We start from the raw sequence: 72,089 nt of genomic DNA, 5'->3' as shown, positions 1-72,089 counted from the left end.
TCGAATCCCAGCTCTGACTGTCCATGTTGAAGTGTCCTTGAGCAAGACACCTAACACCAAATTGCTCCCAATGAGCAGGTTAGCACCTTGCATGGCAGCTACCGCCATTGGTGTATAATTTGTGTGTGAATGGGTGAATGAGAGGCCATTGTAAAGCGCTTTGAGTGCCGCTAAGGTGGAAAAGCGCTATATAAGTGCAGTCCATTTACCATTTAGAGGAATTTGATTGGAACATTGACAAGTCGGACGGGTTTTAAGAACTTTAGACAGATTCGATAGAAGGATAGCGTTGATTGATGGGTGGATGTCGTGAGATTATTGGCCTAAAATCGAAGGTGCCTGTTGTCGTCATTGCACGTGACCTACCGTTTTCCAGGAAGTAAGAAATTATATACTTTGATATAAGATTACAACAAATGTAGAATTTTGTAATTTTTTGGGGGCATACATCGTTGAATATGTGAACACTATGACCAATTATGTGAACCAAAATGGGACAGAATGCTTTTTTCATTTCAGTGCGACTTTAAACAGGTGAACACCAGGAAAGCCACAGGACCAGACGGTATCGCAGGGAGGGTCCTCAAGGCATGCGCTGACCAACTGGCTCCTGTGTTCACAGTGATATTCAACCTGTCACTGGTCCAGTCCATCGTCCCCACATGCTTCAAAAAGTCCTCCGTCATCCCTGTACTGAAGAAGCCAAGACCAGCCTGCCTCGATGACTACCGCCCAGAAGCTCTCACCTCCGTGGTGCTGATGGCCAGCCAGGACACAAGCTACAGTAGGGCTCCGGGCAGTGACATACCAACAGCTGGGGGGTGGTCTGAACCGCAGACGTGGTCTACACTCGCGGCTCACATTCTCTACGCTAAGATCGGCTTCCATCATATTCTATGTCATTTTCTATATCCTCAAAATCTGATAAATATTCAGCCATATTGCACACAATATTTCAGGCACCAACAAGCCAATCGTAGCATAGAGAAAGTGAGCCGCGAGTGTAGCCTACAGACGGAGAATAGCCAGTCTGCGCGCTGCTCTGCGCATGTGTGCTGGAGCAAGTGGGGAAGCTTTATTTCGCTTCTAAAGACGTTTCTAAAGATCATATTACAGAGGCATGTGAAAACCACAACAAGCCCTCGCTCTATGGAAGCACAACTAGCGATTCATAAAAATAGATAGTTTCACAGCAGAAAATAGATTTTTTAGAAGCTGCATTCTCAGTGCCCCGTCCACCGCCATTACATGGATATACTTGGCTCGCGCTAGATTTTAAATTTCTTCTTCAGGCCTCCGAATTACACCAAAGGTATCTCAGCGAGTCAAATGTCTTAAAATATGCCGTAAATAAGGTCCAGGTTGTTGAAAAAGAGCATTCTCCTTTAAGAGAAAACAGGTGCGAACGCATCCAGCGGTTTACGAACACGTTGTGAATCAGACGGGAGCTTTCTTTAGAAACGTTCTAAGGAAGAAATTTAAGAACGGACCCCATTGAGAGGGGTCACCATAGACAAACTTGGCATCCCAGAGAAGAAAGGTTGTGCTCAAGTTCTGCATTACTGGAAGTAGAAACTGAACTTCCTCACAGCATGCAAACAGTACCAAAACCTTAGCTTTGCTCTTTTCTCTAAATCATTAAAATATATGAAGAATTCTAGATGAAATCTGATGTTGAAAAAATGCCTTACCTAATAGGTGAAATCTGCAAATGTCCAAAATGTGCATTAATTGCTGCTAAACTACAACATTGTCACAACTTGAGAACAACTAATAATAAACTAACTGAAATAAATAATAATAATACTTCACTGTCTTAATTGCTTTAATTAACACAGATATACTTGTTAAATAATTCTATTATTATATCATATATTTCTGAATATGGCCCCCCAGTAGTATTTATGGGAAGGGTGGGATTGGTTTGAAATACAATATCTATCTATCTATCTATCTATCTATCTATCTATCTATCTATCTATCTATCTATCTATCTATCTATCTATCTATCTATCTGTATGTGTGTAAATGATCTCATGTATAGGTGTAAATTGCAGCTGTAAACTGGTGTAATGTAGTTGCATGTTTGTATAAGTGTATATATAATAATCTGTGTAAACAGTTTATAGTGTATATGTATTGAGATGTGTCTAGGCATATTTCTATAATTCAACTGTTGCTTTGGCAATATGAACATGTGTTCTTTCATGTTAATAAAGCCCATTGAATAGAACTGAGAGAGAAAGACAGAGAAGAGAGAGAGAGAGAAAGAGAGAGATGAATGAATGTGATCATGGACAGATACTTTTATTCTTTCTCTCTCTCTCTCTCTCTCTCTCTCTCTCTCTCTCTTTCTGAGACCACCTGAGAGACATGTGGTCAGTGGTGAATAATGCACACACACACACACACACGCACACACACACAGACGTGCCCACTCTCTGCCTCCCCAGGGCGGCTGGTGCCGTCAGGTCATATCTGATTCTGAATTGTCTCTGATTGGTTGTCATGACAGTGTGTCCAGCACAGCTGAGACCACTCATCACAATGCAGAGCTTACCACACACACACACACACACATACACACACACACACACACTGTTTAAAACATACAGTATTTTTAATATAAGGATCATGTTTCCCTAAAATGCTGAGTGCACCACCCATGCACGGTTGTTTTAAAAGCTGCGGGCTGTCTGTTGGTGCCAGTGTGTGTGTGTGTGTGTGTGTGTGTGTGTGTGTGTGTGTGTGTGTGTGTGTGTGTGAGAATGCGTGTTCCGTGTATTCGTCATGTGTGAGAGCATGCGTGAGAGCATGCGTGTGCTCATGAAGTGTGTTTAAAGGCTTGTGGGGGCAACTGTACCCATGTTTCAGCTTGGCCAGCGTTACCTCACAGAAAAATGGACTTAAACAGGGGAAATGAAAACTTGAAGAGTTCATTTGCAAAAATAGATACCTCCCTTTTGATACATTTTGATAAATCATGTTTTCAATCACGTATCAATATCAGATATCTATCAAACTACAGTTGAGTTGTTTTGATTAAGAACACTCTTCTTTATTGAATCCAAATGATCCAACTGCAATTTGATTGATATTTGATATTGTCATTTGATTGAAAGATTATTTATCCAAATTTATCAAAACAGAGATATCCATTTTTGCAAATGAACTCTCATTTTTATACTACTGTATATCTTCCAGCAGACAACTGGAAAAGAAGACATGTTTTCTCTCATGTATCCTTGTCACCAAATAGCAATAGCATGCGAGCAAATCAGGAAAATAAACTGGAGATACACCTTTTTTGCTGTTTAAATTCTCTATAAAATGGAATTAGAGCAAGCTGAAAGGCTTGGAAATAATTCAGATCGTTTTGATCTCCCCAACACACGTCCTGCTGAATCGTAGGCAACAATGGGAGCTAATTGAGTTTCTTCCATCCGGGGTGAGAGCAATTGAGGAGCTTGGTTAGTGTGGAATGTCTGACAACTTCTGGGTGATCATTAGCAGTGGTTAACCAGGGCCTCCAGCTGTCCAAACAAACTAAAATGGGATGTGAAATGAGTGTGTGTGTGTGTGTGTGTGTGTGTGTGTGTGTGTGTGTGTGTGTGTGTGTGTGTGTGTGTGTGGTGTGTGTGTAGACAGTGAGAATACAAGGGAGAGAGGCTAGGATAAAAAAAGAGAAAATTCCTTCCCTTCAAAACCAAAGTGCTGTTTATTTTCAGAAGTTGCTGGTTCATGTTTCTCTTTAAAAAGCAACCGATTTATCCAAACATATGCGGTTAAAGACAGTCTGAAAAGAGCCAACAATGTCTTTCTAAGAAACCTGCATACTGGTACTGCACTAACCCAACAGTAAACACGGGTCTATGTATATGAGCAGACTTGCCTAGTGTGCACACCGCTGGGAAGACGTGCAACACACAGGTCAATGTATATGGGCAGACTTGCCTAGTGTGCACACCGACTTGCCTAGTGTGCACAGGTTTATTGGTGGGTAGGTAGGTTGATAATATATTGATCCCAGGAGGAAAATATCTAACAGGTGTCACTGTGTCCGTTTTATCTTTAGCCAGATACGCCACCAAAAAACGAGGAATTTGATAGTGCAGGTATTGATACTGAGGAGTGAGTTGAACCAATTCTGCTCAGTTACATATACCCCTATGTATACACTTACGTGTTTTTTACACTCATGTCATTTTAAAATTGTACTCGGCTACATATACACCTGAGTGAGTGAGTGAGTGAGTGAGTGAGTGAGTGAGTGAGTGAGTGAGTGAGTGAGTGAGTGAGTGAGTGAGTGAGTGAGTGAGTGAGTGAGTGAGTGAGTGAGTGAGTGAGTGAGTGAGTGAGTGAGTGAGTCTTCCTCTTTCCAACTGTTTAGGTGACTCAACAGCGCACTCAAGTGGTACCACAGCAGAATACACACAAACTGGGGATATTCCTGGTTCTGTTTCAACATCAAGGAAAACTATTTTGGCTGCTTAGGGCCTCAAGCATGTTTGTTTGGCATCTTAACATGGCATAATCCTCCATAATGATACAGTGACTAACAATGCAGCCTAACGGAAACAAAAGAAAAGATCTCTTAGTATTTCCCAAGGGAGGAAAAGAGAGGGATTGGGTCTCTCCATGAGAGGAGGTTAGCGGTTAGCGTCTGAAGTATTTGCTTAGTGAGATTGGTGGCTTTTGAACCGGATGCTGATCAAACGCATGGACCATGTCTCCCACCCTAACATGGCAGTCAAAGGAGCCCCTTCAGTGACAGACTGATGCTGTCACAGTGCTCAACAAAACACCTCCGTAGATCCGTCCTACCAGCCACTACTGTTCATGACTGTTCAGCGTAACCCCTGACTGGCTGGCACCATGGACCTGAGCCAGCTCAGAGGGGGCAAAGGCTCCTTGGACAAGACATTTACATTTATTTATCTACTTGATTGACACTTGAATCTTACACATTAGGCATGTGTGCACAATCTAGGCATGCTAAGGAACCTACCCACTGTTATACACTAGTTTATTCGCCCTTTGATAGCCTACTTGGATTTCTGTAGGCCTACATTTTGTTTCTATTCTAAATTTGTGGACTGTGTTGTCCTTTGATTCCATAGTTGCTGTAACAGTGCAATTACCCCTGGAATCAATAAAGTATACACTACTACTACTACTACTACTACAATTACTACTACTACTACAATTACTACTACTACTGCTACACTACTACTACTACACTACTACTACTACTGCTACACTACTACTACTACACTACTACTATTACTACTACTACTACTACTACTACTACTACTACTACTACTACTACTACTACTACTTCTATTACTACTACTACTACTACTACTACTACTGCTATACTACTACTACTACTACTACTACTACTACTACTACTACTACTACTGTCTCTGTCCTGTGGTCATATCTATATGTTGGTGGCTCAAAGCCTCAAGTCTAGTGATTTAACTACATAGATATCACCATGTCTTTCTGACCCATTTTTGAGTAAAGGACCAATCATATGATATTGCCCAGCTTTAAACTGTTCCATGAGTCGGAGCTGTTCCATGAGAGGCGTGCACACACACACACACACACACACACACACACACACACACACACACACACACACTGAGCACATATAACCCTCACTAAAGGGGTGGAGGTTTAACACTGGCGTGTAAGCTTCCCAAGCAGGTGAAATGTGACCACAGGGTAAATAAATAATAGCTCTTGATCGCTTTACTTCCCAGAGGGCAGTAGAGACAATATATTTGTGTTGCTCATACAGAACTTCAGTCTAGGGAACCTACTGATGGGAGCTGTAGGACTCTGCTGTGTTGGTTACCGTTACAAGGATCTGATCTAGATTTATGTCGTTTTTATTGGAATAAAAACAATAAAAATGTGCCAACTTGGAGAATCTGTCTGATATCTGTCTAGGTCTGACATCTGTCGGTCTGACATCTGTCTGTTTGATATCTGTCTCTCTGATATCTGTCTCTCCGGCCATTTGCTCTAAAACAGACAGAACTGACTAAAGTGATTAAGATGTTGCAGCAGAAGTGTGAGGGGAATTTCTACACTTTTAGTGGGAGGGTAAGGTACGGTGTATTGTAAGCTTGAAACGTGTGTGTTTATCGAGACTTGCACAATGGGCCACTAATACAAAGTGTGCCCTCATTTATTTCTGCAATACTGAATTGGCTAGTAATTCTATTTTGTGAGAATGGGAACATCCCTGTGATCATTTAAACTCATCACAATGTTTGCATCACTGTATGGTTGATTTATGTATTTTTGCTGGATATGACAGATAAATAAGACAAATTTCTGAATCCAGGACTAATAAATATGAATTATTTGGAATCTGTCAGGCAATAATGCTCTAATCTGTGAGGCAGAGGGCATAAAAGAGAGAGAGAGAGAGAGAGAGAGAGAGAGAGAGAGAGAGAGAGTGTGTGTGTGTGTGTGTGTGTGTGTGTGTGTGTGTGTGTGTGTGTGTGTGTGTGTGTGTGTGTGTGTGTGTGCGTGTTGCAGTAGTAATATATTGTTGTGAAATAGATTACAACAACACCTTGCACCTGCTCTTTGCCTGGCAGAGGAGGGGCTGGAGGGGGAGTGAGGAGGATGAACACAGACAGCTCTGTCCTACTCCCAGCAACCCCACTCAACACTCCTGGCTTTGTCTCTGAGTCCCTGACAGACCTACTCCCAGCAACCCCACTCAACACTCCTGGCTCTGTCTCTGAGTCCCTGACAGACCTACTCCCAGCAACCCCACTCAACACTCCTGGCTCTGTCTCTGAGTCCCTGACAGACCTACTCCCAGCAACCCCACTCAACACTCCTGGCTCTGTCTCTGAGTCCCTGACAGAGCGCCAGTCAACCAGACCATCGAGGGGGACTGACAATTCTGAGCTTGATGCTTCATTAAAGAATGAACTACTGTTTTCTTGTCCAGAACATTCAGGTTATGGGTGGAGTATGACGTGTAGGTTAATTGATCAAGTCTTATCATTATTCTACTGATAATAATTTTTTCTCAGTTCAGGTATATTCATTCCAGATCAGACAGACTGTCTGGAGACAGACTAGACTTAGGACTATTGGTCGCATGAGAGTCAATATTGGCCACAGCAGCTAAAAGTGAGTGTTTTGGTCGTCATTTTTCTAAGAAAGTGATTTGCTGTTGTGTAGGGTCCTCCTTTAGACTTGCGGTAATCCGGGAATTTCTTTTCTTTTCAAAGGTTCCATAAAATCAATACAGCGCTCACTTTATCCAATAATATACAAATAAACAAATAATATTGTGATTTACTGAGCCCAGTCGAAAACTGTTTGCTTGTCCCCAGATACAATTAACAGCACTGTTTGCACTAGGTTAAATGGCCTCAATAGACTCAGGTCAGCGTCAGCCGCCGCAATACCAAATATAGCCCCATAGTGGTACGAAGGAACCATTGCAAATAGGTAATGATAAATAGAAGAAATATGGAGATATGGCTCATACACACCCAGGGCCGTAGCCAGCTATGAGGTCACCGAGGTCCGAACCTCTGTAATTATTCTGGAAAAACAAAATGTTTTTATACATTTTGATACAAAAATAAATAAAAAGCAATTTCATAGAAAGGTCACAATATAAATGTACAGTCGGGAGTTGAAAATGACCGGTAGTAGTGTCTGATGTTTGGCAATGGTAGCCTACCCCCCCCTGCATACAGCACTTGGTCGCTTCTGCCCATGGACATACAGGCGGCTTTGCTTTGAACTAACGTTTGACGTTACTTGTTCAAAGCATGATGCGCGTGCTAGCCTGAGCCCTGGGGCCTCATTTATCAAAGAGCGTGTAAATTCTGGTGTAAAAGAGGGCGTACGACGAAAACGCGGAAAATGCGAAATGTAGCGTACGACGAGAATATTTACACGCTTTTCGGATCTATCAAACATGTCGTACGCTCTGAAATCCGAGACGGGCGGAGAAGAGAGCGTACGCGCACGCGCCCCGTGTTCCGCCCTCTCCACGCCCAAATTCAACCATATATGGTCAAAACTATGACAGCCACAACGGGGATACCCCGGAAGGAACCGACATAATATAGCGTGGAGCAAAGGCAAGACAATTACGTTTATGGAAAAACGCGGAAAGAAGAGAAACTTTTCGGAGACGGAGGTGCATGTGCTTGTTGGTGAGGTCCACGCGAGGAAAGAAAATCATCTTCGGAAGGTAAGCTATTTGTACGAGCCTACATTTGTCTGATCGCTCCTACAGTTTAGGTAGTCTAGTACTGTATTTCGTGCATCCTGTATGTGGCGTAGGCTACACGGACATGCTGTATTATGTGGCAGTGAGGAAAGCAAACATTCCACACATTCTGTGGTAGGCTATGATCGATTCAGGACCAAAAACAGGGAACGATAACACAGATGACCACTTCATAATGTTAGACCACATTATTAAGACTCATCTAAATCACCCGGTAAATCACACTTAAGCATTTATTTGGCTGCCAACAGAAAAACATATCAATTGAATATGGCTACACAATAAAATGTTTAATGCATAATCAAGTTAACAGACAAACTCAAAGAAAATGACTGAAATTGTTTCTCCAGACTCTGACGTGGGGTGGGACTCAGAGGAGGGGGAGTCTGCAGTGGTCCTTGACCTGACGGTCGTGCCCCCGCCGGTTGCAGCCTCTACATCCAGTGCCACGACCTCCAGTGCCTCCACCTCCAGCGCACCGGCCTCCACCTCCAGTGCCATCTCCAGCGCCTCCGTCTCCACCGCCCACGCCTCCACCTCCGGCTGCCAGCGTCCCTGCCTCAAGGGTCCCTGAGGGCTGGGCTTCCTATCAGACGCTGTGCTGGAGGCTCATGACCCTAGAGGCCCAGAGGGAAATGGCAGAAGGGATTGGGGCAGTTGTGGGGCAGTTGTTCAGCAGTTGGTGGAGGTCACCACACTACACCACCAGAGCCAACAGGACATCCTCACTGCACTTCATTCCCTCACACATGCTGTCACGGACCTCACACAGTCACTCACTACCACACTCACGGACCTCACACATTCACTCACAAACGCACTCACACACCTCACACAGTCACCCACCAACAGACAATAAAATGGTAGAAATGTGAACCTTACTTGTTTGTGTCTTCATAGCTGGCGCATGACCTCAGTGTGGGCCCTTTGGCCCCGCTGGTAAACCTCATGACGGGGAGGGGGCTGAGGGCTTGGGTCCTCATTTTGTGGTGGGGTCTTGACTGGTTCTCATTCTTATCAGCTTTGAATATACATCTTGGCAAACATAACAGAATGATGTACAAGGAGGGGACAGATACCTAGTGAAAGTACTATTGGTTGCTAGTAAAAAGACAATAATGAGGGCTTGGTATAAGGTGGAACCCCCAACCAAGGAGCAGTGGTGGGTGTTGTGGAGGGGATTTATGAGATTTATTTATGCATTGAGGATGCAGGAAGGAAGGTTTGAAGGGAGATGGGAAAAATGGATGGATTATAGAAGGAAGTGTGATGATACCACTAATATTACAATTGTCATATTTGAGTAAGAAAAAAAAGCTGCATGGATGGAAGTACCCATAAGCTGTTATTGTAAGTTTTTATGTTTTATTGTATTGTCGTTGTATGGATGGAAAATGCTAATAAAGATGAAAGTAAATAAGACAAAGAATATGTATCTTGGCTATGCACACACCAATAAGCCAGCCGTCACGCGCAGCGCCTGCCTCCAGTCTAGCCCCTACCCTGCTGTGCGCCAGGATGAATGAGTCATGCGTGGAGCCAGGCCACCGTGCCACTACACTTGTGATGAGCATGTCGGCGTCACATATGATTTGGGTATTTATAGTGTGCACATTTTTGCGATTCACATAGACGTATTCATTCAATGATGGTGCCCTTGTGTGGGTGCAGTCGCCATCGCCGTCACCTCTTTGGAGTTCTATCGAGTAGCGCCGGATTCATTTAGGCTCGCATTACGCACAGGAGGACTGTCATTTATATGCTTACCAAAGAGCAAACAGGTCCACATGATCACATATTAATGACAATCTAATTGGTCAATTATTGCCGTTTGATGGAGTGCCTGCATTAGGTGTGCGCATAGGTTAAGTTTGGGGAACAAATCCATATCGGACCATGAATGAGCCGGTTAGAGGACACGTCTAATCTTGCATTGCGATATATGTTTGTGCTGAATTGGGCTATTAGCCTACATGATTGTGCGTTCATGAACTGTCGCTCTTATTCTCTCCATCAAACATTGTAATTCACCGGCGCACCACCTGCGTCGCCAGTTCCCCCTGTGTTCAAGAAGGGCGTAGAACACCGTGTAAATCGGTAGGACAAGCTGAGAGGTGTCCTACAAAAGCGCGGAGAAAGGCGACTAAATTTTCGCCCTTACGGCTTGATAAATCGCAATGTGGGGGGGGCAAATGGCGTACGCCTGAACTCGCGAAAAGGACTGTGTAAAAGAAGGCGTACCTCAATGATAAATGAGGCCCCTGTACTACGAAACTGGATTATGGGGTTAGCGCGATAACTTCAGTTTCAAGACTGGTTCATCCGTATCACGAAGGTGGATCTCTTTTCACCGCGTTATATCGCCATGGTAACTTATGGTGGCGAGCTAACCTGCTTAGTGGCAGGTTAAGTTCCAGATTACAGCTCGACGCTATAAAAACACCGGTAGTCAACCAGTCAATACATGCGGAAAATGGCTTGTCCTTTCTAATGGTTCAGATCAAAACGTTGACAAAACTTGCACTTTTGAGAAAGTCTGATAATTGCTCTAGCACCGTTTTGGTCATACAATGGATGTGGGTGGGCACCTTGAAAAATCTTTCAAAAACATGTTAAACTCTCGATTTCAAAGACAAGAAACTCACCGAGGGGGTAATTGGTGTCCGTTGGTGTTCTGACATCAAATTTGCCGCAAAGCATGAATCCTGTAGGGTTTTATCGATCATTTTATGAAATCCATTGACTTGTATTGAAGCGACCGTTGTAGATGTGTAGATCAATCCGCAGAGGGTATTCAGGAAGCGGAACTACTTACGGTAGCTATTGTTATTGTTTATGTTGCTAGGCTACCTAGTTTGGGGAAGTTTACACACGTATGTGCTGCGACTAAATAGTTCTATGCTAAATATTTAAAAAAGCCTTTCCAGATGAACTAGAATCTTACTTTATCACGAATTATATGTGAGAACGCCAACTAACACCTCAGTGTGTTTCTTGTCTTTGAAATTGAGTTTAACATGTTTTTTGAATGATTTTTCACAGTGCCGAACCACATCCATTGTATGACCAAAACGGTGGTAGAGCAATTATAAGACTTTCTCAAAAGTGCTAGTTTTGTCATTGTTTTGATCTGAACCATTGTATATTATCATAAGTAACCTTAAAACAGGGCTAAACATGCATTTTCCCTTTACTACTCCTTTAAGAGACTGAGTTTTACTGAATCTGGACCGATTGATAATTGTATAGACAATTGGATAACTTTTTGATATTGACATGCTATTGTATTGTATTTATATTTATACACTTGTGTACACTGGTGCTGTCATCAGGGGATGTTTTACTGGTGTTGTGATACCCTGCCCCTCCCCTCTTTCCAATTAACTTGCCTGTGGGAGGACTTAAATACAGGACTAATCACACCACCTGTTTGACTTTGAAGAAGACACTTGTCACGCGTCAGTCACTGCACCCTGGTTCATTAAATGAACATTTATTTCATTCCGTGTTGCTCCAATTCTTTTTCTTTTGATTGATCACAGTCCATTTCTGAGAAGCTCCGGACAAATCCTGGTAAGCGCGTGAACCTGCCCAAGTTTGATCCATGAAGAATATATCAGTAATCTCTCCATCGTCTTGTTGATAAAATTGATGTTCATATACTGACATAAATGAAATTTATTGACATAAAACAAAATATTCTCAATCTTTTAAATCATGGTGCTATACAAAAAATAAGTGCTACTAAAAGGTGTAGAGTGAGAAAAAGAAGAAACGTTTTGATAATGTTCATCAGTCTGCATCTGTCTTGTTTAAATGGGAATGGAAAGGAAATGGACACGGTTTTGAGGGCCAGTAGTGTCCCTAAGTGTCTACAGTAGGTGTTATTAAGGTCAAAATAGCTGTCAGCGTTTACATTATGTATAAGGGGAAGTGTGAAGTTGTCTACAAGGTGATAATTAAGTGTCAGTCAAGTGGAGTATTACAGTGCCTCTTTCAAGACCATTGCATGGAGCAAAAGGTTTCCACTCTAACCATGAGCTATTGAGTTTCTTTTTCTTCTGCACAAGCTTCGTGAGACTATCCTGATCTCGTGAGCTCATGTTGTTTCATTTCATGCAAAACAAACCATCTGGCGCACGTCAGGTTGCTTCTGCGCAGGGGCACAGCTAAAGAAAAAATGGAGGATAGATTTCATATCCACCCAAATTATTAGGCTTATTTATGCAATGAAAAATACTAAAACTATGGCCATTTTCTCGATAATTTTAGTTTATTTTAGTTGGTTTTGTAAACACACAATACAGTTTGTTAGTTATTGTTTTTTGTAAAGCCTAGATTTTATTTTTAATTCAGTTAACTCAAATGTTTTTTCACACCTAGTTTATATTTAGGGGTCTTACGGAGTAGCGTAGGAACCCTATTGTAACTGTTAGTATTCTTATTCTTAGCTATTAATATAAGCAATTTAGCAAACAAGGCTGTCATTTCCACCCTGTTGGATGAACATGTATGAAACTTGGAACACTTATGTCATTCTTCATGGGGAACAAATTTTCCATTTGGACCCATAGTCTCCACCCTGATGGATTTGGCTGCAAGTTGAAAACTTGGCAAAACTTATAAAAAGTTTCTCTTCATAAACTAAATCCCATCAGTCTGACATTTCATAGATATGTTTCCCTATAGGGTGTTCACAGCTAATCAAATCGAAGATGGTGGAGAAACTGGCATTTGAAGAAAAAAAAGCGCCACAAAGTTCAAGTGCTTATCATTTTGTACAACAATAATCTAGAGACACGGAATGAACTGAGCACGAAGATGGCACTACTCTGTTGCACCAGGTTGAAGCATTTGCAGATATCTTAAATAACAAGGTAAATACAGCCATTTGAAAGTTGACCATTTTGGCAGGAAGCTAATGTTAATATAGCACTTTAAAGCAAATTTTCTCATGAACGCTTTACCCTCATCTTTCATGCATCTTTCCTTGTTTTACAAGGTTAATGCGTCTCCTTTGTACATTATCCCTCATCAAATAAAGAAAATTCACATTAGAATACCCAATTCAGTCATCATTGCAGATGTGTACTCTTGGGCATTGTCTCCATCCAGTGTGATAAGAAGAACAACTTATTTAATAAAAAAATGTACGATTCATGGCGTGACAAAGTTGCCATTTTATGCTAAGTACTGCAGTGCCCATTCAAAACGTGCACACAGGTGGAGTGAGGGAGATGGAGGAGAGGTAGAGGGAGGGAGATGGAGGGGAGGAGGGAGGCAGATGGATGGGGGAGGGAGATGGAGGTGAGGAACAGGTTGAGGTGGAGGGGAGACGGTATAAAGGTTGGGAAAGTCAAAGGTGTGAACGATGGGGGTAGGGGAGAGAGGTGGGAATACCAGGTGGGCCAGCCCATCTGTCTTGTCAGTCTGTCTTTCAGTCTTAAGGAAGTCCTACTATAAATGCTATATCTGCCATGTCTGTCCAATACAGGGAAAAGCAGCACACTAACGTGGACCTTTAAATACTCTTTTTTTTTTCAGTTTCAGGTACATGGAAAATAAAGGGAACACTAATATTGCTTCAAGATTTTAATAGAGATCCTTGAAAGCTTAATTCTTCATCATGTCCTTTCTGATTGAGAAGATGGATGAAAATTGAGTCGGTTAAAGTGATCTATATTCATACTAAAAGCAAACTAATTAAAAAATCAAATGATTGACATAGGGTACATTGGAAATCAATGGCCTGAGATTGATATTGTGAAATCTTTAAATGATAGATAGATAGATAGATAGATAGATAGATAGATAGATAGATAGATAGATAGATAGATAGATAGATACTTCCCTTGGGAAAATTCTACGTATCCAATAGCTCACAGCACATCAATTACTCAAATTGTATCTAAATGTAACCAATCTATAACACAAACTGACCTTTGCTCCAGTATCACGACTCTTGGCTCTCAGCTTGTTGACCTGAGACTCGGCAATGTCAGCCCTCTCTTCAGCCTCAAGATTGTATTCAATCTTTACTTTTCAATGTCAGAATATTGAAGAAATGTATGGACAGATTACAGAATATACGTAGATTATACCTGGTAGGTGAGCTCCTTGATGCGTCTCATATTTCCGGACTCCTTTCACTGCGTCACTGCCCTTCTTCTGCTCCATTTCTACCTCAGTCTCCAGCTCCCTCACCTAGAGATCAATGATGGCAAGCTGTTTAACAGCTGTTTAATTGTTTTTATTACATATAAATGGAACATTTTAATTCAATCATCTTTTTGGAGGGGAGGAATTGCATTTCTGTTGGTAGGTAAGCCTCAGATACTTACTTTCGACTCCAGCTTCTGAACTTGTTTCTTGCCACCTTTCATGGCGATTTGTTCAGCCTCATCCAGACGGTGCTGCAGGTCCTTGATGGTCTGCTCCATGTTCTTCTTCATGCGCTCCAGGTGAGAGCTGGTGTCCTGCTCCTTCTTCAGCTCCTCTGCCATCATGGTAGCATCAGTAATGGCCTTCTTGGCCTTCTCCTCAGCATTTCTACACTCTTGCACAGCCTCCTCCACTTCAGTTTGAAGCTGGGAAGTGTCACCCTCTAGCTTCTTCTTCTGGTTCAGAAGGCTGGTGTTCTATACATGATTATACAAAATTGTCTTTTTGATTATACATTCACTACATGACAATAATCCATTAGGCTATACTGTATAATTGACATGCCAACATACTCTATAAACGTGTTCTGCCAGTGTCTTACCTGAGAGTGCAGCAGCTGAACTCTCTCACTGACATCCAGCAGTTCCTGCTCAGCCAGTTTGCGGCCTCTCTCCGTCTGCTCCACCAGGGACCTCAGCTCATCAAGTTCAGCCTGAAGCAGATTGTTGCGTCTGTCCACAATGGCAATGTTCTCTTTCAGATCATCATTGCCACGGAGAGCATCATCCAGCTGTAGTTGGGAATCCTGTTGAGAAAAATATTCCAATATTTACTTCAACTTTCCTTGGTGTATAATTTCTATCCCTTTAGCTCTGTTAATAAGCATTGCGGCATTTTGAATGACAGTGTATGCAATTGTTACCTTCAGATGTGCATGAAGGCCCTTGAGCTGCTTCTGGGCCTCTGCTGCCTGCCTGTTGGCCTGGCTGAGCTGTATCTCCATCTCATTGAGGTCTCCCTCCATCTTCTTCTTCAGCCTGAGAGCCTCATTCCTGCTGCGAGTCTCAGACTCCAGGGAACTTTGCAGGGTATCCACCACTCTCTGCTGGTTCCTCTTGGCCATTTCCATCTCCTCCTCTTTCTCTACCAGTTTGCGTTCAATGTCAGCTTTGACTTGGTTGAACTCCAGCTGAGCTCTAAGGATCTTTCCTCTGTTGACAAGAACCCATGCAGTGTTAAGTAATGCCCACAATTCATCCATTGGCCAAGTAAAGAAGAATGATACAAGCCAAGCCAAATGTATAAATATTCTGACCTTGGAGGTTCTTGTTCTCCCTCTTCATGGTCTCCAGATGATCCAGGGACTCCTCGTAAGAGTTCTTCAGTTTGAAGAGCTCAGTGCTGAGGGTTCTGGCCTCTTTCTGGGCGCTCTCCAGCTCAGTCTGGGACTCCTCATACTTCTGCTTCCACTCAGCCAGGACCTGTACAGTACATGATACAAGCACCATTAACACTGAACAAATGTCATACTGTTTCTTAAGATGAGATATGACTTTAATAAGATATGAAGTCTTCTAAAAACTTTACTTTGTCAAAGTTTCTTTGCTTTTTGTCCAGAGCGGCAGCAGCTGCATTGGACCTCTCCACATCCACCATGAGATCCTCAATCTCATTCTGGAGTCTGTGTTTAGTCTTCTCCAGGGAGGAGCATTTAGCATTGACAGCTTCCACAGCTTCCTCTGCATCTTGCAGATGCTGAGCCAGCTTCTTCCTGTTTCACAATTATTATTTTTTGTGTTTTATTACCAGTCGACATAGTTGACATTGGATAACTCAAGTGTAGTGTATTCCCTATACTTAAACACACATCCTTACTTTGCTTCTTCGAGTTCCTCAGTTCTCTGAATGGCATCAGTTTCATACTTGGTTCTCCACTGAGCCACTTCAGAGTTAGCCTTGGACATGCTGCGCTGCAGCTCAGCCTTTGCCTCCTGCTCCTCCTCATACTGCTCCCTCAGCAGATCTGAGTCATGACGAGCAGACTGCACTGCATGGGCCAGAGTATTCTTTGCCTGAAATGAAATTAGGACACAGAATGTGATCTTGTTGGACCATTAGTATGACTAAATTGAAGAGGCTATAGTTGTATTATTATGAGTTGTTGTAGAGCACTTTCAGTTGCATTTATTTGAATAAAGGTGCTATATAAAGTATTATTATGATTATTATTAATATGATTATTGGTAGTAGTGGTAATAGTGGTAGTAGTAGTAGTAGTAGTATTACCTTGACTTCCTCCTCCAGTTGTCTTTTAAGGTCTTCAATCTGCTGAGTGTTAGTCTGTTTGCTCCTGGTCAGTTGAGAAACTAGGGAATCATTCTCCTCCAGTTGCCTTGAGAGCTCACCTGGTGTCATACAGATGATCAATTATCCGATTATGCTTTCTTTTTTAAGTGCAATTGAAATATAGCTTGCAAATATCTTGTTTTTTTTTTGTTACAATGCATGTTCATTTACACTGTACTATATCAATCAATCAATCAATCAAAGCTTTATTTATATTGCGCATTTCATACCCAGAGGCAACACAATGCGCTTTACAGAGAACAAGGGAGGTGGGCAGACATCCCACCCCTACATATTCCAGAGGGAAGCAAAAAACAGTAATCACCCGGGGGCCAGATAAGTGAGCTGTAAAAATTCTTCCCTGACCCCTCTCAACGAGGCGATCGAGCAAGCTCCTGGAGTATGTTTGTCTACCGGCTAAGAACATTTATAGAGCAATAAATAACATTAAATTACATTTTCAGAGTAAGAGAGGCTAATAACATCATAGGAGAGACATGGCAAACATTGGTGTAAGTCTGTGTGTGCATAAATGTGCCTGGGCCCAGATAGAGGCAGGGTCAGGGGTAGGATCGGGGTAGGAAAAGGATACGGACCCGGGTTAGGGTGAGGGGAAGGGGATCTGAGCCCAGGACTGGTGTCTGTCAGTGTGTGTGTGAGTGTGCCTGGGTCCAGGTAGAGGCAGGGGTCAGGGGTAGGGTGGAGGTAGGAAGAGGATACGGACCCGGGGTAGGGTGAGGGGGAGGGGGTACTGGACCCAGGCCTAAGGCCGAAAGTGGACTGTTGTATGTCTGTGTGTGCGTGTGTGTTAACTAATTTGCTACGACATCTGCAGCAGACACAGGGGTATCTATCGGACTCAGGGTGGTCTACTGGTGACAGTGGGGCATCCACTGGACCTGGTTAGAAGATAGGAGGGAGAGAGAGAGGCACTAGGGAGAGGGGAGGCAGAACAGGGTTAGTAGCACACGGAGCCATATATAGAGCACTACATTACGTCAAACTACATTTTCAGAGCAAGAAAGGGTAAGAGCATCATGGGAGAGGTGTGGCAAACACTAATGTGTGTCTGTGTGTGTGTGCGTGCCTGGGCCCCGATGGAGGCAGGGGTTGGGGTAGGGTGGGGGGTAGGAAGAGGATACGGACCCGGGTTAGGGTGAGGGGAAGGGGATCTGAGCCCAGGACTGGTGTATGTCAGTGTGTGTGTGAGTGTGCCTGGGTCCAGGTAGAGGCAGGGTTCAGGGGTAGGGTGGGGGTAGGAAGAGGATACGGACCCGGGTTAGGGTGAGGGGTAGGGGGTACTGGGCCCAGGCCTAAAGCTGGAAGTGGACTGTTGTATGTCTGTGTGTACGTGTGTGTGTGTTAACTAATTTGTTACGACATCTGCAGCAGACACAGGGGTATCTATCGGACTCAGGGTGGTCTACTGGTGACAGTGGGGCATCCACTGGACCTGGTTAGAAGATAGGAGGGAGAGAGAGAGGCACTAGGGAGAGGGGAGGCAGAACAGGGTTAGTAGCACACAGAGCCATATATAGAGCAGTACATTACAACAAACTACATTTTTAGAGCAAGAAAGGATAAGAGCATCATGGGAGAGGTGTGGCAAACCCTGATGTGTGTCTGTGTGTGTGTGCGTGCCTGGGCCCAGATAGAGGCAGGGGTTGGGGTAGGGTGGGGGGTAGGAAAAGGATACCGACCCGGGTTAGGGTGAGGGAGATATCGTACCATTTTCGGTTTGAAGCTTTGCTTTCATCATGGTAAAATCATTGATGGATCGCTGCCCTTCTTCAGCTTTTGTCCTGTATTCAGTCATCTGATCCTCAAGTGTTCTGCTCAATTTCTCCAGGTTAGTCTGTTAAAAAAGGGGGGTTGAAAACCAATGAAAAACAATAATTTAATCTTCTTTTTTTTTACACACAACAGAGAATGTACAGTGTTTTTGGACATTGTATTAGGTATTGTATCAATACCGCAGTACTCACTTTGGACTTGACAATCTGCTCCATATTGGAGACAACATCGTCCAGTTCCAGCCTGAGCTCACTCTTCTCCTTTTCCAGCTTCTGCTTCACTCTCTGGAGGTTGTCAATCTGCTCCCCTAGGTCAGCCACACTGTCTGCATTCTTCTTCCTCAGAGTGGCAGCTGTAGCCTCATGCTGCAGAGTGGCCTCTTCAAGGTCTCTGCGCACCTTCTGGAACTCTGCCTCCCTCTTCTTGTTCATTTCAATCTGGGCAGCAGTGGCTCCACCAGCTTCCTCCAGCCTCTCACTGATCTCCTCCAGCTCTCTGGCCAAGTCTGCCCTCTGCTTCTCCACCTTGGCTCGGGCTGCTCTCTCAGCCTCCAGCTCTTCCTCAAGCTCCTCAATGCGGGCCTAAAATACACGTGATTCTACTAAGAACAGAACCTAAGCAAGTGGAGCAATACAAGATGGTTTTTGACCAATGCTGATAACTGACCTGTAACTTCTTCAGTTTCTTCTGAAGTTGGGAACTCATGGCCTGCTCATCCTCAATCTTACTGTTAAGTTGGCTTATCGCAAAGTCTTTCCTAGGAAAAATACACTGTTATAGTGTTTTCTCTTAAGGTAATCATTGTCATTACACTGATTTTTGGGGTTGTTACTTTTTCAGCTTCTCCTCCATTTGCTGCTTGTCATTCTCCAGGTCCATTAGGCTCTCTTGGGTCAACTTCAAGTCTCCTTCTAGCTTCCTCTTAGCTCTCTCAAGGTCCATTCTCACCTTCTTCTCTTGCTCCAGAGACCCCTCAAGCTGATAAAATACATATGAACAATAATATTAGCCAAATACTTAAAGGAGTAGTAAACGGAAATGCATGTTTAGCCCTGTTTTAAGGTTACTTATGATCATATACAATGGTTCAGATCAAAAAGTTGACAAAACTAGCACTTTTGAGAAAGTCAAAAATATTTGAATGAATGATTTTTCAAGGTCCCCACCCACATCCATTGTATGACCTAAACGGTGGTAGAGCAATTATCAACTTTCTCAAGGGTGCTTGTTTTGTCAACGTTTTGATCAGAACCATTGTATATGATCATAGGTAACCTTAAAACAGGGCTAAACATGATTTTTCCCCTTACTACTCCTTTAATGATTCATAAATGGATCATAATCATAATGATTAGATATTTATACTCACATCATCAACCTGCTGCTCCAGCTTGACTTTGGCCTTGGTCAGCGTGTTGACTTTGTCCTCCTCACTCTGCAGGTCATCCAGTGTTTGCTGGTGAGCCTCCTGCAGAGCTTTCTTCTCCTTGGTCAGCTTAGCAATGATTTCATCCAGAGCTGCCATCTCCTCTGTCAGGTTTTTAACCTGAACAAACAAAGTAAGCGTGTTGTTGTCAATATTAATATTGTGAGTTCTATCAATACATGACTGTAATATAAGAAATGCTTTACCTTGTTCTCAGTGGCATGTTTCTCCTTCTCCACTTTAACCAGAGTGAGTTCCAGATCATCAATGTCCTTCTTGAGCTCTGAGCACTCATCCTCCAGCTTCCTCTTCTTGGCAGTCAACTCTGCATTCATCTCCTCCTCATCCTCCAGTCTTTCTGTCAGCTCTTTGGATTTGGCCTCAAGCTGAATCTTGCTCTTGATCAATCCCTCACATCTCTCCTCAGCATCACCAAGATTGTCTTGCTCCTGTCAGGGGATCAATGTATTGCATTATTGAAAATACAGGCCATATCGTAAAATACATACATAATTAGCTTAGAATGTAATGAGTGGGACTGTTTGCCCTGACCATAACTCACAGTTTGGACTTGGAGCTGAAGGTCATTCTTCTCTTGGAGAAGGGAGACCATCTTCTCTTCCAGCTCCTTCCTACGGGCTTCAGATTTAGCATAAGCCTCTTTGAGTTTCAGGAATTCTTCCTTCATGTTTGCCATCTCTTTCTCAGTCTCTGCCGACTTCAACAGAGGTTTGATCTTGAAGTACATCTTCATCCAGGGCCAATTCTTGACACCCATGAAGGCACGGACGTTCCACTGGATCACAAGTAAGGCATCCCTGTGAATGATAACATAATTTAACTTTGTTTTTCTTCTTACCCCAAACTTGAGTGAATTTAAATTATATAAACCTACAGTACCTGCGTTCAACAATTTTCTGGAATTCCAGTCTGGCTAGTAGACCACGGGACACAGACTGGATACCAGTGATGATGAGAGCAAGACGGTCGTCTCTCATCTCCTCAAGAACACCCAGCAGACCAGCCTTGAAGAACACCAGATGAAGATAAAGGCCATGTTTTACTGAAACAATGGCCCTCATTTAATTCAATGGAGGGCAGAACCGAGCGCAGATCCAATCGCAGAAATGATGGTACAACAGTGTCCACATGTGATCTATCAAACAATTGTATACTGCTAATCCCATCGTATGAATGATTGGGCGTTGATCAATGTGGTGGATGAAAACAATTGTCATTTAAATATCACACCCCTACATATTCTGGCCTCTCCACTGTAGTTTACGGCATGGAGACGCGAAATACGGACAGACTCTCTTCCAATAGCAACTTACTCTCCATGGAAAGATTGCAGAAAACCACCTCGCCATTTTACAATTTGATCTTAAGGGATGATTCACACATGTAAATTCACACAATCAGACAGTGTGCCAGCTGGGCAGCTTCCTTGTTTAGTTGTGTTGCCTATCCAAAAACCATTGCCCATTGCTGTCAGTTTGAATGTAAAAATCCTATTTCAGCCTGTAGGCCTATAGAAACTGGTTTGCATCAGGTTAATATCCTACCTCGCTCGATCACTGCTCTCACCTCGGCTGAATGGGGAGATAGGACGCGCATAGGTTTTCTACAGATCATGGCATTACCGATATGACTGTCAAAGATCTTATTTAAATAAGTGAATGAAGTCTACCCATTGCTTTTTATTTGTTCAGTTTGATTGCTAGAATTGTCACCAGTACATTGATTGATTGATGTAAGATGAACTCATTTTAAGACCAATAAGGCTGCATTGTCTAAGTTGGCTCAAAATGAACGCAAAATTACACCAATAACCTTTTTACCCCGTTAATTGCAAACAATTGAAAAATACGCATTTTTGTTAGGGATAGGCCTATATAACACATAGACGAGGCCTTTACAGAAGATAATATTTTGCCACAGGGTAGGTTACATGTTTTTAAGTGATTAATGTGTGGCTGTGCTTAGATGCCAGTCAGAATCAGTCTCATGACAATTCTCTAACTTGCGTACACGGGCTGAGACTTGGCGTGAAATTTGGTTGCAGTCTCCGCTCACGTCCAAATTGATAAATGCCGAATTTGGAGTGGAAGTGACCATATGCCCAGTTTTCTGTCATACGATCACTTAGTAAATGAAGGCCAATTTGAGTTATTGCCAACCTTTCATCGGCAGTATATTTACCTTAGTGTGTCCTAATCTATACTGCTCATGGTCAATGTCCAGGGAGCCTAGCAGTTTTTCTGCTGCCTTCTTGCTGTCAATTAATTGTCCCTCGGGGATAGCATTTGGGTTGAGGATGCGGTATCTTGAAATGAATAGTAAAATTATAAAATGATGATCTAAATACAGTTATGGAACACATAGAAAAGCAGTGTAGATCTTAAGTTATTTTCTTCTTTTTATTTTGCCTACCTTTGTTTAAAGTCACCATACTGGATCCTGTTGGGGAAGCCCTTCCTGCAGATTCTGATGCCTTCCAGCACACCGTTACAGCGTAGCTGGTGCATGACCAGAGGATTCTCCATGGCCCCAGGAGTCTTTGTCTCATTAGGGATGAGGCAACGCACAAAGTGGGGGTGAGTAGACCTCAAGTTGGTCATAAGTTTGTTCAAGTTCTCCTGTTGAAGTCACAAATTCAAAAAAAGCATTTTCACACTTTAGCCAACATCAGTATTGACTATCCAGTATTGTTAAAAATGAATTTGTCTTCCACTATTTTGACATTGCACGGCATACTTTACACATTCAAACTGGATCTCTTACTGTGGGAGTTTTGTTTGTATATTCTTGATCATGTCAAAAGTGAGGTTGTTTTGCTGACATGCATGTCAAAAACCGCTAGAGGCTTATGCTGCATGCATTATATTTTCTCCCCAATCTGATATTGGAATTATCACATACACACTTGTATTTACCCTGTGCAATGCAGACACTGTCTGGAAGGAAGAGCCTTTCTTATTTTTTCCTCCTGCCTCTGGGACTATGTGATAATAATAATAATAATAATAATAATAATAATAATAATAATAATAATAATAATAATAATAAATAATAATAATAGGTCCAATGTATTACTGATTATATTGTAATTTGTTATTGTAAATTGGTATGAGTTCAAATGTCAGATTATTCCTATGTACCTGAATCTGCACCAGCATAGCCAGCAAAGAGTGTGCCCAATAACTTCAGGTTTGACTTTTGGAAGAGTCCGACCACAGTCTCATTCAGAGGGTCCTTGTTCTTCACGAGCCAGTTACCAATGTTGTAGTCGACAATGCCAGCATAGTGAACCAGGGAGAAATGTGCCTCTGGTCTACCTTTTACTATCCTGGGCTTCTGGAAGTTGGCTGTTTTGCCAAGATGATTGTCATATAACTTAGCTTTAAATGTGGCATCACTGGCCTTGGGGAACATGCACTCCTCTTCAAGGATGGACATGATACCCATGGGCTGGTGGGAGAGATGAGAGAAAAGTATCCATCAAGGAACTATCTCATTCTTGCTTTTGTATAGTAACTGTAATCTAACTAAACCTTAGTTTAATCATTAACATTCTGTTATCCACAACTACATTACTTGGAAGGAAACATAGTAGTTAACCATTTTACAAAGAGCTGCAAATGTTAGGACAATAACCTTCTCAATGAGCTCAATGCAAGCGGCCAAGTCCATGCCAAAGTCAATGAACTCCCACACAATTCCTTCTTTCTTGTACTCCTCTTGCTCCAGCACAAACATGTGGTGGTTGAAGAATTGCTGCAGCTTCTCATTAGTGAAGTTGATGCACAGCTGCTCAAAGGTGTTGAACTAGAAGAGAAGTTCATTGTATTTTACCCTCATACAACGAAGCAGAATTATCTTTTTGATGTTTCTAAATCTACAAGTACTTACATCAAAGATCTCAAAGCCAGCAATGTCCAGTACACCAATGAAATGCTGGCGAGCATTTTTTGTGTCCAGAGATTGGTTGATTCTCACCACCATCCAGTTGAACATTTTCTCGTACACTGACTTTGACAGTGCACCAATAGAGTAGTAAACCTATAGAGACGGATAGAATAAATTACATAGTGATCAACAAAAAAGCTAAGATGAGGTACAATCTTTGGAGGATTTTCTATTCGGAATTGACAGTGCACCAATAAAGTAGTACAGAAGACGCATAAGGGAAAATAATCTTCAACATCAAAACTAAACCTAAAAATTTAACAGATTCAATTTAAGTATAGCTCAGAAAGATGCAAAGACGCTCACCTGCTGGACACTCTGACCTTTGGTGACCCACTCATTTCCAACTTTGACCCTTGGGTGGCAGAGACCCTTGATCAGGTCAGCAGAATTCAAGCCCATCAGATATGCAACTTTGTCAGTATCTGGAAAAGCAGGATTTATGAAGACAATGTCTCAGAACATAATAAAGATCGAATTTGGAGATTATTATAATTTAAAATCTCAAAACCCACCCTCAGTGCCATCAGCCTCTGCCTGCTCCTCTCTCTGCTTCGTCTTGAACTTCATGTTGCCGTAGTGCATAACGGCACCAACCATTTTGTAAATGCCATTCTTCTCCTCTTGGGTGAAGCCCAGCACATCAAATGCGTCCTATTACATAGATGAACATAATCATAATGTTGAATGAATTACTTCCTGTACAGTAAACTGACTTGTTTGTTGTGAAAATGTTTTACTTACATCCGTAGCCATGAGCTCATCAGAATCATCAATGGATGTTACAGATATCTCTCCTTGGGAGATGAAGGCGTAATCATAGGGGTTGCTGGTGATGAGCAGCATCTCTGTTAACGACAGGAAATGTGTTTTTCATGACTTGTACTTCATAAAGCAGAGTATTCAATACACACGCTCACTGTTCATCTTGTATACTAACCCAGTAGTTCTGGTTTCTTTTGGGACAGGATCTGGTAAAAGATGTGGTAGTCTCTCTCAGCCTTGAGCTGGAAAGTGACACGAGACTTCTCCAGAAGATCTGCTCAGGATGAGAAAAACATAATTCTCATCATGTTCTTACTTACAGATTTTTCATTCCATTAGTCATGCAGTATTTTCTCTTTACTCACAAGTCTCAATGTCAGCAGACGAAAGCTTCCCACTGACTCCAAAATGAATACGAATGAATTTACCCTATAAAGGAAGGCAAAAGCATCACATACTGTACAAATCTTAGTACCAAATATCATCATACATTTCAATAATTTCAATTCTTTATTTCGGACACAGGGGGATCCATATCACAATAAAAACAGTAAAATACAGCACACTAAAAAGATATGAAAAAAGAAGTAAAAAAAACAAAGCCCTCCACATAGCTCAATTTCTGACATGCAGGCTTGTTCGCCAATGGTTCCAGAGGCTGGAAGAGAATCCGACAGAACTGCATACCGGGTTAGTTATGACAGTAATGATGTCATGATCTGACTCAGATGCCCTACACATAAATCTATACATCAAATTACGAAGCACAGCAGAACAGGTAGGTACCCCGACACTCACAAACATATGGCTAGCACTGGAGTTTCTTGAAACTCTCAGCAGCAGCCTCATGCTGTCATTATAAGCCACAGTGAGCCTTCTGATGCTGCCTCGCTTATATCCACACCACAGGTGGGCAGTATACAACGTTGTACAGTACGCTTTAAAGAGTGAGATCTTTACATTAATCCAGCACATGCTGAACTTGCGACACAGCATGTTCCCTTGAGCATACAGCTTCCGACGCTGGTTAAAGATGTCCTTGTCATCAGACAAGTCATTGGAGATGATATGACCCAGATATGTGATGTCACTACATTCGCTGAGCACAGAGCCAGACAGATAGAAGTCAGGAAAGGTTGAGTGTCCGTCTTCTCTACTCCTGACGATCATGATCTTACTTTTCTTAGTGTTATATTTTATATCAAAATCTGCACCATACATCGAGCACATTCTCAGAAGCTGTTGTAGCCCAGCACTATATGGGCTGAAGATGACCAGATCATCCGCATACATAAGGTGATTGATTAGTGAGTCACCAACCCTACAACCTGTATCACATGCATTTAAAATCAACGACAAGTCATTCATATATAAATTAAAAAGAAAAGGAGACAGAATTCCACCTTGGCGAACACTATTGGTCACATGGAAGGGAGCAGATGTTACATTCCCCCATTTCACTCTCATTGTCTGATGAGCATACCAATAAGCCAGGATTCTGATTAAATAATAACTAGGGACCCCACTTTTACTAAATTTTAGAAACAGTTTCTCATGATTAATGCGATCAAAAGCTTTTGAAGCATCAATGAAACACATGAACATTGTAAAGTTTTGCCTGTGATATTTATCTAGAATTTCCTTGAGTGCAAAAATGCACATATCCATGCCGTGCTTTCGTTTAAACCCAAACTGGTTGTCAGTAGACAGGATGTACCTCTCAAGTCTACTCAGTAGAACTGGCTCAAACACTTTGGACATGACACTGGCCAGAGCTATTGGCCTGTAATTATCTGAGCTGTTAAGCTTCCCCACTTTATCTCTGATAACTGGCACTAGTACAACAGAGAGCATAGAGTCAGGTAGCACACCATGGACAAGAAAACCTGTGAAGCAGATCGCCACCAGAGGGCACAGTTTCTTCCTGGCAAATGTAATGTGTTCAGCTGTTATAGTATCCAGCCCACAGGCCTTACCATCTCCAAGCTTCCCTATAGGCTCTGTGCACCAGCTCCACTACTTCCTGAAAGGAAGTGGGCATCTTTATTTCCTGTCCTATACTATTGGATTAAGTGATTTATCAGGTGTGCGCTGGGTGTGCCGCACACCTGATCAATCACTTTATCCAATAGTATAGGACAGGAAATAAAGATGCCCACTTCCTTTCAGGAAGTAGTGGAGCTGGTGCACAGAGCCTATTGCTTCATGGACTTCAGCAGGAGTGACAATGACCTCATCGTTAGACTCCACATTTCCCACTACACACAGCTTACTTTTTATACAGTTAAATAGCTCATAATACTGTTTCTGCCATAACTGTGAGATTTGCTCAGGATCACTCGCACATCGATATTTGATGGGAGAGGTGTTTTGCAATTATTGATCGTTTTTATCTCTTTTCAGAAATCATGAACATTATTCTTTTGTAGCTTCCTCGCCAGTGAATCTGCCCTCATAGTATTTTCATTTCTTTTAATATAACGAAGTGCATTTTTAAATTCAGCATTAGTATGTTTTTTATTTTCAAACAGAGGGCCATGCCTACATTTGCCTGACTCTGCCCACTTTTTAAAGGCATATCGAGCCTCTGTGTGGAGCTCCTCTACATGTCCGTTCCAACCTAGCTTAGCATTGTACACATTTCTCCTATGTTTGTACAGAGGCCTGCTCGAGGTACAAAGAGACTCCACAATAGGGAGTGCAGGGAACATCTATCTAATTGTGTTATCTAGACAGTAAATACCCTGAAGCCCTCGGCACTGGGCATTCTACAATAAGATATGCAAAACATTGTTATTGTTTTTCTTTTATAGAATATGACAGAGAAAACTTACAAATCTGGATGAGTTATCATTTCTGATGGTCTTGGCATTACCAAAAGCCTCCAGAGCAGGGTTGCACTGGATGATTTGATCCTCCAAGGTGCCCTAGAATCCAAAACATTCATATTAACCTTTTAATTTATAGTGAGATGCTCGATCAAATACAAGGAAACATGGTTTTTATTACCTTTTTTTCAGCAGCAGCATCCTTCTTCCCACTCACAGCTGCAATACTAGCAAAGTACTGGATGACTCTCTTGGTGTTCACAGTCTTCCCTGCACCAGATTCTCCACTGGGGATGAGAAGGTGGTTTTTGATAGCAATTAATATCTGCACCACATTTTATCATTCATCTAGCCATAGTGTCATTGCAGGTAGGAGAATGAAGATCAATTAGATCAAAATGCTCAGCTAGTGCTGATGCTAGTGCTGATGAATTACCATTGTTTTACTTACGTGTTCAAGACAGACTGATTTTCCCTGTCTGTTACAAGAAAAACAAATGACAAATTATGTTGTTTTTTTCTTGAGTTACAGTGTGTTATGAAACTTTGGAAGAGTAAGTTTAGTTTTACATGTCAACATGTACTGGTAGGCATTGTCAGAGATGGAGAAGATGTGGGGAGGAGCTTCACTCCTCTTCTTGCCTCTGTAAGCATTGACAACTGACTGATCGTACACTGGCAGCCACTTGTAGGGGTTGACAGTCACACAGAACAGCCCTGAGTAGGTCTGTGGAGGAGCAAGTGAAGTTTCAGTCATTTTTAATATTTGTTTGATTCAGTGGGAATGTAAACAAATGGTCATTACTCACGTAGATCATCCAGGCTGCATAACGCTCTTTGAGGTTAAACAGCACAGCAGGCTCGTGCAGGAAGGTGAACATCGCCATGTCCTCAATTTTATCAAACTTTGGCGGGTTCTGGGGGTGGACGTCAACCTCCTTATGGGTTGTTGTCTGAAAACATTTGAATCGTTTTCAAAGATTACGATTATGTATGCTCCATACATTACTTTGTCCATAATTCCTCCTTGACAGTTAGTCTAAATTTGCATTTCCAGATTTTTGTATCAATCACAAGAGAAACAAAACCTGATAATAAGCTAAATAATCAACCATAAATTTCAATTGTCCAATTGTTGCAATGTATTGTCATGTTCATTCACTAGTTTATATTAAGTAAGCCTACATACCTTTCCAAACTCAGTGTTAACAGTGACTTTGTCCCCATCTCTGCTGGTAATTTGCGCCTTGACGTACTCAACCTCTGGGTCAGGCACAAAGCACTCCTTCTTCATGTCAAAAGGACGAGTCTGAGCTTCCAGGCGCTCCTTGTCTGACTTGCGCAGATAGGAGGCCGCGCCCCCAAACTCTGCCATCAAGGCGTCCCCCATCCTGAAATCTGCACCAAGAAAGAACAGAAAGATATCCTTTGTAAAAATAAAGCTTTGATTGATTGATTGATTGTAGGTTTTCACTGTCTCCCAGTAAAACAACCCTTATGTCATCATGATGTACTGTATTGTAACTTTAGGGAATGAAAGATGCCCATCAATACAGAAGATATCATCTTCCAACAAGTCTGAAAGAGCTGTCCACTTAATGCCATTTTTGTTGTGCATTGTAAGAAGTATTTTAGTGAGTACAAGGATCAGAATTAAGCCTAAATGTAAGTTTATTTCAACTAAATACACACATTTCTTTATCATAGAACACTACGATCAACCTACAGTAGTTCAACCTTTTATCCCACAACATTTTGCCAGAGATACTGTAAGGGAGCTAAAAGTGCCAAGAGCTTAGATTATTGCCTAACTTTGAGAATAACTGATCAGAAAAAATCGATCACTAGCCAGCTTAGATTTAGCCATTCAACAGCCATAACATTATGTTCACTTACCTTCCTACAGATACAGTAGTGCATAGCGATATATAGCCTTATTTGAAAGGTAAGTGAACATAATGTGATGGCTGCTGAATATTGCTTGTAAGAGTTTTAAACAGACACATTTACTTTTTTTTAACATGTTGGCCGTGTCTGTCTCTTGTGTAGAATCAACATTGATTAATGTAATTGTACTGGAATATTGTACAATAACCTTATTCTAGGTAATCATTCTTACCTGATGTTGCTTATCCTCGTGACAACGTTGATGGAATTGATCTGTTAAGAAAGAAATCAAAATGTTCTATGAATGTATTAATCAGCTCTGTATTTGTTGACTTGTACCCTCTGATATATGTCAAAGAAACATGTTTGGTCCCAAGATAATGTCTCTGTTCTTTGCCTCTGTGTTCTTACCTTCAGGTTGGCTGGTGTCTTGCCTTTCTCCAGCCCTGCATCCCTGTTTATATAGGGTTCTGTTCAGCCCTACATGGACAGTAGGGCAGTATTCCTAACCTTCAAAATGTTCTTTATTTGGGGATGGAGATTACTGTATAAGGCTCATAAAAGGCTCAAAGAAATGTTATGCATTTGGAGTGCTGCCTATTTCCTTTTCATCATCTACATTTTGAGGATTGAGCACCCAGTCATGTAAAGACTGTTAAAGACTAAGTTGAGTGCGTTATGGCTTACTTTTCATGACACATGGGTAACCAATTAATATGTCTTGAAAAGTCTTCAAATAGGTACTTTGTATTAGCAGTCTTGATGCTTTTGATTAATATGAGAAAGGGAATGTGGTGTCTGAACTTTTGTATTGTTTTAGTCCTCATGATGAAGACAACTGCAGCTGTTCACCAAGACAAGGTCACTCTCCTACTGTAAATATATGTCACATAAGTAATCCTACACTCTTTAGTCCATCTGGTTGACACTGCATTGTTTCCTTGCCTTTATCCTTGAGGACAAAGATAACACTGACGTTTGAACATACTTGAAAGCCTGTTTTACACCCTTTGGTTTTCTAAAGGATCTGTTAGCAGCTGCAGACTTTGTGTAACCCAAATAAATGGTTGGTCTTGTGAATGTTAATGTATTATCCTTAATTATCAGTTATTTTCTATTTAAATATTATGTTAATATTATTTAAATAGATGGTGTAATATATATTATATAGTTCACTTTGTTAATCTTAATGTATAATCTTTAATTATCAGCTATTTTCTATTTAAATTCTATGTTAATATTATTTAAATAGATGTAATAATGTTGTTGCAATAAATTAGGTCTTGGATTTAACTGGACCAAACCATTAAAGGTCAAGATAGCTGTCAGGGTATAGTTTGTGCATCAGGAAAAGTGAATCCATTCCTCACTTCAAAGATAAAATAACCCTTTATTTGCCATTGATCAATTACGTTGTCTGTCTTGTTTAATGAGAAGGCTTGAGCCCAGAACCGTTTGGTGTAGAATTTGTAAGTGTGAAGTGACCTACAATGTGATAATAAGGTGGCATGTTATGACTGGAGAAAGTGTAACCTCCGTCAAGACCTTAAGACAAATAGGACCCCTTTAAACTTTCACAACTCCACACTGTAACCTTGAGGCTTTCTAGCCTACTTAGCTTCCAGAGCTGAACATACCACTCGGTTGAGGCTCTCATTCTCAGCTGCCTTTCACTTCCATTGCAGGGTTAATTTAAGACGTGCTTGATGTACTTGAACAAATGGATTCACCTTGGCCCTTAAATCGTCCTTTGTGTAGACATGCCCTGTGACGCCATTTGCACAACCAGGCTGGGCCACTGTACCCCCACCAAAGCACATGATTCATCTACCGCAGGGTGATTGAAAATGATGCTTAGCTGAGGGAGCAATCTGTGTTCTGAAATAAAATTAATGCAGTATTGAAAAACAGTCTTTTATATATATTATATATATATGTCTCATCTTTAAAAAGCACCCAATAGCCTATACATGTTTTGTGTTATAGAGATTTTTAATCCCTCGGAAACACTTGAGATACAGATTCCCTCATATTCTGTATGTACTGTACTGTACAGTCAAGCCAGAAAGTCTGCACACCCCTTTCACATTCCCCACATTTTATTACTTAACAGACTTCTTCTACAATAGATTGAGTTCATTTTTTGTATAAAAATTCTACATAAATTAGCCCACGATGACAAAGTGAAAACAGATTTTTTGACATTTGTGCTAATTTACTAAAAATCCAAATGTAAAATGTCATATATATACAAGTGTACACAGCCTTTGATATGACACCCAAAGTGAGCTGAGGTGCATTTTATTTCCACTGATACTGCTTGAGATGTCTCTACAACTGAATTGGAGTCAACCTGTGGTAAATTAAATTGATTGGACATGATTGGGGATTGCCAACACCTGCCTATATAAGGTCCCACAGTTGACAGTGCATGTCATAACAAACTCCAAGCCATGGGGTCAAAGGAATTATCTGTAGACCTCAGAAACAGGATTGTGTCACGGCATAGATCTGGAGAAGGGTACAGAAGAATTTCTGCAGATTTACAGGTCCCAAAGAGCAAAGTGGCCACCATCATTCGTAAATGGAAGAAGTTTGGAACCACCAAGACTCTCCCTAGACCTGGTCGCCTGGCCAAACTGAGCAATTGGGGTAGATGGGCCTTGGCCAGGGAGATGGGCAGGAACCCGAGGGTCACTCTGAGACTTCGTTTACACATACACGGGTATTTACAAAAACGGATATTTCCCCCTCTCCGTTTAAAAAAATAAAATTGTGCACAAGAACCCGCATAAATACCCGCCACCTGCATAAATACGCCACCAAGAGCACTCTATGCCAGTACAGAGACAGAGTTTTCCTAAATCTCCACTTTGGCCGGAGCTTAAAAGAGTTTTAAAACATTCGTTTTCAGTGGGTTAAAACCTCAGTTTCCGTGTAAACAACAGGTATAAACGCATATAAATATCACAGTTTTCCCAGATCCCCGTCTACGTGTAAACAAGGCCTGAGAATTCCAGCGTATCCTTGTGGAGATGGGAGAACCTTTCAGAAGATCAACCATCCGGGCAGCAGTCCACCAATCAAGCCTTAATGATATAGTAGCCAAACAGAAGCCACTCCTTAGTAAAAGGCACGTGACAGCCCACTTGGAGTTTGCCAAAAAGCACCTAGAGGACTCTCAAACCATAATAATCTAGATTCTCTGGTCTGATGAAACCAAAATTGAACTTTTTGGGCTGAATACCAAGTGTCACGTCTGGAGGAAGCCAGGCACCGCTCATCACCTGGCTAATACCATCCCTACAGTGAAGCATGGCGGTGGCAGCATCATGATGCGGCAATGTTTTTCAGTAGCAGTAACAGGACAACTAGTCCTGATAGAGGGAAAGTAGAATGCAGCTAAGTACACCGAGATCCTTGAAGAAAATCTGCTCCAGAGTGCTCTGGACCTCAGTGTGGGGCGAAGATTTACCTTTCAACATGATGACCCGAAACAGACATTCAAGAGAACAAAGGAGTGGCTTCTGAGAAAGTCTGTGAATGTCCTTGAGTGGCCCAACCAGAGCCCAGACCTAAATCCAACTGAACATCTGTAGAAAGAGCTGAAAATGGCTGTGTATCAACGCTCCCTATCCAACCTGACGGTGCTTGCAAGGATATGCCAAGAGGAATGGGCAAACATCTCCAGAAACAAGTGCGCCAAGCTCGTACCTTCTTTCCCAAGACGCCTTGAAGCTGTAATCGCTGCCAAAGCTGCATCAACTATTAGGCTAAGGGTGTGTACAGATATGTAACCCCTAAACCTATTTTTTGTCAGTAAAATAAAATAACATATTTTCTAAAAACCTGTTTTCACTTCGTCTTTATTGGCTATTGTGTGTAGATGTTTGAGGCAAACTGTCCTTGTATTCACATAGCTGTTGTCTCTCTATTGTTGTAGACAGTTGTGACGGGAAATAACGTCTTATTTTTTCCAATGACCCCATGTGGAGGACTGCAGGCTCCCCCTTTGTCCTTGTATACAAAGATAACCCCTATGATATTCCTGCTGTTGAGAGGACAGCATGTGAGGCATTTAGAAATGTACTGTACAGCAAATTTGATGATGTCAGGTGATGAGCCTATAAAGAATCCAATATTTTTGTAATACTGTATCCCAGTGCCTCATATTTGGGAGATGGTGTACTTATATAAACAGCACTGTTCCAAGTTTTAATTGCCTACTGTTACATTTTTAGATCCTCATGTGCTTTCAAACATGTCAGTAGCATTGATACTGTCCCCTTCACAGTTGTTCAGAACAACCTCCTGCAGTCACCCTCTCCCTCCCACCATGACAGTATGGTATCGCACATATCATTCAGAACGGATCTCTCCTGTCTGATGCCATTCAAGTCTCACTAGACTTAGGATGGGACTTTCATGTCGAGCCCAATTAAGAGGTGAGTATTATAGAATATTCAGTGTGTGCATGTTCAGTAATAATGTAGCCACTTTGATCTTTATGATACATCTGTCTCAGTTAATGCAGAATGGAATGTTTACAAGAATCTGATGAGACGTTTCCAAGAAATTTGTAGTGTCACTGTTACAACATGCTACTTCTATGAAATGTGATGTAATTCTGCAAATACCTTTGAAATATTTTATATTTACTATTCGAATACCTTATGTTTATGATTGCTGTACTGTACCTTGTGAGTTTGAAGTGGACTGTCCCAGTAGTCTAAAGATCTTGTCTTTCCACACATACCACAGATGCAGCGGATGAAGAAAACATTTTGAGAGATGTCTCATGACCAAGAGGTGTCCTGAGCAATCATTCCTTAATGGGTAAATAAAGATTAATTTAAAAAAATAACTGGTCATTAATTAAGTACTTCTATGTAGTATTTTATCTATTCTACACCTCTTCTCTTATTACTGTCTTTGTGGGACTGTGTTTTGCTTATGATTGCAAGTGGAAAACTGATGTTTTAAGGCCCAGACAACCAACAGATGGTTCAACTCTTCCTTTGAAATTTGTCACTGGAATACAATGCCTCAATGCCCTCTCTCTTTTTATATCAACATGTCATATTTTATCTCTTCCAATTGGAGTTATAAATTATTGCAGTTTTCAAAAATGTATTTCAAGCTATGTCTAAGTTTGAGCTGGATAATTGTGATACACACATAATGTATGATCACATTTTATGTAATTTTGTTTGTGTTTATTTGGGGAATGTTATTTCTGTGAGAGGAATATTCATTATGGTAATGTTACCTTGCTACCAGAACGTAGAACGTATTATTATTTTCCTGAAAGTGGTCACATAACAAAAAAACACCATTGGTGTGTGTGTGTGAATGGGTGAATGAGAGGCCTTCATTGTAAAGTGCTTTGGATAAAAGCGCTTTGGATAAAAGCTCTATATAAGTGCAGTCCATTTACCATTTACAAAAACGTTTGTCTGCACTGGAGTTATAGCATTCTACATACTGTGCAAGTGTTGCCATCCTCCACAGTAAATTAATAGGAATGTTATATTCCTTGTCCCCAGTAATCCTTCCTCCTGCAAGTAGACGCCCACATATACCCTGTTGGAAGAAGACAACAATATTCTAATATGAGCCATAATTAATTATTACCTCTTGGTAAAACTAAGCTACATCATGAATGGGTGTTTAATTTGAAGGAGATGTAAGATGTCTATTTTTTAAATGCTCCAAGAAATTCAATAAGGGTAAATTCTGTATCTGCCATGTCTGTCCAATAACCAGTATACAAGGAAAAGCAGCACACCAAGATGGAACTTCAAATACTTAGCTCTTTATTCTTGACAGTTTCAGGTAAATAGAGAATAAAGGGATCACTACAATACTATTGTTTCAAGATTTTAAAAGATCCTTGGGAACTTCATTCTTCATCATGTCCTTTCTGATTGAGAAAATGGATGAAGATTGTGAGACGTGTACAGTATATGACTGCAAGTAAAAAATATACCAAATGATTGATAAAGGCAATGGACTAACCTTAACAGGTAACCCTTCCTTTTACAGTCCCCCTGATCATACCTTTCCATGCAATCAACACAAACGTGTGCCATGTATATTCTGCAATTGTACTAAGTAAAACATGACAATTTACTCAGTAAGTAATTTGAGACTGTACTGTAAAAGTGTCTATGGTATTACCAGGCTTTTGGCTCAGCCAATAAATCCACTTCCAGCATCTAGAGAAGAGTGCGGTTTCTCTCTTTTTTTAGTTGATCATTGATCTGTTACCGGCACCTCGCTAAGACTTCATACAGTGTGCGTTCTCTTCCTTTTTCAGCAATAACCAGGCTCTAGCCATGCATATTATTCCCCTTCCAACCTAAACTGGTCATTACACGGTACTTAGTTGGGTAATGGTGGAAGTTTATCTTAGTATTTCAGCTGTAGTTCCTCTGTATATACCTACATATTACCATATTACCAGTGGCAATTACACAATAATATACTACAAATTATGATATTTAACAGGTACATAGTAAATATGGGGCTGTAAAGGGAAGGGTTGGGTAAAATAGTGAAATATTACTATACAACTCAAATTGTAAGTCCATGTTAGTTATCTATTTCAAAGAAACTGACCTTCGCTCCAGTATCACGACTCTTGGCTCTCAGCTTGTTGACCTGGGACTCAGAAATGTCAGCCCTCTCTTCGGCCTCATCCAGCTCATGCTGCAACTTGCGGAACTTGCCTAGACTAGAGTTGGCCTGTTCCTCCTGAGAAAAACACGGAACATAAATTCAGTTCCTCAAGGAAACTAAATTGGTAACTGAGTTAAATAAATATGTCTACTTACAGCCTCCTCTGCAGTTCTCTTGTAGGATTTGACCTTCAGCTGCAGCTTGTCCACCAGGTCCTGCAGACGGCTCAGATTCTTACGGTCCTCCTCCGTCTGTACCGAGACAAGAGATGTAGAGACTTGTATTCAATCTGTACTTTTCAATCTCAGAATATTGAAGAAAGGAAATGTATGGACAGATTACAGGATATACGTAGATTATACCTGGTAGGTGAGCTCCTTGATGCGTCTCTCATATTTCCGGACTCCTTTCACTGCGTCACTGCCCTTCTTCTGCTCCATTTCTACCTCAGTCTCTAGCTCCCTCACCTAGAGAGCAATGATGGCAAGCTGTTAAACAGCTGTTTACCTGTTTTTATTACCTCCACCCCAATGAAATCGCAGAGCGAGAGATAATGTTTTCGGTGGCGTGTGTCCGTACGTATGTCGTTAGCAGGATTGCGCAAAAACTACCAGTCCAGTGTCATGAAACTCGGTGGAAGGGTGTAGCATGGCCCACCTTAGAAACCATTACATTTTAGAGCAGCTCCAAATCACGGGGCAGGTCCACAAACCACCCAGGCACGGCTGGATATTCACCACCATTAATTTTTTTGGACCAGGATTATGCAAAGACTACCAGACCTATTTTCATGAAACTCAATGGAGGGGTGTAACATGGGCAATTTAGAACCCATTAAATTTTGGAGCGCATCTGCATCACGGGGCAAGTCCACAAGCCCTTTCTTGATTCATCTGTTTGTTAGCAGGATTACACAAAAACAACCAGATTTTCATGAGATGTGGTGGAGAGACGTAGCATTGGTCAACTAACAACCCATTGAAATATAGAGTGAATCCAAATCGTGGCCAAGCCGGCCATTCACCTCCATTCATTTTTTGAACTAGGATTACGCAAAAACGACGAGACTGCTTTTCATTAAACTGGGTGGAGGGGTGTAGCATGGGCCAATTAAGAACCTGTTCAATTTTGGCATGCACAGAGCCACGGAATGCATTAACGGGTGGAGGTCTGTGCTCTTTGAGCACCATTTCTAATTTAATTTAATGTCACATGTAAATTGAACATTTGAAAGCAATCATCTTTTTGGAGGAATTGCATTAGTGTCGGTAGGTAAGCCTCAGATACTTACTCTGGCCTCCAGCTTCTGAACCTGTTTCTTGCCACCTTTCATGGCGATTTGTTCAGCTTCATCCAGACGGTGCTGCAGGTCCTTGATGGTCTGCTCCATGTTCTTCTTCATGCGCTCCAGGTGAGAGCTGGTGTCCTGCTCCTTCTTCAGCTCCTCTGCCATCATGGCAGCATCAGTAATGGCCTTCTTGGCCTTCTCCTCAGCATTTCTACACTCTTGCACAGCCTCCTCCACTTCAGTTTGGAGCTGTGAGGTGTCACCCTCTAGCTTCTTCTTCTGGTTCAGCAGGCTGGTGTTCTATACATGATTATACAAAATTATCTAACAAGTCAATAAATTGACTTATACAAAGTACATTCACTACATGATAATAATCCATAAGACTATATAATTGACATGCCAACATACTCTATAAACGTCTTCTGCCAGTGTCTTACCTGAGAGTGCAGCAGCTGAACTCTCTCACTGACATCCAGCAGTTCCTGCTCAGCCAGTTTGCGGCCTCTCTCCGTCTGCTCCACCAGGGACCTCAGCTCATCAAGTTCAGCCTGAAGCAGATTGTTGCGTCTGTCCACAATGGCAATGTTCTCCTTCAGATCATCATTGCCACGGAGAGCATCATCCAGCTGTAGTTGGGAATCCTGTTGAGAAAAATGTTGCCATATTTACTTCAACTTTCCTTGGTGTATATTTTATATCCCTTTAACTCTGTTAATATGTATTGCGGCATTTTGAATGACAGTGTATGCAGTTGTCACCTTCAGATGTGCATGAAGGCCCTTGAGCTGCTTTTGGGCCTCTGCTGCCTGCCTGTTGGCCTGGCTGAGCTGTATCTCCATCTCATTGAGGTCTCCCTCCATCTTCTTCTTCAGCCTGAGGGCCTCATTCCTGCTGCGAGTCTCAGACTCCAGGGAACTTTGCAGGGTATCCACCACTCTCTGCTGGTTCCTCTTGGCCATTTCCATCTCCTCATCCTTCTCTGCCAGTTTGCGCTCAATGTCAGCTTTGACTTGGTTGAACTCCAGCTGAGCTCTAAGGATCTTTCCTTCCTCATGCTCCAGGGATCCCTATCAGAATGCATCCCATAGGTCAGGGGTGGAAATTGTGGAAAAGCTACATTTCAGGAATTTCTGTCTTTGAAACATAATCATTGGCCTTCTTTCCCCTCCAATAATTTTTTTTTTTTTTTACAATTCGTCCTAGTCTTACCTCAGCTTCCTCTAGAGCTGTCTGTATCTCAGCCTTCTCCTGCTCCAGCTGTTTACGAATCTTTTCCAGCTCATGGATGCTCTTTCCTCCCTCACCAAGTTGCTCAGTCAGGTCAGCAATTTCCTCTGTTGACAAGAACCCATGCAGGGTTAAGTAATGTCCACAATTCATCCATTAGTCAAGTAAAGAATAACGATACAAGCCAAGCCAAATGTATAAATATTCTGACCTTGGAGGTTCTTGTTCTCCCTCTTCATGGTCTCCAGATGATCCAGAGACTCCTCGTAAGAGTTCTTCAGTTTGAAGAGCTCAGTGCTGAGGGATCTGGCCTCTTTCTGGGCGCTCTCCAGCTCAGTCTGGGACTCCTCATACTTCTGCTTCCACTCAGCCAGGACCTGTACAGTACATGATAGAAGAACCATTAACACTGAACAAATGTCATACTGTTTCATAAGAGGAATTAAGATAGATATGACTTTAATAAGATATGAGGTCTTCTAAAAACTTTACTTTGTCAAAGTTTCTTTGCTTCTTGTCCAGAGCAGCAGCAGCTGCATTGGACCTCTCCACATCCACCATGAGATCCTCAATCTCATTCTGGAGCCTGTGTTTAGTCTTCTCCAGGGAGGAGCATTTAGCATTGACAGCTTCCACAGCTTCCTCTGCATCTTGCAGACGCTGAGCTAGCTTCTTCCTGATTGACAGAAAATATTTTCAACAAAGAATTTTAGCACAATCATTCCATCATCAAGTTAAGCAGTATATTGTTTCAGACATCTCCTTACTTTGCTTCTTCAAGTTCCTCAGTTCTTTGAATGGCATCAGTTTCATACTTGGTTCTCCACTGAGCCACCTCAGAGTTAGCCTTGGACATGCTGCGCTGCAGCTCAGCCTTGGCCTCCTGCTCCTCCTCATACTGCTCCCTCAGCAGATCTGAGTCATGACGAGCAGACTGCACTGCATGGGCCAGAGCATTCTTTGCCTGTAATGAAATTGAGTCAAATAATTTATAATGGACTATTAATGTAATTTCCAAAGGACATTATCAATGGTTACAGACCAAAATCCTTATGAATGGAACTGGCCACTCAGAGCAATGAAAAATGGGTTAGTCATCGTATCAAGTTGGTACAGTCATCATATCAAATCCACCCTACTGTATATTAGATAAAAGGTTGTGATTGGCTTGGTCGAGAACAGACTAGGTGGAAATCTTTCTGAACGGGACCATTACCAGACTATCTGTGGAGAGAAACAGAATGTAAGCTCATGATCAGGATGGCGATGCCATGCTTCATTTTATTGTCTTTACCTTGATTTCCTCCTCCAGTTGTCTTTTCAGATCGTCAATCTGTTGAACGTTAGACTGTTTGGATCTAGTCAGTTGAGAGACCAGGGAGTCCTTCTCCTCTAGTTGTCTGGCAAGTTCACCTGTTATCATGAAAATATTTTAAATTATCCTGTTCCAAGCTTTGTAAGTGTAAGGGCATACAGCTTGGATGTTTTTTCTCTCTTAAAGCAGAGGATTGTAATTTGATTATATGTTTGGCAAAGAGGAGTGATTGGAAGGCCATTCTACTGTATCCTTATACTTCACATTTCATCTGAATTTAACTCTTAACTAAAGTTGTACCATTTTCCGTTTGAAGCTTTGCTTTCTGCATGGTGAAATCATTGATGGATCGCTGCCCTTCTTCAGCTTTTATTCTGTATTCAGTCATCTGATCCTCAAGGGTTCTACACATTTTCTCGAAGTTTGTCTGTTAAAAAAGAGGTTTTGAACACTCATCAAATACTCATTATTCTGCACACAAGCAGTGTATTAGGTATTATATCAGAAGTTCCATAGTACTCACTTTGGACTTGACAATCTGCTCCATATTGGAGACGACATCGTCCAGTTCCAGCCTGAGCTCACTCTTCTCCTTTTCCAGCTTCTGCTTCACTCTCTGGAGGTTGTCAATCTGCTCCCCTAGGTCAGCCACACTGTCTGCATTCTTCTTCCTCAGAGTGGCAGCTGTAGCCTCATGCTGCAGAGTGGCCTCTTCAAGGTCTCTGCGCACCTTCTGGAACTCTGCCTCCCTCTTCTTGTTCATTTCAATCTGGGTAGCAGTGGCTCCACCAGCTTCCTCCAGCCTCTCACTGATCTCCTCCAGCTCTCTGGCCAAGTCTGCCCTCTGCTTCTCCACCTTGGCTCGGGCTGCTCTCTCAGCCTCCAGCTCTTCCTCAAGCTCCTCAATGCGGGCCTAAAATACACGTGATTCTACTAAGTACAGTACTTAAGCAAATGGAGCAATACAAGATGGTTTTTGACCAATGCTGATAACTGACCTGTAACTCCTTCAGTTTCTTCTGAAGTTGGGAACTCATGGCCTGCTCATCCTCAACCTTGCTGTTGAGTTGGCTTACCTCAAAGTCTTTCCTGTGAAAAATACACTGTTATAGTGTTTTCTCTTAAGGTAATCATTGTCAGGATACTGATTTTTGGGGGTGTGATCTTACTTTTTCAGCCTCTCCTCCATTTGCTGCTTGTCGTTCTCCAGGTCCATTAGGCTCTCCTGGGTCAACTTCAAGTCTCCTTCTAGCTTCCTCTTAGCTCTCTCAAGGTCCATTCTCACCTTCTTCTCTTGCTCCAGAGACCCCTCAAGCTGATGAAAGACATTTGAACAATAATATTATCCAAATACTTAATGATTCATAAAAGGATCATAATCATAATGAATCGATATATATACTCACATCATCAACCTGCTGCTCCAGCTTGACTTTGGCCTTGGTCAGCGTGTTGACTTTGTCCTCCTCACTCTGCAGGTCATCCAGTGTTTGCTGGTGAGCCTCCTGCAGAGCTTTCTTCTCCTTGGTCAGCTTAGCAATGATTTCATCCAGAGCTGCCATCTCCTCTGTCAGATTTTTAACCTGAACAAACAAAGTAAGCGTGTTATTGTCAATATTAATATTGTGAGTTCTATCAATACATGACAGTAATATAAGAGAGGCGTTACCTTGTTCTCAGTGGCATGTTTCTCCTTCTCCACTTTAGCCAGAGTGAGTTCCAGATCATCAATGTCCTTCTTGAGCTCCGAGCACTCATCCTCCAGCTTCCTCTTCTTTGCTGTCAACTCTGCATTCATCTCCTCCTCATCCTCCAGTCTTTCTGTCAACTCTTTGGATTTGGCCTCAAGCTGAATCTTGCTCTTGATCAATCCCTCACATCTCTCTTCAGCATCACCAAGATTGTCTTGCTCCTGTCAGGAGAGCAATGTACTGCATATTGAAAATACAGGCCATATCGTAAAATACATACAGAATTATCTTAGAATGTAATGAGTGGGACTGTTTGCCCTGACTATAACTCACAGATTGGACTTGGAGTTGAAGGTCATTCTTCTCTTGGAGAAGGGAGACCATCTTCTCTTCCAGCTCCTTCCTACGGGCTTCAGATTTAGCATAAGCCTCTTTGAGTTTCAGGAATTCTTCCTTCATGTTTGCCATCTCTTTCTCAGTCTCTGCTGACTTCAACAGAGGTTTGATCTTGAAGTACATCTTCATCCAGGGCCAATTCTTGACACCCATGAAGGCACGGATGTTCCACTGGATCACAAGTAAGGAATCCCTGTGAATGGTAACATAATTAGACTTCGTTCTGCTTCTCCTTACCCCAAGCTTGAGTGAATGTAAATGATATAAACCTACCTGCGTTCAACAATTTTCTGGAATTCCAGTCTGGCTAGTATACCACGGGACACAGACTGGATACCAGTGATGATGAGAGCAAGACGGTCGTCTCTCATCTCCTCAAGAACACCCAGCAGACCAGCCTTGAAGAACACCTGATGAAGATAAAGGCCATGTTTTACTGAAACAATGGCTCTCATTTATCAATGGAGGGCAGAACCGAGCGCAGATCCAATCGCAGAAATGATGGTACGACAGTGTCCACATGTGATCTATCAAACAATTGTATACTGCTTATCCCATCGTATGAATGATCGGGCGTTGATTAATGTGGTGGATGAAAACAATTGTCATTTAAATATCACGCCCCTACATATTCTGGCCTCACCCCTGTAGTTTACGGCATTGAGATGCGAAATACGGCCAGACTCGTCCAATAGCAGCTCACTCTCCATGGAAAGATCCCAGAAAACCACTTCGCCATTTTACAATTTGATCTTAAGAGATGATTCACGCATGTAAATTCACACAATAAGGCAGCGTGCAAGCTGGGCAGCTTCCTTGTTTAGTTGTGTAGCCTATCCAAAAACCATTTCACATTTCTGTCAATGTTTACATTAATAATAATATACATGTATTTTCCCTTTCATACAGAAAAAGTATTATTGTGACAAATTGCAAAATACAAAATAACTAAATCGCAAATTACCTGTGTGAATGTAAAAATCCTATTTCAACCTGTAGGCCTATAGAAACTGGTGTGCGTCAGGTTAATGGCCTACCTCGCTCGATCACTGCTCTCACCTCGGCTGAACGCACATAGGTTTTCTACAGAGCATATGGCATTACAGATAGGACTATCAACAATCTTATTTGAATAAGTGACTGAAGTCTACCCATTGCTTTTTATTTGTTCAGTTTGATTGCTAGAATTGTCACCAGTACATTGATTGATTGATGTAAGATTAACTAATTTTAAGACCAATAAGGCTGCATTGTCTAAGTTGGCTCAAAATGAACGCGAAATTACTCTTACACCAAAAACCTGTTTACCTGTTAATTGCAAACTATTGAACAATACAAATTTTTGTTAGGGATAGGCCTATATAACACATAGACGAGGCCTTTACTAAAGAGATAATCTTGCCAAAGGCTAGATTACATGTTTTTAAGCGATTTATTTGTGGCTGTGCTTAGATGCCAGTCAGAATCAGTCTCATGACAATTCTCTAACTTGTGTACACAGGCTGAGAATTGGCGTGAAATTTGGTTGCAGTCTCCACTCACGTCCAAATTGATAAATGCCGAATTTGGAGTGGAAATGACCGTATGCCCAGTTTTCTGTTGTACGATCGCTTAGTAAATGAAGGCCAATTTGAGTTATTGCCAACCTTTCATCTGCAGTATATTTACCTTAGTGTGTCCCAATCTATACTGCTCATGGTCAATGTCCAGGGAGCCTAGCAGTTTTTCTGCTGACTTTTTGCTGTCGATGAATTGTCCCTCGGGGATAGCATTTGGGTTGAGGATGCGGTATCTTGAATTGAATAGTAAAATTATAAAATGATTATCTAAATACAATTATGGAACACATATACAAGCAGTGTAGATCTTAAGTTATTTTCTTCTTTTTATTTTGCCTACCTTTGTTTAAAGTCACCATACTGGATCCTGTTGGGGAAGCCCTTCCTGCAGATTCTGATGCCTTCCAGCACACCGTTACAGCGTAGCTGGTGCATGACCAGAGGATTCTCCATGGCCCCAGGAGTCTTTGTCTCATTAGGGATGAGGCAACGCACAAAGTGGGGGTGAGTAGACCTCAAGTTGGTCATAAGTTTGTTCAAGTTCTCCTGTTGAAGTAACAAATTTAAAAAACAAAAACATTTTTGCACTTTAGGCAACATCAGTATTGACTATCCAGTACAGTTAAAAATGAATTTGTCTTCCACTATTTTGACATTGCACTGCATACTTCACACATTCAAACTGGGTCTCTTACTGTAGGAGTTTTGTTTACAACTATATTCTTGATAATGTCAAAAGTGAGGTTGTTTTGCTGACATGCATGTCAAAAACCTCTTGAGGCTAATTCTGCATGAATTATATTTTCTTCCTTCCATCTGATATTCAAATTATCACGTCCACACTTGTATTTACCCTGTGCAATGCAGACACTGTCTGGAAGGAAGAGCCTTTCCTCTTTTTTCCTCCTGCCTCCGGGGCTATGTGATGATAATAATAATTATATTAATAATAATAATAATAATAATAACCACAACAACAATAATAATAATAATAATAACAATAACAATAATAATAATAATAGGTCCAATGTATTACTCCTTAATATTGTAATTTGTTATTGTTAATTGGTATGTTTTGATAAAGTATCCGATGGAGTTCAAATGTCAGATTATTCCTATGTACCTGAATCTGCACCAGCATAGCCAGCAAAGAGTGTGCCCAATAACTTCAGGTTTGACTTCTGGAAGAGTCCGACCACAGTCTCATTCAGAGGGTCCTTGTTCTTCACCAGCCAGTTACCAATGTTGTAGTCGACAGTGCCAGCATAGTGAACCAGAGAGAAATGGGCCTCTGGTCTACCTTTTACTATCCTGGGCTTCTGGAAGTTGGGGTTTTTGCCAAGATGATTGTCATACAACTTAGCTTTAAATGTGGCATCACTGGCCTTGGGGAACATGCACTCCTCTTCAAGGATGGACATGATACCCATGGGCTGGTGGGAGAGATGAGAGAAAAGTATCCATCAAGGAACTATCTCATTCTTGCTTTTGTATAGTAACTGTAATCTAACAAAATAATTGTTTAATCATTAACATTGTTATCCACACCTACATTACTTGGAAGGAAACATAGTAGTAAACCATTTTACAAAGAGCTGTAAATGTTAAGACACTAACCTTCTCAATGAGCTCAATGCAGGCTGCCAAGTCCATGCCAAAGTCAATGAACACCCACACAATTCCTTCTTTCTTGTACTCCTCTTGCTCCAGTACAAACATGTGGTGGTTGAAGAATTGCTGCAGCTTCTCATTAGTGAAGTTGATGCACAGCTGCTCAAAGGTGTTGAACTAGAAGAGAAGTTCATTGTATTTTACCCTCATACAATGAAGCAGAATGGTCTTTTTGACGTTTCTAAATGTACAAGTACTTACATCAAAGATCTCAAAGCCAGCAATGTCCAGTACACCAATGTAATGCTGGCGAGCATTTTTTGTGTCCAGAGATTGGTTGATTCTCACCACCATCCAGTTGAACATTTTCTCGTACACTGCCTTTGCCAGTGCACCAATAGAGTAGTTAACCTATAGAGATGGATAGAATAAATAATATAGTGATCAACAAAAAAGCTGTGATGAGGTACAATCTTTGGAAGATTTTCTATTCGGAATTAACAGTGCACCAACAGAGTAGTACAGAATACGCATAAGGGAAAATAATCATCAACATTAAAACTAAACCTAAAAATTGAACAGATTCAATTTAAGTATAGCTCAGAAAGATGCAAAGATGCAAACCTGCTGGACACTCTGACCTTTGGTGACCCACTCATTTCCAACTTTGACCCTTGGGTGGCAGAGACCCTTGATCAGGTCAGCAGAATTCAAGCCCATCAGATATGCAACTTTGTCAGTATCTGGAAAAGCAGGATTTATGAAGACAATGTCTCAGAACATAATAAAGATCGAATTTGGAGATTATTATAATTTAAAATCTCAAAACCCACCTTCAGTGCCATCAGCCTCTGCCTGCTCCTCTCTCTGCTTTGTCTTGAACTTCATGTTGCCGTAGTGCATAACGGCACCAACCATTTTGTAAATGCCATTCTTCTCCTCTTGGGTGAAGCCCAGCACATCAAATGCGTCCTATTACATAGATGAACATAATCATAATGTTGAATGAATTACTTCCTGTACAGTAAACTGACTTGTTTGTTGTGAAAATGTTTTACTTACATCCGTAGCTATGAGCTCATCAGAATCATCAATGGATGTTACAGATATCTCTCCTTGGGAGATGAAGGCGTAATCATAGGGGTTGCTGGTGATGAGCAGCATCTCTGTTAACGACAGGAAATGTGTTTTTCATGACTTGTACTTCATAAAGCAGAGTATTCAATACACACGCTCACTGTTCATCTTGTATACTAACCCAGTAGTTCTGGTTTCTTTTGGGACAGGATCTGGTAAAAGATGTGGTAGTCTCTCTCAGCCTTGAGCTGGAAAGTGACACGAGACTTCTCCAGAAGATCTGCTCAGGATGAGAAAAACATAATTCTCATCATGTTCTTACTTACAGATTTTTCATTCCATTAGTCATGCAGTATTTTCTCTTTACTCACAAGTCTCAATGTCAGCAGACGAAAGCTTCCCACTGACTCCAAAATGAATACGAATGAATTTACCCTATAAAGGAAGGCAAAAGCATCACACTGTACAAATCAATCATTTAAATAATTGTGTTATCTAGACAGTAAATACCCTGAAGTCCTGGACACTGGAACCCATTCTACAACATGATATGCCAACCTTTTTTAATCGTTTTTATTTTATAAAATATGAGAGAAAACTTACAAATCTGGATGAGTTATCATTTCTGATGGTCTTTGCATTACCAAAAGCCTCCAGAGCAGGGTTGCACTGGATGATTTGATCCTCCAAGGTGCCCTAGAATCCAAAACATTCATATTTACCCTTTCATTTATAGTGAGATGCTCGATCAAATACAAGGAAACATGGTTTTTATTACCTTTCTTTCAGCAGCAGCATCCTTCTTCCCACTCACAGCTGCAATACTAGCCAAGTACTGTATGACTCTCTTGGTGTTCACAGTCTTCCCTGCACCGGATTCTCCACTGGGGATAAGAAGGTGGTTTTGATAGCAATTAATATCTGCACCACATTTTATCATTCATCTAGCCATAGTGTGTCATTGCAGGTAGGAGATCAATTAGATCAAAATGCTCAGCTAGTGCTGATGCTAGTGCTGATGAATTACCATTTGTTTTACTTACGTGATCAAGACAGACTGATTTTCCCTGTCTGTTACAAGAAAAACAAACGACAAATTGTGTTTTTTTCTTGAGTTACAGTGTGTTATGAAACTTTGGAAGAGTAAGTTTAGTTTTACCTGTCAACATGTACTGGTAGGCATTGTCAGAGATGGAGAAGATGTGGGGAGGAGCTTCACTCCTCTTCTTGCCTCTGTAAGCATTGACAACTGACTGATCGTACACTGGCAGCCACTTGTAGGGGTTGACAGTCACACAGAACAGCCCTGAGTAGGTCTGTGGAGGAGCAAGTGAAGTTTCAGTCATTTTTAATATTTGTTTGATTCAGTGGGAATGTAAACAAATGGTCATTACTCACGTAGATCATCCAGGCTGCATAACGCTCTTTGAGGTTAAACAGCACAGCAGGCTCGTGCAGGAAGGTGAACATTGCCATGTCCTCAATTTTATCAAACTTTGGCGGGTTCTGGGGGTGGACGTCAACCTCCTTATGGGTTGTTGTCTGAAAACATTTGAATCGTTTTCAAAGATTACGATTATGTATGCTCCATATATTACTTTTTCCATAATAATTCTCCTTCACAGTTACAGTCTAAAATTACATTTGCAGATGTTTGTATTGATTACAAGAGAAAACCTGATCATAAATAAATCTAAATCAACCATACATTTCAATTGTCTAATTGTTGCAATGTACTGTATTGTCATACATGTTTATTCACTAGTTTATATTAAGTAAGCCTACATACCTTTCCAAACTCAGTGTTAACGGTGACTTTGTCCCCATCTCTGCTGGTAACTTGGGCCTTGACGTACTCAACCTCTGGGTCAGGCACAAAGCACTCCTTCTTCATGTCAAAAGGACGAGTCTGAGCTTCCAGGCGCTCCTTGTCTGACTTGCGCAGAAAGGAGGCCGCGCCCCCAAACTCTGCCATCAAGGCGTCCCCCATCCTGAAATCTGCACCAAGAAAGAACAGAAAGATAATCTTTGTAGGTTTTCACTAACTGTCTCCCAGTAAAACAACCCTCCTGTCTTCATGATGTAGAGAAGCTGTAGGGAATGAAAGTTGCCCCTAATTACAGAAGATGCCATCTCTGTTCTTATCAAACAAGTCTGAAAGAGTTGTCCACTTAACCTCATTTTTTTGTTGTGTATTGTAATAAGTATTTTATTAAAAATCTTTCACTGGCCATCTTAGCTTAAGCCATTCAACAGCCATCACATTATGTTCACTTACCTGTACCATCCTCCAGACTAATAGGGCTATTGTTTGTAAGTTTTACAATCTGACAAAGTTACTATGTAAAAAAAAAAATCATCATCATATTATGTTGGCCGCATGATAGGAAGACAGTAACCTTTGTTGTCTACCTCGTGCAGAATCAAAACTGATTAATGTAATTGTATTGGAATATTGTACAATAACCTTATTCTTGATAATAAATCTTACCTGATGTGGCTTACCCTATCGACAACGATGATGGAATTGATCTGTTAAAAAACAAATGCAAATGTTCTATGAATGTATTAATCAGCTCTGTATTTGTTGATTTGTACGTTTGGTCCCAAGATAATGTCTCTGTTCTTTGCCTCTGTGTTCTTACCTTCGGGTTGGCTGGTGTCTTGCCTTTCTCCAGCCCTGCATCCCTGTTTATATAGTGTTCTGTTCAGCCCTACATGGACAGAAATCATCAGACAGTGTTGGGCAGTATTCTTAACTTGTTAAAATGTTCTTTATTTGGGGCTGGAGGTGTGCCCACTTTATTGTTACAAGGTGCTAACAGTAACAACAGAGCAGGTGGGGAGAACGTTACTGTTTGAGGGCATCACCTTTTGCAATGAATCCTAATAGGGAGTGTCTTACATGTACATTATCTTGAGGCAGCTTCATGGTGCTATTAATACATTTCAGAGTCCATTGCACAAAAATTGTTTCATGAACATATCAGAATTATACCCTTGGGTGTGGTTGTACTAGCCTAAAATATTAAATAATAATATTAATAATATTTTAATTATTATTATTAATTTAAAATAAAATAAAAAGTGTAATTCTATGCTTATTTATTTTGTGACACATGGGTAACAAATTAAGATGTCTTAAAAATGTACCTTGTAGTCTTGACACTGGATTAATATGATTAAGGGAATGATGTGGTCTCTGAACTTTTGTATTGTTATAGTCCTAATGATGAAGGCAACTGCAGCTGTCTTTCTCTGTTCACCAAGGCAAGGGCACTCTCCTACTGTATCTATATGTCAGTAATCCTACACTCTAGAGTCCATCATGTTGATACAGCATTGTTTCCTTGGCTTTATCCTTGAGGACAAAGATAAAGCTGTGAAATTGCTCCTGGATTCCATCCCCTGTCTATGAGGTGTGTTAACATACTTGAAAGCACCCTTTGGTTTTCTGAAGGATCTGTTGTAGCAGCTGCAGACTAATTGTGTAACCCAAGTAAATGGTTGGCCTTATGATAGTTAATGTATTTTCTTTAATTATCAGGCCGCGTTAATGAGTTTCTATGTACCTTAGTGTTCTACAAAGGTTTCTGAGGTATACCTTAGTGAAGGAGCTGTTTTCCCTACGAGTGTTTCCCAGACTATCCCTTAGTGCCTTAAGGTTCATTGTTAGATGAGCTCGTAAGATACATCGTTAGGTGGAGCTGTCCCCGGGTGCAGTGCTGGAAATTAATTAATTTATGCCGCAAAGTCAAATAAAAAATAAAAAATATATAAATAAAATTCTATATAATAAGTGTTGTCATAATCATTTTACCCCAATTGAATATTACCAAAAAGGAAGCTATGCCTACAAGAGCTCATCTGCTAATCTATTTAAGAGTCAAGGCGAGATCTCAGGATAGTTCCAATTCATACATTGTAGCCTATAAAATATAAAATAAAGAGCATGAATCGGGACATATAAGCCTAGTCAGGGACTTATTTAAATGCCAGGGAAAAGTATGATAATGATGATGGCTAATGATGATGATAGCTAATGCGTGACTGATTTTGTTCTCAGTCGGTATTTGGAGAGGATGGCGCTGTCCAAGAGGACATCCAGAGGACTGAAGTTTGTCCTGATGAATTGATTAACATGAACCAAATGGCTACGCGGACAGTGTGGCCATTAGTTCCTTTGGTTCAATACAAGAATGCATTGTAAAGCAGCCATGATGTATACATTACATTACATTACAGTCATTTAGCAGACGCTTTCATCCAAAGCGACTAACAATAATTGCATTTAACGTAGGAAAAGCCAATGTACTACTACTTGCCAGAACTCACAAGTGCATCTTCTTTCTAAAACAAGTGACTAAGAGCATAATCTAGTGCTGAAGGCAAAGTGCAAGAATAGCAATCTAAAGTACAGTGCAATAAGTGCTTAGGAGGGAGGATTGTTGTAGTACTTCTTGAAGAGATGAGTTTTGAGCCTGCGACGAAAGATGGGCAGCGACTCTGCTGTCCTGACATCAGTGGGCAGTTCATTCCACCACTGCGGGGTCAGGACAGAGAAGAGCCGTGACCATGTCGATCGACCGCAGGGGCCTCGGAGTGACGGGGCAACCAGTCGCAACCAGTATACATGTAGCACGAGTTGGCTGTGACACACCAAATAGAAGGGGACCTTAATTAGTGTAATACACCTGTCTCCACCCTACTATGGGTCTAGCAGGCCTCATTAGATTAAACAATTCACCTAATACTGTATCTGTCGGTATCCTACAATATGTAGTGGTGAGGTACAGACAGCCAGAAAAGCAATGTCAAGAAACTGCTCCGTTACATGTACATAAGAAAATGTTGTTCACAGATTGGAATTATATTATGTATAGTCCCTATATTTTATTTATCTCAATAAAATTTTAAATGACAACATTCCTGTAATGTGCTATGTTGGCCATTCTCAACCAGTGGTCTGTGGCCCACTGAGGCTCTGCAGAGCGTCATCAAGTGGGCCGCAGAGGCAGTGGTAGCCTACTGCCAAATGGCTAAAATAAAATAAAGTTTGGTAATTTACAAAGCTAGTTATTTTTTATATATAATTGTACTCAATAATTCACATATAAAAAGTGTCACATTAAAATGCATACTTTCAATGACCAGTTACGTTTGAATATGACAACACCAATCACATTCGAATGTGTTCAGCTAACGTAGCTTGCTAGTGAACGTTCCCTCGGATGCAAACTTTCCCTCACCCTTGGATGCGAAAAGTGACATACCACCAGTTCATGTATTTGGGAAGGTGGTCCTCAGAATATTTTAACAACCAAAAGTGGGCCTTCCCAAAAGGTTAAGAACCCCTGATTTACAAAACCCCTGTAGGCTACAAAAACATTGTTTTAATGGTGTCATTTGCACAGGTAGGGTAGATAGATGTGCACTATATTGCAACTCTCCTTTTGAAAAGTATAAGTTTGCCCTAATCAGGCTAAAACTATGACAGGATGAATGGAGCGCATAGTTTAGGGACAGCTTACAATGGTGTCAAACTGCCCTTAAAGGGATCCACGTTTGCAAAATGAACTTTTTCATTGTATTTGCATATATAGGCTGACATTATTTGCAGGTCCCGCTAGTATAATGTCTCCACACGGAAATAATCTGTTCTTGGATGTACTAAGCAGCACATATCGTCTCCCAAGCTCAAAGGACAGAAGAGCTGAGTGGATAAAAAAATGTTTTGATGGCAACGTTCCAGCTGAAATTGGCAAACCCGTCCTATTTTCGCTAGTTATGGTCTCCTAAGACTCACCGAATATAAAATTTTTCACAATGCTTGTACTATGTATCAGGTGGTCTCTGCCTTGAATAGCAGACTATGTGAGCTTGTTCCAATCTGGTATCCCCAGCACACTCACCACACCAGAAACAAACACCTTATCACAGGGAAAAAACGGAGGCTAAAATGCACTATCATGACTGTGGTGTGCCGGGGGCCGCAGATCTGGAACGAGCTCGATGAAAGTTTGAAAACCTCACACTATCTTCACCTTCAAACACAATCTCAAGAAACAATTTCTTAGCTCGTATCTGTTTTTGTAATGTCTATTTTCACCTTGAAATTCAACGCTGAACTGTTGAGCTCATATTTTTATTTGAAATATCTATTCTCACCCTGAACCCAAATCTGTTAAGCTCATAGTTGTATTCGTACTTGAATTTGAAATGTTTGTAATGTCAATCTTCACCCTTCAACCTTAAGAAATAACTGTCCCAATGTGTTCCAATGTATGTGTATCACGTGTGTGTGTGAATAAAAAAACAATCAATCAATCAATCAAAAAAACTGGCAGTGTGTGCTAGCCATTTTTTGCCCGATTGCTTTTCCAACCTGGGTCAGTACAATGCAGGATTTTCAGATAAACTCTTTCTGAATGATCAAGCAATACCAACTGTCCGTGGAAATTATGTAGAAACTGTAAGTAATTATGCTGTGTGTTTGTTTGCATATAGTACTAACCACAGACATATGCACTAGACGCCGCATTGACGTTGATTTGATTGCTGCCGGACAAAAAACGCAGCCGCCATCTTGGTCCAGTACGGAGCTCCGCGAGTAAACTAGTGATGGGTCGGTCGCAAACGATACGGCTCTAAGTGCCGGCTCTTTTAAGTGAACGATGATAAATAGTTAGCTCAGTTGTTAGCTGATAGATACAACTAAAACTGTTGGATGCTGCTGTTTTGCACTTTGTAATTTTTATTATTTGTTATTTTTTGTATTTGTTATTTGACTGTTATGGATAGTTCAAAGGAAAATTTTGTTTCCACTTATCTTCTAGAGTTATCTCTTGATGCAGGGTTACTTTTACTGACTGAAACTGCTGAGGAGAGCGTTACCGGACCAATATGGCGGCCGTATTTTGCGCCGCTCAATCCATTACGAGTCATCTCGTGTTCATATCTATGGTCCTAATACTAGCTAGCTAACCTACTCCTACTCTGCCTCAACCCGGATGCTCGTCTCATCATATGTTAGAGTAATGTTAATGGAATGAAATTGGTAGACTTCTAGTTCATCAAGCGGTCATTAAAAATGATCAGATGTTAAGAAGTGGACATCATTAGATTCCCCTCGGCCTACAGAATCTAGCTCTTATTGTAGTCGAATGGTGTCTTCTACAATGGAGAGTGTGGATACATGATTCTGATTGGCTAGCAGCCGTTGTAAAATACTCTGTAACCCACGGCTGCAACCACATAACAGTTAGTATTAATGCACCATCAATCTCATAGACGAGGCTATTGATAAGATCAAGCGGTAGGCTACTGCTTTGCGTAGCAACCACTCGCCTTTTTATTAATTACGCCCGTGTTAACCTAATGTAGGTATCCTATTACAAAAACACACTCATCAGTCCGACTCCAACACTTCCACACCCCTACCAGCAAAAACGAGTGCTCTGGAGAACTGTTTTAATAACTGCACCATAGCTGGAAATGTTCAAATAAACGTGAACCACCCGAATTATGCCTATAGAGGCTTATGTGAACAAGGCCTACTCAAATAGGCCTGGCAACCACTTAATTCAGAACAATAGCCTATCGTGGAAGATTATGTAAATACTAAACTGCATGATCGGTAAATAAATGATTGAATGTTACTACTGTGTGTATTTTTGTGAATATATAGTAACCGTTGTAGAAAAGCAATAGCTGTTGTAAAATCACGTGTAACCCACTGCCTCGAGTGCACAATTGCTTAAATATATAGCCTGGTGGTGTCTAGCTAGCGAATGTACCTAGAGGTAACAGCAGGCAACCATGGAGATAATAACATGGGCACTATAATGTTGAGTCAGGGAGAGAGAACAATAGAATTTGTCACAGTGGCATCGAGTGTGGATGGTCCAGGCTAGCCAGCTATATTTGATGTAGCATAGCGCCATCAACAGCCCTCGTTCTCTAGCCTGCCGACTTGCTCTTAGCTGAGCTCATTTGCATATAAAAAGCGCTCAATCCGCTAAATCTGATCTTGTCGTCAATGGAGGGGTATAGAGGCATGCTAGAACGCTTATTCTGAATGGTATTTTCAGCAAAAATACTCAAAGATATGTTTTGGGAACCCCAAAGACTTATTAAATTGTTGAAAATCAGCATAATAGGACACCTTTAAGAAAGTATCCCTTAAGCAAGCTATACCTTAGCTAATTGGGCTCTGGGAAACAGCCCGTAAGCTAAAGGGAGAGCAAACTACGACGTACTGTAGTTTACAACGCACATAGCGCTACGATGGCTCTCGGAAACACAGCCCTGTTATTTTCTATTAAGTAATATATTACATATTCTCAGCCATTGATCTCCAATGGGTTGAATATCTTGTTCAAATCGTAAAGAATGAAAAGGTGTCAGGCCGAAGGGCTCATTAGGTCTTGGATTTAACTGGACCAAACCATTAAAGGCCAAGACAGCCATCAAGGTATAGTTTGCGAATCAGGGAAAGTGAATCCATTCATCACTGCAAACATACAATCACCTGTTATTTGCCATTGATCAATTAAGTTGAATCTCTTTAAAGCCGCACTATGTTGTTGATTTCATCTTAAAATATCAGTCGATCTATTGGTGTGGTGGATTACAGCACAGTGGAGAACAGCACCTCTTCCATTCCCATAGAGGGGTCCGGCGGCCTGTATTTGTTACATGTAACTTTTGACCGCGAGCCGCGGTTTTCTCTCGCATGAACGTTCTGCTTTAGCTCTCCTCTTCGAATTTGCCGGCAGACTCAGTTTTCCTCAGCTTGTCAGTTGTCAACAAATGCACGTGAGAGGCGTAACAGGCGTCTCTCAGCCTTTTTATGACAATGGTACTGCGGTTGTAATGGCTCTAGTGGCCTTTAGGGGCTGCTAAAGTGCACAAAACTGGACCGCTACATAATGGGGCTTTAAGGAGAAGACTTAAGCCCAGGACCGTTTAGTGTTGAATTGTGTAGGTTAAAGGTCAAGATAGCTGTCAGGGTATAGTTGGTGTATCTGGGAAAGTGTGAAGTGACCTAGTGGTATGTTATGGCTGGAGAAAGTCTAACCTCCTTCAAGACCTTTGCATGGGACCCCATTTCAACTCTCACAGCTCCACTTTAACCTTCAAGTGCTGTAGATAGCTTTCAGAGCTGAACATGCCACTCTGTCAAGGCTCTCATTCTCAGCTGTCTTGCGCTTCCATTGCAGGGTTAATTTAAGACTTGCTTGATGTACTTGAACATATGGACTCACCTCAGCCCTTGTATTTTCCTTTGTGCCTGTAGACACGCCTTGTACTGTAACACCACTTACATGATCAGGCTGGGCCACCGTACCCCCACCAAAGCACATGGTTCATCTAGGGTGAGTGAAAAAAGAGGTGAGGGAGCAATGTGTGTTCTGAAATAAAAAAAATAAATGCAGAATTGCAAAACAGTCCCCTTTTTAATATACTGTCTAATGTTATCTTTAAAAAAAAAAGACTCTAACCCATACCCATGTTTTGTGTAATATATTTTTTTTTTATGAGATACAAATTCCGTCATATATGTGCCATTGCATTTATGATGTCCTTCTCCCTCTTTCTTTCTCACTATACTTTCAAATGCCCCCCGCCACTACCACCACCTTACAAACACACACATACAGTACATACCATACACAAAGTACACAGTAGTCTCAGAGTTGTAATGAAACACTTGCCAGTTGTCTTTAGGCAACAACAAAACAAATGTGCATTATCTATTTTATTATTCAGTCATTTAAATGCATTTTAAAACATATTTTTATCAGCCGAAGCTTAATTTCCCAAGTTCACCCAAACTGTCTGGGCATGCTACTAAAGGTGCGTTCAAGACAACTCGGGACTCAGGAATTCCCAACCTCCAACTTGTGAAAAATTATTTGAACACTCGTCCAACTTGGGATAACAAGTCGGGAACTCAGGTATGATTTTGTTGACGTCACAACATATCAAGCAATCAATCAAAGCTTTATTTGTATAGCGCATTTCATACCCAGAGGCAACACAATGCGCTTTACAGAGAACAAGGGAGGTGGGCATACGACCCACCCCTACATATTCCAGACGGACGTAAAAAAAACAGTATCACCCGGGGGCCAGATAAGTGAGCTGTAGAAAATTATTCCTTGTCCCCTCTCAACAAGGCGATCGAGCAAGCTCCTGGAGTATGTTTGTCTACAGGCTAAGAACATTTATAAAGCAATAAATTACATTAAATTACATTTTCAGAGTAAGAGAGGCTAAAAACATCATAGGAGAGACATGGCAAACACTGGTGTATGTCTGTGTGTGCGTGAATGTGCCTGGGCCCAGATAGAGACAGGGGTCGGGGGTAGGGTGGGGGTAGGATAAGGATACGGACCCGGGTTAGGGTGAGGGGAAGGGGGGCTGAGCCCAGGTCCAGGCCTAAAGCCGGAAGTGGACTGGTGTATGTCTGTGTGTACGTGTGTGTGTGTTAACTAAATGCTACGACATCCACAGCAGACACAGGGGTATCTATTGGACTCAGGGTGGTCTGCTGGTGACAGTGGGGCATCCACTGGACCTGGTTAGAAGATAGGAGGGAGAGAGAGAGGCACTAGGGAGAGGGAAGGCAGAACAGGGTTAGTAGCACACAGAGCCATAAAATCAACACAGATATTAAAAAAGGCAACCTGGAGCAAGCTCCTGGAATATATTTGTCTAACGGCTAAGAACATTTATAGAGCAATGAATTACATTAAATTACATGTTGACGATAAGAATTTAATTATTTTAAAGTGTTTGTTGACATTGTAACATGTAATTTGATGTGTAATTGTGCAATATATGTTTGCATTCTTTATATGTCTCTCTGATTATAGCAATGTGTGGACTTTAACAGCCATTTTACCGGCGAAATTAGCTAGCCAGCTGTTTTTCTAGCTAACGTTAGCTAACCTTAGCTAGATAGCTCAGAGCTAGCTAGTTATGTTACTTACTTTTTCTCCTGAGTTTAAATCGTCATGAATGCAATGACGTTGGGGTCGGGATCATTGGCGTCGGGAGCCGTGGGCTTCCAGGGCTCGAGACCCGAATGTTTTTCATCTAGCCCCGGACGTTTTTTGACCCCCAGTTCCCAGCAAAAAGTACATATTTTAATAAAGAAATGGATGCAATACGCAAATCAAATTCCACTCCAAAATCGAGTCAACTCTCGAGTAAACTCTCACGTGTCAGTCGTATGTTATAACTACAGCCCCTGCCCCCTCCTGTTAAAAGTTGATTCCAAAATGAAGTGGATTAAACGAGTTTGGGTTATGATATAAGGTAGGTCTTTTGTGATTAATTGCCAGTTGTTATGGCTGTGCGTTTTGCTTTGCCTAGATTTAATCAGCACTCGAGAGTGTGAACTTTGCTTCCTGGAGCGGTGGGCTAATAAGCCTAGTAGCCTAGTAGTAGCCTAAACACTGATTAGGGGAGTAGGCTATTGAGTGCTGTGCCATAAGGGGGTGTATTTTATCGTTCTGTCATTCCTCTTCGTGGTGTTTGGCCATTGTTGTCATATAATGGCCCTGTAGTTTATTTAGTGTGTAGCCTACTTAAAAGTTTGCTTGTTTCAGCCTAAATATTGCCTGCTTATTCGCTCGCTGTCAAATTATTGGCCTTTGTTGATGTGTTAAAAAACATCAGTAGCCATCAGTAGTTATGTATGTATGTCCTGTGATCAGGGCCGGACTGGGTGAATATTTCATGCCGGGAAATGTAGCCCCAGTCAGGCCACGAGCCGAGCCGATGCGGTGAGATGGAACACCTTCAGTTTCGTTTTGTTGACGGGGGTGGGGGGGGCGCCTGTGATAGAGTGGCGAGACACCGGAATTTCCCCAAGGGGATTAATAAAGTATTTATCTATCTATCTAGCCTAGGCTACTGAAGTTTTCCTGTACGTTTTTTACATATAAAAATGCCACTGCTCAGCGCCCTTCTGGTGCTGTGAAACCTCCCATCAGGACATGCTTTGAAAGCGCACCCCCCAAAAAATTGTGCACGCTGCGCGCGCGTTTCATTGGTCCTGTCTTTCCAGGTTCTAGGACCCACCAGACACCACTGGTTATCAAAAGTTTTGACTTGTCATTAAAAATAAAACTCGAACGCCGTTGTGTTTTGCGCTGTGCTTAGAGGGTGGGAGATATATTAGACCAGTGAGATGTCCAGGCCCTCTGCCCTGGTGTGTGGCAGCTGTTAGTGTCAGGGGGGAAGCCTCGTTCAGACTGCACGATTGCCATCTCTGAGGGATCTCTATTAGATGATAGTCAGCTAGCTCTTTTTCAGCTTCCACTGGCACATTTTCCCCCCAGATTTTTCTTTTTCAGAACTGACATTTTTTAAGGGCTCATGTCCCACAGTATGTTGCATTAAATAGTATTTTGTACAGTAGATGGAAATGTGGCACATTGAGTTGTTTGTCAGGGTGTTACCTGTATTCTCATTAAAAAAGACTGGTCACGACACTGGATGCTATTAAATATTGATTTTTTTTTATTAAAGTCCCGTCTTGTTTACCATGATTTGTGTATGATTACTTCTTTGCCATCCCCTTTCATAACCAAATGTGGTCTGATTATTAAATTGCTATGGCTTCTTGATTTTGCTCTCAAAGTGTGCCAAATTGATGCATTTAAATTAACAATGTTAAAAAATTTCTCCCGGGGGAGCATGCCCCCGGACCCCCCTACAGGGTCGGAGGTCCACCCCCCATAGCTGCCCAAAATCCTGTGGGAAAAACTGTTTATGGTGTATGTGTCTTTGGTACGCCCCTGGTCGGGATTCCCAACTTGGGAATTCCTGAGTCCCGAGTTGTCTTGAACACACCATAAGAACTGTCACGTGCCCCCACTTGCACACATTGTTGTTTGTTACCATAGCTATCTCCATGCTCCATGCCATTAAGTAGTTACTGATTAACTCTGAATCTATGACAGTATAGTAGATAATGATTGGTTACTAGAGAACAGACTGGAGACTGCTATAGTAGATAATGATTGGTTACTAGAGAACAGACTGGGGACTGCTATAGTAGATATTGAAGAACGAATGATTAATTAATGAGTCGTTACTAATAATCTAATATAAGTATATATACTAATATAACTAATATTAGTCTTAGTTAAGTCCTAATGATTAACTAATGTTGAGGTAATGAAGGACTACATGGTAGCTACTGCATATGATGTTTGACTTTACAAGTACACAAAAGAATAACTAATGATTAAGTAATGATGATGTAATGAAGGAGTACTTGGTAACTACTCAGTATCATGCTCCACTCTAGCAGACCCAAACTTCTTTACTTGTTATCTCATCATTACTTAATTATTAGTTACTCGTTTGTGTACTTTATTGTAAAGTCATACATCATATGGAGTATTTACCATGTAGTCCTTCATGACCTCATTACTTAAGTATTAGTTACTATTTTGTGTATCTTATTGTAAGGTCATACATCATATGGAGTAGCTACCATGTAGTCCTTCCATACTGTAAGTCTGTAACGTACAGTAATAAAACGTGGTTAAGGTGAAAGGGGTGTGCAGACTTTCCGGCTTGACTGTAGAAAGCAAAGCGAACGGCCCCAGACTAAGCTAGCGTTAGTTAAATTAAATGATAGGGTTTATCGATGTGGCTCTCTAGAGCAGAGAACATTCTCAACAATAAAGTTAACATACCCATCAAGCCTTAATTCGAGAACGCCCCCCGATTGTCAGGAGGGGTGAATCGGAGCTAAAATCGGGCTGAAAATCCTCTAGTCTGCACCCGGCATTAGTCAAATCAATGAAAATGACACCTATTAATTTACTATCATTAGATTCAAAGAAAATATAATTAATTCACTTTGAAAATTAAAATGCTATAATGAAGTCTACAGTAAATTTGATGATGGCGGGTGAGCCTATACAGGTTCTAGGGAAATAAATATTTTTGTAATACTGTATCCCAGCACCTCATATTTTGGAGATGGTGAACTTATATGAACACCACTGTTCCTCGTTTTAATTGCCTACTGTTAAATTAAGTACATGTGCTTTCAAACATGTCCACTAGTTGGTAGCATTGATACTCTCTCCCCCACACAGTTATTAAGACCAACCTCCTCTAGTCACAGTCTCACTCTCCCTCCCACCACAACAGTATGGTACTGTATCACACACACACACACACATCATTCAGCACGTATTTCTCTTGTCTGAAGCCATTCTTAATGCAAGTCTCTCTAGACTTAGGATTGGACTTTCATGTCAAGCCCCATCAAGAGGTGAGCATTATTTCATATACTGCATGTGCATGTCCAGTAATAATGTAGCCACTGTGATCTTTATGATACATCTGTCTCAGTTTATGCAGAATGGATTTTATAGGAATCTAATGCAACCTTTCTAAGAAATGATACAATGTAATGTGTAGTTTCACTGTTACAACAGTGTATGAAATTTGATGTAATTCTGTAAATACTATGTTGACTTATTTCATATTTACTATTCGAATACCTTATGTTTATAATTGCTGTACTGTACCTTGTGAGTTTGAAGTGGACTGTCCCAGTAGTCTAAAGATCTTGTCTTTCCAGACATACCATAGATGCACCGGATGAAGAAAACATTCTGAGATGTCTCATTACCAAGCGATATCCTGTGCAGTCATTTCTTAATGGTTAAATAAAGGTTAAATAAATACAAATTCATAATTAAATATACCTGCAAGCAGGAATGTGGGGGCCAAGCAGTTTAACTGCAAGCAGACAAGGAATCAGCTAGACTGACGTGATGACATGTTTGACAAGGGTCAAGGATGGGCCCGAGATTTTTGGAAGTCAGACATATGGTTGAACGGGATTCGATCTCTGTACCTGCTGCTTGCAAGGCCAACATGCTAACCACTGTGCTACGCCAGATGTTACAAATGTGAATCACCCTAGTCCACAAGGCATGTTAGCCTTCGCTAACCTATTAATTAATTACCCTTAATTAATGTCAGCTGGAAGGGCCAGAGGGTGGAAGGGCCCTAAATTAAATGCTATTAAAGCATTTATGATACAACCCAAGTTCCTGTTTAGCGGCATTGTCGCCAAATGCAACTGGCTGTCACAAGCGAACGCATCCAAATCTCATATTGAACCTTTGTAGACTAGGATTGGTCTATAGATTATGTGTAGGCCTACCACGTTTCATGCAGATAGGAGGAAAATCTGACATGGGGTTGAACGAGATTTAAACTCAGTACCTGTTGCTTGCAAAGCCGACTTGCTATCCACTGTGCTACGCCTGATCTTGCAAAGGAGAATCGCCCTAGTCCACAAGGCATGTCAGCCGTTGCTTCCTCTCGATTGAGTGAGAGGGGGGGTGTCGTCATTTAAATTGGCACATGGCGAAAAGTATACATAGCAGAGTGTAACTATTTACTTCTATAGAATCCAGACAATCACACAAACATTTCGAGGTATAATATGTCCTTCTGTCTTCAAAAGTGTAGGAGAGGTGACGAGTTAGAAAGACAACATTGATTCAGTCATTTTCTGCTTCAAGTTAGAGCGTGGCTCCATTGGTTTCAATGGAGGGGGGGAGTCATCATTCAAACTGTCACACGGCAAAAAATTATACATCAGAGAGCTTAGCTTTTTGGATTTTACAAATCCCAAGAGTCATGTGAACATTTTTATATATAATATGTGTATACGCTGTGCAAATTGGAAGAGGGATGGCAGTTTAGAAAATGTGTGACATTTTTCCTAAGTGCGTCTCTCCCCACTCTAAAATCTGTGAAATTTTGCAGAACACCAAAAGTGTAACTTGCATTCTGCAATCAAGAGAATGAAAAATAATGAAACCATTGTATGTTTTGAACTCGGCTTGACGCAAGGAATCCAATGATCCCTGAATCATTAAAATCGAACAAACGGTTCAAAAGTTACAAGCATAAACTTGACTCCAACTTTGACACATTGGTGGCGCTAGAGTGCTCAACTTGTCAACATGTGACTTGGTTACAGAGGTCACGGGAGGGTCCCTAACCAGTATCGCATGTATGCGATATGTCTTAACTTCCTGTTTGGAGGCTTTGTTGCCAAATTCAATTGGCTGTCACAAGCAAACGCATTGGAATATCAAAAATTCAAATCAATTCTTTGTAGACATTGGTCTCCAGATTATGTGTATACATTTTTTTGCAGATTGGTGAAAATCTATAGGAGGAGTAGCATTTTAAGTGTTTTTCACTAAATCCAAAATGGCAGACAATTTAATTTAGTATGCATGACGTAATAGGGTTCGTTTAACTCGTCTTGAGCCAAGGAATCATATGGCACCTTGGTTTTTGAAAATTGGACTTACGGGTCAAAAGTGGCGTGCATAAATGCATTGCCAACTTTGACATGTTGGTGCGCTAGAGTGTAGGAGCTGAGGACATGGGTCTTGGTAAGAGGGGTCATGGGACTGTCCCGAATCAGTGTGCCAAATTTCATAACTTTCTACCATACAGTTCTATGGGCTGCTATAGACTCCAATGGCAGAAGAGTATAATAAAGAAAGAAAGAAAAAAAGGATAATAATAAGAAAAGGTAGAAACATAATGGTGCAAGTCTGACGTGGCGACATGTTTGACAAGGGTCAAGGCTGGTTCAGAGAATTTCAAAAGTCAGACATATGGTGGAACGGGATTCGATCTCTGTACCTGCTGCTTGCAAGGCCGACATGCTAACCACTGTGCTAAGCCGGATGTTGTGAAGGTAAATCACCCTAGTCCACAAGGCATGTTAGCCTTTGCTAACCCTATTAGCAGAATCCCAATCTGAGTCCGAGTCCTGAGCACTTAATTAATGTCAGCTGGAAGGGTCGCTTCCTCTCGGTTGAGTGAGAGGGGGGGGGTGTCGTCCTTTAAATTGGCACACAGCGAAAAGTATACATAGCATAGCTCAACTATTTACTTCTTCAGAATCCAGACAATCATGCGAACATTTCCATGTATAATATGTCGTTCGGTCTTCAGAAGTGAAGAAGAGGTGACGAGTTAGAAAAATTAACACTGATTCTGTCATTTTCTAGAGTGTGGATCCATTGTTTTCAATGGAGGGGGGGAGTCATCGTTCCAACTGTCACACAGTGAAAAATATACATCGGAGAGCTTAGCTTTTTTGATTTTATGAATCCCAAGAGTCGTGTGAACGTTTTGATATATAAAATGTGTATGAGCTGTGAGAATTGGAAGAGGGATGGCAGTTTAGAAAATGTGTGACTTTTTCCAAAATGCGCCTTTCACCACTCTGAAAGTGGTGAAATTGTGCAGAAGACAAAAAGTGTTCCTTGCATTTTGCAATCAAACACATGAAGTAATAATGAAACCATTGGGTGTTTTGAACTCAGCATGAGCCAGGGAATCCATTGCTACCATAATTTTGAAGATTGGACATACAGTTAAAAAGTTACTGGCATAAACGCAACTCCAACTTTGACACGCTGGTGGCGCTAGAGTGCACGAGATGTCAACATGAGGCTTGGTGACAGATGTCATGGGTGTGTACCGGATGAGTGTGCCAAATGTGGTTTTGATAGATTAAAACATTACTGAGATATGACCCCAGTTCCTGTTTTGCAGCTTTTCTGCCAATTTTGATTGGCTGTCACGAGCGAACGCAATGGACAATCAGAAATCCCTGTAAGTTTTTTGTGGACATCGGTCTATAGATTGTGCATACTGCGTTTTGTGCAGATTGGTGAAAAAACCTAGGAGGAGATACATTTTAAGTGTTTTACACAAAGTACAAAATGGCGGGAAATCCAATATGGCAGACAATGACGTCATGAGGTGCGTTGAACTCGGCTTGAACCAAGGATTCCAAAGGTACCTCGTTTTTCAAAATCAGACTTACAGGTCAAAAGTTGCATGCATAAAAGCATTGCCAACTTTGACACGTTGGTGGCGCTAGAGGGTTCGAGCTGTGGACATGAGTCTTGGTGAGGAGACTCAGGGGACTGTCCTGAATGAGTCTGCCAATTTTCATAACTTTCTACCATATGCTTCTATGGGCTGCCATAGACTCCAATGGCAGAAGAATAATATGAAAAGGTAGAAACTTAATGGTGGCCTACGCAGCTGCGCTGCTTGGCCCCCAAAGAAACTTAATGGTGGCCTACGCAGCTGCGCTGCTTGGCCCCCAATTAAGTACTGCTATGAGGTATTTTATGTATTCTACACCATCTTATTACTGTCTTTGTGGCACTGTGTTTGCTTATGATTGCAAGTGGAAAACTGGTGTTTTAAGGCCCAGACACACCACAGACTTCAATTCTTCCATTGAAATTTGTCATGGCAATACAGTGCCTCAATGCATTCTCTCTCACAGTCCCATCCTCTCTCTTTCTCTCTCTCTCTTTCTCTGTATATATACTGTATATATTTTTTATTCATATCATACTGTATATGTATATATTTCAGATTGATATTAAAAGGAAAGGCTCTGCTGCTAAAGACCTATTCCACTTCAGAATAATAGCAGACCACCTCAGAGTGTCAGGGTGTTCTGATGTGGCACTTCAAAATTAAGGCCCTCTAAAATGTCATATAAGCTGTGTTACCTCAAAATTGTTTATACATGACAATTTAGAGGGCTAAATTGAGTCACTCTCTGAGGTGGTCTGCTATCATTCTGAAGATAAATAGTTTTTGGCAATGGGGGATTCCTTTTAATATCATCTCTAATTTAGAGAGCTTTAATTTTGCAAAATGTATATTAAAATGCCCTGCAATTTTCTGTGATTGTGTCACATTGAGGGCTTCTGCCATAATTTTTAAGTGGAATTGGTCTGTGGCAATGGGAGGTTTCCTTTTAATATCAATGTGAAATTTTATGTCAAACAGCTTATATATGAAAATATAGAGGGCTATTATTTTGAAATTTCATAGTGTCTGAGTGACACTATGAGGTCATCTGCTATCAAATGAGGTCTTTTGCAAATTGAGATTTCCTTTTAAGATAAATCTGAAATTTGAGGTAACACATCTTATACAATTTAGAGGGCTTTCATTTTGAAATTCCACACCAGAATGTCCTGATAGTATCTGAGTGACACTCTCACTGATATATTGGTCTTTGGCAATGGGAAGTTTCCATTTAATATCAGTGTGAAATTTGAGGTAACATAGCTCATTTATGACATTAGAGGGCTTTAATTTTTAAAAACGCCACATCAGAATGTTCTGATAGTGACTTAGTCTGTGGCCATTCGCTTTGCATTTTAAATCTGCTCTAAGGTGGCTCTAGAGTGAAGTTGGATCCACCAGATCTAGACAGGATCTGGTTATGATAGTGAACCAAACAAGGCTATTTTCCCCCGAGGAGAGCCTGGTGACGCGAGGTTAGTCTGAGTGACACTCTGCTGGTCTGCTCTAATTCTGATTGGTCTTCGGCAATCGGATGTGTCCTTTAAATTCTAATCAGAAATTTGAGGTAACAGTTTATCATACCTGCAAATTCGTCGCCTTTCGGCTACAATCTAGGTCAGCGTTTTACAACCTACCCCCCTTAGGGGGGCGCAATGATCGCAGCGGGGGGGGGGGGAACCAGGCCTCAGACAGTTTGAGGCCTTAATATTATAATATAATAGCTATACAAATTTTTTGTCAAAGAATCATGTTATTAACATGTCACCCAGCAATTTTAACTAAATACATGATCATATCTGATGAAGGGGCAAAAAGTCTTGTATTCACGGCACTACAATACGATATAAATTCAACAAATTAATCTGACAATATGAATCGTGTCAACATTAATATTACTTATCATTATATGATAAGGTTGTGGTTCAGTGCCCCTGTTTTAATCAAATTGTTCATGAAATTATTTTATTTTATCTGACTTGTATCCTGTGTCTTGTTTATGTATTTATGTATTTATTTATATTTCTTTCTTTTTTAAATTTATTTAGATTTCTTTTGATATGTATCCACTCTTATTGCCCTGTCTACTTTGTATTTCCACTCAGAGCATTGCTGTAAAAGAGCCCTGGTCTCAGTCAATTTTCCCTGAACAAACAATGAATGAATTTGCAATATGCACCAAGTTTAGCTGACATCCTGATCACATGTTCTCTATCCACCACAGAAACAGCCCAGCCAAGCAACCAGCCTGGCCTAGAACAGCAGCACAGCCGAGCCCAGACTGGTCCAGCCTCGTAGGCTAAGGTGTGTGAAGGTCCGGAGACTGCCAGGTAAACAGTTTATTTTATGATGTTAGTTTGATGTTGTATGCCAGTTGAGAAGCAGTTATTCTTGACATAGCCCCCTGGTCCATGGCGCACAGGAGCCTAGTCTCTCAAGACGCCTTGCCATGATTTGGGCCATGACACTTCTACAAAGAATGTTTGTAACACACCAAAGTAAAGACATTTATCAAACGCTGAAAAATTCTCGAGGTGGCTATAGTTTAAACTCCCACATATTGAATAAAAAAGCTGTTTAATTTTAGTAGTTAAATGGCAAATATGCACTGAGTTTAGCCTGACATCCTGATCACATGTCACCTGGTCTTGCACAGCAGCACAGCCGAGCCCAGACTGGTCTAGTCCAGCCTAGTAGGCTACGACCGGCTTTAAGTAAGGCCTGTGAAGATCCGGAGACTGCAAGGTAAACTATTGACATGGAAATGTAATTAAAACAGGTTAAAATCTGAACAATATGAGTATGTGAAGACTGTAAATTATTTTATTTTATTTTTTATAATAGTTGACATTTCAATATCGCCAAATAAACCTGCACATATTGAACAATGTCCTGGGTCATGCTAGTGTGTTTACCGCATTGTTGACAATGAGGTCTCATCAGATCCCTCTGGTGGCCAAAACTGTTGTAGGTTGAGGGGTTAGAAATTATGAAACTTGGGAAATGTCTTAATGGTCATGTTTCTTACAGTACAACTACAAATGGTGCTCAGACCTCTGCCCATGAATTCATTTTGTGGTTCTTTTTGAGTGCTTGAGAACATCATTCTGAACCCTTCGTCCCTGTGACCTTCCCATCTCCTGATATGGCGGTATGGCCATGGGACGTGCTGTCATCGGGGCGGAGGTAAAAATGAATATTAAAGATGTGAGGACAACTTCCCCCCTCCAAATTTCAGTCTCACTCCAAGCTTTTCTGAAAAGTTGGCAACCCTGATATTTTACTATTTGCGGTGGAAAGCGCAGTGGAAAAAAAGTAAACCAAGTAGAGTTGAATCAAGTTGAGCCGGTACTATGCAGTGGAAATTGAGCTTTATTGTATCTATACCCCATGCTATTTACTGTAGGGTTAGGGTTATGCCATTCATGTTGAGATCATGGGTTGAAATAATTACAGTATGACACTTTATGGTAGTGTTACCTTGCTACCGGAACTAAATAAGTAACACTTAGTTCCTCATTCTGTGTTCAAGGTTCGGCTTTATTTGTCTCCCAAAGGAGAAATTTGTCTTGGAGTCAAAAAGGCTAAAAGCTGCAGTACAAGAATACAGAAGACGGCATACAAGATACAAAAAAACGTACATATGACGCATACACTAACTGATTGAGGTAGTTACAGACATGCGTCTCAGTGCAACAACGCAGTGCAGTGCAGTACAGTGCAATACTATAAATACACAACCCATTACAATATAGTAAACAAAAGCAAAGATCTACAGTACATCATATTCTAACATTACCCACCACCTTATACCCTTATATCAGGGTCGCCCGTTATTATGTATGTTGTGCATGCTGTAGTTGTTGTGAGGTTGGTGGCGCTAGAGAGTTTGAGGTGTCGACAGACTTGGTGATGGGAGTCATGGGAATGTCCCCGATGAGGGTGCCAAATGTGGTTTTGATACATTAAAACGTTACTGATATAAGACCACACTTCCCATTTGGCAGCTTAGACGCCGATTTCAATTAGCTGTAACGGGCAAATCCCTGTAAGACTTTTGTAGATATTGGTCTAAAGAATGTGCTTAGCCAGTTGCATGTAGATTGGTGAAAATTCCTAGTAGCAGATACATTTAAAATGTTTTACACAAAATGCAAAATGGCAGGAAACTCAATTGGTGGAAAATGACATCAGATCCGTTGAAATCGTCTTGAGCCAGGGATTCCAATGGTACCTCATTTTTGAAAATTGGTCATACGGGTCAAAAGTTGTGTGCCTAAACACACTTCCAACTTTGACACGTTGGTGGCACTAGAGGGTTTCAGCTGTAGCGATGAGACTTGCTGACAGGGGTCATGGGACTGTTCCTGATGTGTGTGACAAATGGGGTTTCAATACATCAAAACGTTACTGAGATATGACCACACTTCCTGTTTGGCGGCTTAAACGCCAAATTCAATTGGCTGTAGCGGGCAAACGCTTTTGAGATTCGAAAATCCCTGTAAGATTCTTGTCGACATTGGTCTAGTGAATGTGCATACCGTGTTTCGTGCAGATTGGTCGAAATTCCTAGGAGGAGATACATTTTAAGTGTTTTTCACAAAATCCAAAATGGCGGAAAATCTGATAGCCGGAATATGATGTCATAGGGTGCGTTGAAGGAATCCAACGGACCCTTGCTTTTAAAAATCGGTCTTACAGTTCAAAATTTGCGTGCACAAACGCACCTCCAACTTTGACACGTTGGTGACCCTAGAGGGTTCGAGGTGTGGACATGAGTCTTGGTGAAATGTGCCAAATTTCACAACTTTTTACCATAGGGTTCTATGGGCTGCCATAGACTCCCATGGTGGAAGAAGAAGAAGAAAAGGTACAAACACAATGGTGGCCTACGCAGCTTCGCTGCTTGGCCCCCAAATATTCTGAACCATAATATGAGCCATAATAATCAATTATTGCCTCTTGGTAAAACTATGAGGCTTCTTTATAATATACTGGCCATCATGTTGCCAGCAGGCAGTGTCACGTTGGCTCTCCTAGGGACTGTCTTTGCAAGTGCTTGCCTTCGTCATTTTGCTGAGCAAAGCTGCACTGAACAGAAGCACCTGTCGCTGACTCATTCTCCTGCTCATACAGGTTTGAGAAGTTTTAAAGCTTGTATCACTACATACTATACACAGGTTTCTTAATATTTAAGCAGCCTTTTGCCTGACTCATTCTTTCTCCTGTTTATATAGGAAATCTTATGTTTATGAGACCTGTTATATAATCTGAGATGGATCAGCACACATTCGCATGCGTGTTTAAATTGAAGTAAATGTAAGGTATATACATTTTTAAATGCTATAAAAATCCTAGAAATTCAATATGGGTAAATGCTGCATCTGTCACGGTCTTGCCCTTTTTGCCCATGTCTCTCGCCCATGTCTCATGTGTTCTCTCTTTCTAACCTCTTGTCTCTGGCCATACGGTCATCCTCATGGTGGTTGACCGTTTTTCTAAGATGGCCCACTTTATTCCACTGCCCAAATTACCCTCAGTCAAGGAGGCTGTCCAACTTTGGTCCAGCACGTGTTCCGCCTGCATGGTCTCCCCTTGGACGTGGTGTCTGATCGAGGCCCCCAGTTCTCCTCGCAGTTCTGGAAGGCTTTCTGCTCTCTTCTCGGGGCCTCGGTCAGTCTCTCCTCGGGGTTTCACCCCCAGACTAACGGTCAGTCTGAGCGGGTCAATCAGGATCTGGAGACTTCTCTGCGCTGTCCGGCCTCGTCCAATCCCACTACCTGGAGTCGGCAGTTGGTGTGGGTGGAGTACTCTCACAACACTCTTCCCTGCTCAGCTACCGGCCTGTCACCCTTGCAGTGCACCCATGGTTATAAACGCCCCCTCTTCCCTGACCAGGAGCTTGATGTTAGTGTTCCGTCGGCACAGGCATCGTCAGACCTGGAAGAAGGCACGCTCCTCCCTGCTCCGCGCTGCCTCGAGGTATCAATGCCAGGTGGATCGCCATTGTGTCCCTGCGCCTCGTTATCGTCCAGGTCAGATGGTCTGGCTCTCCACCCGTGACCTCCCCCTTCGAGTGCAGTCTCTAAAGCTGGCCTCCAAGTTCATCGGCCCGTTTCCCATCTCCGCTGTCCTCAGTCACGCTGCGGTCCGCCTGAAGCTCCCCCGGTCCCTTCGTGTCCATCCTACGTTCCATGTGTCTCGGGTGAATCCTGTCTCGTCGTCCCCGCTGGCTCCTGCCACCCGTCCTCCGCCGCCCCCCCCCATGTCTCTCGCCCATGTCTCATGTGTACTCTCTCTCTAACCTCTTGTCTTTAGCTGAATCCCAATCTGAGTGCGCAAACCACCCTTGCGGCCCCTCGCACTTGCAGCCTGAGGCCTGAGCTCTTAATTGACGTCAGCTGGGAGGGTGCAGGGCCGTGAATTAAATGGGACAGCACTTCCAGCGGCGTGCCAGCTATTCCCAAGCCAGTTTAGCTCAATGCCCCTCCCACTTCGTTTTCATTGGCTGTCGTGTCCCTCCGATGCAGAGGCTGCTCTGACGCGCTCCTCAGCTCTCCGCTCGGCTCTGCAAATTGACCGACTGATGTCTGTTTTAATTTAATAATAATTGTATAATGTATATTGGGTGGGATATGTTTGCAGCATGTGGATTTCAAGATAAATGTTGTGTTATCGGCAAATGTCATCATTTATGTGTGATGCACTTGGATCATGACTCGGATGCACTGAAGCATTGTGTCACATGAGACGCGGTGGACTGTGGGTATTTTCTGCTCCTAAGTCCACGAAATTGCGGACTTTCGGTAAGAGCGGCTAAAGTGCGCAAAATGGCGGCAGTGGCACACTTGTGGACCTAGCAATTCCGTTTTGGGACTACCCTGAGCCCTTGTGGACTTAGCAGGAACACGCATGTAAGGCCACAAGGCCGCGAGTGCTCTGTACTTTCGCCTAAGTGCACGATTTGGGATTCAGCTTTTGTGTTCCCTTCCAGGTCCACTAGATGTCCTTGGTGACCCCTCCCCTCTCTACCCAGCTGTCTCCACTCTTGTCATCACTGGGTGTTCTGGGGTCTCCCCAGCTGTCTCCCATTGTGCCATGAGTCCACGGGTATATTTAGGCTGTTCTGTGTTTGTCATTTATTTTTGAGTTGTCTGTTACCCTGACAAATTCTAGATAAAGACCATGTTTGGATTATTCTGAGAACCTACCTCCATCTGTTTCATTCTCTGCACCACTGGGTCCACCTTTTGAAACATTGCAGTATCTGCCATGTCTGTCCGAAAACTGTACAAAGAAAAGCAGCACACCAAGATGGAACTTCAAATACTTAGCTCTTTATTCTTTACAATGTCAGGTGCATTGTCAGGTAAATAGAGAACAAAGGGATCACTACAATATTGTTGTTTCAAGATTTTAAAAGAGGTCCTTGGGAGCTTCATTCTTCATCGTGTCCTTTCTGATTGAGAAGATGGGTGAAGATTGAGACAGTTAAGGTGATGCACAGTATATCACGGCAAACTAAAAATATCAAATGATTCATGTACAGTAGGCAATGGACTAACATTAACATTGTAAAATCTTAAGTTATAACTCGAATTGTAACAAAAGTGATTTATTTCAGACAAACTGACCTTTGCTCCAGTATCACGACTCTTGGCTCTCAGCTTGCTGACCTGGGACTCAGCAATGTCAGCCCTCTCTTCTGCCTCATCCATCTCATGTTGCAACTTGCGGAACTTGCCTAGACTAGAGTTAGCCTGTTCCTCCTGAGAAAAACAATGAACATGAATTCAGTTCGTCAGGCAAAATAAGTGAGAAACTGAGATAAATAAATATTTCTACTTACAGC

At 41.5% G+C, this 72,089-nt stretch overlaps 2 protein-coding genes and 1 pseudogene across 3 annotated transcripts in view; all 3 read right to left on the bottom strand.

Moving 5' to 3' along the window:
- Nucleotides 1-13,871: 13,871 nt before the first annotated feature.
- LOC311322391 (myosin-7-like) lies at nucleotides 13,872-28,967 on the bottom strand (annotated as a pseudogene). Its single transcript has 33 exons — nucleotides 28,767-28,967; nucleotides 28,387-28,530; nucleotides 28,148-28,304; nucleotides 28,029-28,056; nucleotides 27,759-27,864; nucleotides 27,584-27,676; nucleotides 25,115-25,178; nucleotides 24,925-25,023; nucleotides 24,729-24,832; nucleotides 24,500-24,638; nucleotides 24,291-24,409; nucleotides 23,928-24,077; nucleotides 23,673-23,843; nucleotides 23,177-23,486; nucleotides 22,952-23,016; nucleotides 22,449-22,654; nucleotides 22,218-22,341; nucleotides 20,916-21,052; nucleotides 20,578-20,833; nucleotides 20,222-20,464; nucleotides 19,959-20,135; nucleotides 19,422-19,567; nucleotides 19,256-19,346; nucleotides 18,781-19,170; nucleotides 18,524-18,650; nucleotides 16,736-16,854; nucleotides 16,325-16,521; nucleotides 16,037-16,220; nucleotides 15,372-15,930; nucleotides 15,051-15,254; nucleotides 14,629-14,925; nucleotides 14,228-14,491; nucleotides 13,872-13,922 (listed from the first exon to the last, which is right to left on the bottom strand). The product of its transcript is annotated as a myosin-7-like (transcript).
- Nucleotides 28,968-32,007: 3,040 nt separating this feature from the next.
- On the bottom strand, nucleotides 32,008-48,302 carry LOC311322380 (myosin-7-like; the record flags this gene model as incomplete). The annotated part of the gene is made up of 37 exons (XM_084454446.1): nucleotides 32,008-32,169; nucleotides 36,086-36,220; nucleotides 36,301-36,396; nucleotides 36,508-36,612; nucleotides 37,437-37,733; nucleotides 37,874-38,077; nucleotides 38,195-38,503; nucleotides 38,646-38,770; nucleotides 38,875-39,040; nucleotides 39,156-39,339; nucleotides 39,431-39,627; nucleotides 39,958-40,076; nucleotides 40,279-40,405; nucleotides 40,502-40,891; nucleotides 40,977-41,067; nucleotides 41,148-41,293; nucleotides 41,385-41,561; nucleotides 41,648-41,890; nucleotides 42,003-42,258; nucleotides 42,339-42,475; nucleotides 43,734-43,857; nucleotides 43,965-44,170; nucleotides 44,478-44,542; nucleotides 44,748-45,057; nucleotides 45,242-45,412; nucleotides 45,497-45,646; nucleotides 45,860-45,978; nucleotides 46,069-46,207; nucleotides 46,298-46,401; nucleotides 46,494-46,592; nucleotides 46,684-46,747; nucleotides 46,916-47,008; nucleotides 47,091-47,196; nucleotides 47,356-47,383; nucleotides 47,472-47,628; nucleotides 47,711-47,854; nucleotides 48,102-48,302. The coding sequence occupies 37 exons, from the start codon at nucleotides 48,300-48,302 to the stop codon at nucleotides 32,008-32,010; spliced, it is 5,946 nt and encodes a 1,981-aa protein (XP_084310572.1).
- Nucleotides 48,303-71,236: 22,934 nt separating this feature from the next.
- The window catches only part of LOC311322369 (myosin-7-like), a gene marked incomplete at both ends in the record, with an annotated part of 15,583 nt that continues 14,730 nt past the window's right edge, over nucleotides 71,237-72,089 (bottom strand). The window contains 3 exons of the mRNA XM_084454435.1: nucleotides 71,237-71,318; nucleotides 71,864-72,006; nucleotides 72,087-72,089. The exon at nucleotides 72,087-72,089 is cut by the window's right edge and continues 93 nt beyond it. Coding sequence (XP_084310561.1) covers nucleotides 71,237-71,318; nucleotides 71,864-72,006; nucleotides 72,087-72,089 — 228 coding nt within the window. The remainder of the gene's footprint in view (nucleotides 71,319-71,863; nucleotides 72,007-72,086) is intronic.

Source organism: Borostomias antarcticus (genome assembly GCF_949987555.1).
Source record: "Borostomias antarcticus genome assembly, chromosome: 2".
NCBI lineage: Eukaryota > Metazoa > Chordata > Actinopteri > Stomiiformes > Stomiidae > Borostomias > Borostomias antarcticus.
The sequence above is the reverse complement of the archived record's forward strand: the minus strand, read 5'-3'. Positions and strand labels throughout refer to the sequence as shown.